The sequence below is a fragment of the Macaca nemestrina genome, chromosome 18 (genome assembly GCF_043159975.1).
Source record: "Macaca nemestrina isolate mMacNem1 chromosome 18, mMacNem.hap1, whole genome shotgun sequence".
Taxonomy (NCBI): domain Eukaryota; kingdom Metazoa; phylum Chordata; class Mammalia; order Primates; family Cercopithecidae; genus Macaca; species Macaca nemestrina.
The window spans coordinates 21,918,029-21,989,678 of NC_092142.1; the positions used below are offsets into that span (position 1 = coordinate 21,918,029).

A 71,650-nucleotide genomic window follows, 5' to 3' on the forward strand; every position below is an offset into this window, starting at 1 on the left:
ATACCAAATACACTCACTTTAAGAAACAGAGGAAGGCATCACCACATCCAAGAGGGAAGATAGGATTTTTATTCTCTATGTTAGTTGGGACTTTTTTGGTTTTGAGTGAGATAAACTGAACTCAAAATGTCCTAAACACAATCTCAAGTTTATTGGCTCATATGACTAAGAATTCCAGGAGGTAGACCCAACTTTAGGTAGTGCTGGGTCCAGAGACTTGCTGGAATCCTCTCCATCTCTGGACTCTGCTTTTCTTTGTGTTGGTTTCACTCTAAGGCCCTATGTGATACTCTCCAAAGTCCTTGGATTGCACAGTCCTTTCTGCTAGAAATCCCTGTAAAAAGAGACATCCTCCTCTGCAATATTCCAGACAAAGTCTTGGGTGGGTGTAATTCTCACTGGATTGAATTTCGGTCTGTGCCCACTCCTGAGCAAAAGACTGTAACCTGAAGTCCAGGCATGGTGGCTCACGCCTGTAGTTCCAGCACTTTGGGAGGCCAAAGTGGGCGGATTGCCTGAAGTTAGGAGTTTGAGACCAGCCTGGCCAACATGGTGAAACCCCGTCTCTACTTAAAAAAAAAAAAAAAAATTATAATTATCCAGGCATGGTGATGTGCACATGTAGTCCCAGCTACTTGGGAGGCTGAGGCAGGAGAATCGCTTGAACGCAGGAGGCGGAGGTTGCAGTAAGCTGAGATAGCACCACTGCGTTCCAGCCTGGACGGCAGAGTGAGACTCCATTTAAAAAAAAAAAAAAAAAGACTGTAACCTGAGTGGACAAGATAAGCTGATTTGCTAGAGCCAGAGATGGGGGTCTACCTAGGTTGAACCACGTGAATGGGGTTGGGTGGGGTGTGGGTAGGATTGAATGGTTCTCCAAAGGAAATTCAGGGATGTCTCTAAAATAAAAAGAAATGGATATCAGTAGAAAAACAAGCAAATGGCTTCTATACCATTGCTCTTGACAAGCAAGTCTAAAATCTTAGTATCTAGGGGACAATGTAAGTCTCATCTAATACTGCTTTTTCCTAAGTGGACCAGAAGTGTTTTTTTGAAAACAAAGGGAAATTTTGGTTCACTTGTTTTAAGGTTTCTTCCTCACTTACAGCCACATGGTCTGAGAATTTCCCATTTACCGGTAGTGGTGAACCTCTTCCGTCATATTTGTTTTACCCGTTCCTACCCTCACGGTGTTAGCTGATTGGACCAGGAATGAATACACCAGACTCAAAGAATCTAGCTCATTGGCAGGCCAGTGGCCAATCAAATTCATCTTTGGGACCCACTGAGAATAAGACAGGCTTTGAAAACTCAAGAAAGCCCACAAAATCCTCTGCCAGGCACAGTGACTTACACCTGTAATCCCAGCACTTTGGGAGGCCAACGCGGGCAGATTGCTTGAGCCCAGGAGTTCCAGACCGGCCTGGGCAATATAGAAAGACCTTCATCTCTACAAAACCACAACATGTATCTGGGTGTGGCAGTGCATGCCTATGTTTCCAGCTACTCTGGAGGCTGAGGTGGGAGGATCACTTGGGCCTGGGAGGTGGAGGTTTCAGTGAGCCAAGATCGCACCACTGCACTCCAGCCTGGGTGACAAAGCCAGACGCTGTCTCAAGTAAAAATAAAAATAAAAATAAAGACAGACCACAAAATCCTCCTCCTGAGAGATCCAGACCTTTCCTGGTTCCCATTCTCCTAAGACCCTCTGTGTTTCTTTGGAATCTGTAAAAGAGCTCTGCCTGCATCCATTTAATAATTTATTGATTCTGCTTGAGCTAATTTGAGTCTGTTTCTGTTGCCTGAAACCAAATGACTTTGCCAAGGCTAGGTCCAGTCACAGTCACATCCAAGGATGGCACAGAGGCCAGCGAAGGTGAAGCAGAATATGCCAGAATGTGAGTAGAAAGAGATGAGGGCAGAGGGACAACAGGGTCAGACGACGGAGGGCCTTGTAGATGATCATAAGGACTTTGGCTTTCATTATAAATGAAGGAAGAAGACATTGAATGGGTTTAAATGGAGAAATGGCATATCTAACCTTAATTCAATAAGAATCTCTTTGGCTGGCTTATTGACAATAGGCCGTGGAGGGCAGAATTAGCAAGACTAGTGAGGAGTCTATGGCAATGATTCCCGTGAGAGATAATGATCAATTGGAGCATGGTGGTGGCCCCAGAGGTGGGGAGATGTATTTTCTAGGTATGTTTTATAAATCTGAACACTGATGCTTCAACAGGGAGAGGACGTTGCCTATGGTCTTATGATGACAGGAGTGGTTTAGAGGCAATACCACTCTGTACTGAAGAATCAGATGGTGATGGTCATAGGAATGTACACATTTACCAAAACTCCTTGACTTGTACATTTTGGGCCAGGTGCAGTGGCTCACACCTGCAATCCCAACACTTTGAAAGGCCAAGGCAGGCTAATTACTTGAAGCCAGGAGTTCAAGACCAGCCTGGGCAACATAGTGAAACCCTATCTCCACAAAAATAAGAAATTAGCCAGGTGTGGTGGCACAAACCTCTAGTCCTGACTACTATTTTGTAATCTGAGGCAGAAGGATTTCTTAAGCCCAGGAGTTGGAGGCCACAGTGAGCTATGATCACACTACTGCATTCCAGCCTGGGTGACAGAGCAAGACCTTGCCTCAAAAACAAACAAATAAAAAGAATTGTGCATATAAATTGTGTATATAAATTTTAACTTGATTTTTTAAAAAGCCAGTCTAGCCTAATTCCACGCCTATAATTCCAGCACTTTGGGAGGCTGAGATGGGTGTATCCCTTGAACTCAGGAGTTCAAGACTAGCCTTGGAAACATGGTGAAACCCCTTTTCTACCCAAAAAACCCCCAAAAATTAGCTGCGTGTGGTGGCATGCACCTGTGGTCCCAGCTACTTGGGAGGCTGAGGTGGGAGGATCCTTGGAGCCACAGGAAGTTGAGGCTGCAGTGAACTATGATCATGCCACTACATTCCAGCCTAGCTGACAGAGCAAGACCCTGTCTCTAAATAAATAAATAAATAAATTTAAAAGACAAAAAGAAGAAAAAGCTGGCTTTATTTTACAGTGAGAATATAACTGTGTATTGTCATTCAAAACAAATATAGAATTTGAACAGTGTGTGTTTCAAAATCCCATTGTATAGGTATGTGTGTGTGTGTGTATATATATGTATGTGTATATATATACACACACACACATATATAAAAAATATGTGTATGTGCACACACACACATACACACGCCAAATAATCACCAAACTGTTAGCCATGCTTATTTGGGAAGGGGTGGGGTCACAGATTATTGTTTTAATTCTTTACAATGAGCATATATTGTTAGAAGAAGGAGCTGAGATTTTTTAGAGGATTTTCTTTAAATTTCTCTCCAATAATGCTGGACCTGTTTCCACCCACCCGGGCAGGCAGCCCTTGGACCAGCAACCAAGGCGTCTCCTAGGAATTTGGAAATTCAGACTCTTAAGACCCACTCCACCCTGATCGAGTCAGAATCTGCATTTTAACAACATCCATAGGTGATTGTAAGTGCATTCAAGTCTGAGAAGCTCTAGGTGAGAACAGATCCTTTCCTCTCTCTGAGTCTCAGTTTCTCCCCTGCACAAAGAGAAACTGGTCCTTCCCAATTGCAGTTTTCTAATCTCGTTTCTTGTAGTAATCTGAGTCCCTATAAAAAGGCAGCTGAAGCCAGGCAAGGTGGCTTACCTCTGTAATTCCAGTTATTTGGGAGGCTAAAATGGGAGGCTCGCTTGAGCCCAGCAGTTGGAGGCTACAGTGAGCTATGATTGCACCACTGCACTCCAGCCAAGGTGACAGAGGGCGACCTTGTCAAAAAAAGAAAGAGAGAAAAGAAAGAAAGAAGGAAAAAAAGAAAGAGAGAAAGAAAGAAAGAAGAGGGAGGGAGGGAAGAAGGAAGGAAAAGAAAGAAAAGAAAGAAGAAAGAAAGAGGGAAGGAGGGAGGAAGGAAGGAAGGCAAGCAAGAAAGAAAGAGAAAGGAAGGAAGGAAGAGAAAGAAAGAAAGAAGAGGGAGGGAGGGAGGAAGGAAGGAAGGAAAGAAGGAAGAAAGAAAGACAAAGAAGAAATAAAGAGGGAGGGAGGAAGGAAGGCAAGCAAGCAAGAAAGAGAAAGGAAGAGAGAAAGAGAAAGAAGAAAGGAAAGAAGGAAGGAGGGAGGGAGGGAGGAAGGAAGGAAGGAAGGTAAGCAAGAAAGAAAGAAAGGAAGAAAGAAAGAAAGAGAAAGAAGGAAGGAAGGAAGGAAGGAAGGAAGGAAGGAAGGAAGGAAGGAGGGAGGGAGGGAGGGAAGGGACGGAGGGAGGGAGGGAGGGAGGGAAGGGAGGGAGGGAGGGAGGGAAAGAAAGAAAGAGAAAGAAAGAAGGAAAGCCAGGCCAGGCGCGGTGGCTCACGCCTGCAATCCCAGCACTTTGGGAGGCCAAGACGCATGGATCACCTGAGGTCAGTAGTTTGAGATCAGCCTAGCCAACATGGTGAAACCGTGTCTCTACTAAAAACACAAAAATTAATCCGGGCTTGGCGGCGCGTGCCTGTAACCCCAGTTACTTGGGAGGCTGAGCCAGAATTGCTTGAACCCGGAAGGCGGAGGCTGTAGTGAGCTGAGATCACGTCATTGCACTCCAGACTGGGCGACAGAGCGAGACTCCGTCTCAAAAAAAAAAAAGAAGAAGGAAAGAGAAAAAGAAAGAAAAAGGAAGGAGGAAAGAACGAAAGAAAGAGAAAGAAGCAGCTGAAAAGGGCAAAGGATGAGTGGCCTGGCTGAACAGCCCCTGCTGCCTACAGCCGGACGCAGGTGGGCCCTGAAGCGGCCTCACGCTGCGGGTCTGAAGGGAGTCGGAGGAGCGCGGCTGCGTGGGATTCCTGCTGGTTCTAGGGCAGGCGCCTGCCATCCGCGAGAGTGGAAGGAAGGCGCGGGGCAGTAATAGGGGGCGGGAGGCGCTGCGAGGCGCCTTGGGGTAAGTGCCGCAGAGACCCAGCGGGCATGCAGGGTGGCAGGGTGCCCTCGGGGCGGCAGCAGGCACTGCGCGGTGGCCCAGGAAGGCGCAGCGCAGGCCGGGCTGGGGCGCAGGGCGGCCTCGTGGCGCCAGGGGGCGCTGCGAAGTCGTGGCCCGCTTCGGGCGGCCGCAGGTGCCTGGCGGACTGGGGAAAGCACCTGGGCAGGTAGGGGCGGGGCCTGGGGAGGCGGGGCCCCAGGGGGCGGGGCCCGGCCGGTCCACAAGAGCCCGTGGTGGCGCTGCCAGGGGATGCTAGCCCGAGAGCGAGCAGATGAGCAGCGCACCCGGATCGCTCATTCACGAGCCTTGGACCCTTTGGAACCGAGAGGTGAGTTCAGCCGGGTTGGGTCGGACCAGCTCCGGGGTTCTGGACACTAGAGCGACTGCAGGGCGCCAGGGCGTCGCACGCCGTCAGCGCGGTAGGTGGCCGAGCCAGCATCAGCCGGTGGCGGCTTCCCGGTGCCCGGGATGCTGGGACACCTTGCCCGGGCGGTAGCAGCCAGCTCTCCGCGGTCTACCCACGCCGTGACCTGGAGCACGGAGCCAGTCGAGAGCCACTCAGGAACCGTGTCCGGAGTCCGGGGGTCTGGGGGTCCTGGGCCGCACCTAGCCTCTTTTCTCTGCCCAGCGCCTGCTCAGCCCCCTTCCCTCCCGGGATGAGTCGCGTGGACCTGTCCGCTACTGTTCCTTCTACCCTCTGGAATGCTTTCTCCGGGGTAACTTGGTGCAGAAAGAAGCAAACATTTGAAGTGGGCTGGTTGGATTCGCTCCAGCGTCTTCAGCCGGGGCTCCCCGTGGCAGGCGTGGCTTCCTCACAGGACAGCGCCCGCTTGCTCCGCGCCGGGAGGGCAGGGGCTGCGGGGTCGCTCGGTAGGAGCTCAGGTCCCGGCCCTGAGGCTGAGGGCTGAGTTCAAGTGATTTCTGCACAGGAGTCGCCCCCCGGGACGGGCACTGGTCGGGAACTCTTCGGTCCAGCGAACCCAACGCTAGACTTGGGGCAAATCTCTCATCCTTCCCCAAGCTTTGGGGTCCTGCACTGTGGGATGGGGGACAGGCAAAGTCGGTGGTAGGCGAGGAGGGGGTGCACGGAGTCGCTGCGGTGAGCCAGGACCGTGGAATTCTAAAGAATCCTTCAAATCCTTTCTACCCGTGTGGTCTTGGGCAAATTACCTAACCTCTGTGCCTCAGTTTCCTTCTCTGTGAAATGGGCCAAGTAATAGCATCTCATATAACTGTAGTGAGGATTAAATCAGGTAGTGTGTGAAAAGGACTGAGTGGGATGCCTGGGAGTAGAGAAAGGGATCAATAAGTGATAGCTGCTATTATTGCTGCTTTCCCCGCTGCTGTTATTATTATTAATGATTGAGGAGCAGCCTAGCTAGTCGTTAAAGGGACTCCTAGGTGCAAATCCCCGCTCAGCCACTTTCTAGTGTGACCTTGGGCAAGCTACTTAACCTGTCAGCATCTGTTTCATTTGTATAATGGGGGTGGTTGTGACACCTACCTCAGAAGATTCTTGTGAAAATTAAATGAGGTGACACCTACAAAGTACTTAGAAGAGTAAGTGCTGGATATCAGCCAGTAATTCTTCCACCAAGGTATCACATTGGATCAGGCTGCATAATCTAATGGTAGCTACAGTCTTGTTTTGCTTTGAGGTTGAAATATTATTTATATGAATATTTTATCTGTTTTGCAAAGTGCAAGATCGGTTCCCTTCCTTCACTTGGGGCTCCTCTGACATTGTCGACTGATCCATTGGGGCCAAGGTCATTTCTGGGGAAGGAGCTGATGGGGCAGAGAGACCCCTGAGAGTTGGGGATAGGAGCTTCCAGAATCACAGCTTCTGTTGAACATTCACAGAGAAGGGCTGCAGTTTTATTTGATAAGCAATTGAACCTGGACCTAGATTTTAAAAACAAACTCTTGCTAATTTTTTTTTCTTTCTTTCTTCTTTCTTTCTTTTTTTTTTTTTTTTTTTTTTGGGTTGTAGTGAGGGAGGAGGTAAGGATAGACAATATTTTAAGTGATAAAAGCAAAACAAATTATATTCCTGTTGCCCAGAAGCTACTAGCATCATTTTGATGGTGTTCTTTATCCTGGTAAAATCGTATCAATTTATGGAGGGTTTAGAGCAGTTTGGCTGCTCTGGGCATCTCACCTCCATGCCCAGCACTCCATTTCCTTTGCATCAGAGACCTCAAACCCACTAGTATCATAAGCTTGGAAGCCTCCTAGCTTTGCCCCAGCTTCCAATTTTAGCCCGTATTTCATGGGTTCAGGGTGGGAAAAAAACATAACTCTGCAGGATCCGAATCCTGCCTAAAAATCTTGATGGGGCACATCGAAGTCAGAGACACAGGCCCTTTCTGGTCCTGGGGACCACCCTGTATACCCTAGGACATGTCCTAATTTGAAACACAAAATGAAATATATATAGGCTATGTGTGTATTTATAGAGAGAGACTAATTTACTTATGAGACTAATGAGACTATATATTATAAACATGAAATGAGTTTTTATGTAGTATATTAGTTCACTTCTAAAATTGTTTCTCATTGTAAAGTTTGTATAGTTGAGATGCATCGTGTACATTGATGAATGTGATAATTTGCTTTCCAATACTGGTACTCTCCTCCAAAGCTGTTATTAAATCAAGGGCATTCTCTAAATTAATGGTATATTAGAATCAAGGAAATATGGCACAGTGCCTGGCAAACACTAGGTGGCCAACAGTTGTAGGTTATTGTTACATCAGGTGATCTGAAAACATTAAGAGCTTGACTATAAAGAGAAGAAAGGAAAGATAAATCGTTTCACTTATAATAAAGCCTCAGAGAAAAAGCTGGGGAAAATACAGCCAGGAACATGATCTAAGGTGGCTGCCGGGAAATTTTCTTGGCAGATTTCATCTGTCAGTTACCATCTGAGGAGCCCTGCTCTGTGCCAGACACTGTGCTAGGCACCAGGGGGCATAATGAGATAGGAATGCTGCCCTCGAGGAAGGCGGGCCACTGGAGGTGATAAGGCACGGGTACTCCTGCCTGATAAGAAAGTTGATGGGGCTGCTTCCAGAGCTCCTGCCCCAGGAACCCGGGGAAAGGTCCTGCAGCCTGTCCAGCCAGTGCTTCGCAGGTTGCACCTCACCCAGCCCCCGCGCGGCTAGGCCTGGGGGCCGTAAGAGAAGTAGGCAGCTTCTCTGGCAGCTGTGGTGGCCAAAACCAAACGTCGTGGAGAAGGGGCCAAGGCTTCGGAATGCAAAGTGTCTAAGCCACAGAGGAACAGAGGAAGGAGGCCTCTAAGGGCGCGTGGACTGGTGTTTCTCAGGCTGTGGCCTCCAGTAACACACTGGGGCCTGACAGCTCACCTGCTTCTCTTCTCTGCCCCTCCAGCACGCCCGTCCTCAGAGTCCCGTCCTCACAGTCCCATCCTCGCCATGGCTCCCGGAGAGAAGATCAAAGCCAAGATCAAGAAGAATCTGCCCGTGACGGGCCCTCAGGCGCCGACCATTAAAGAGCTGATGCGGTGGTACTGCCTCAACACCAACACCCACGGCTGCCGCCGCATCGTGGTGTCCCGCGGCCGCCTGCGCCGCCTCCTGTGGATCGGGTTCACACTGACTGCCGTCGCCCTCATCCTCTGGCAGTGCGCCCTCCTCGTCTTCTCCTTCTATACTGTCTCGGTTTCCATCAAAGTTCACTTCCGGAAGCTGGATTTTCCTGCGGTCACCATCTGCAATATCAACCCCTACAAGTAAGAGGCATGAGCAGGGAAATGCGAGTAGGGAGCCAGGCCCCCTGCGGAGGCCAAAGCCCCTCCCGAAAGTGACACACTGGCAGCCTGAAGGTCGATTCCAGCCTACAAACGTGCTTTCTAGAAATTTGAATTTGTTGCTAACACTGGTAAACAGCCCTCTCCCCGGTTCTAAATCTGTATGTGCCAAGTTTTCAAACCATCAGTGACTTTTTTTCTTTTTCTTTTTTCTTTCTTTCTTTCTTTTTTTTTTTTTTTTTTTTTTTTTTTTTGAGATGGAGTTTCACTCTTGTTGCCCAGGATGGGATGCAATGGCACGATCTTGACTCACTGCAACCTCCACCTCCCACCTCCCAGGTTCAAACAATCCTTCCAAGTAACTGGGACTACAGGGGGGCACCACCATGCCAGGCTAATTTTTTGTATTTTTAGTAGAGACGGGATTTCACCATGTTTGGCCAGACTGGTCTTGAACTCCTGACCTCAGGTGATCCACCCGCCTTGGCCTCCCAAAGTGTTGGAGTTACAGGCGTGAGCTACTGCACCTGGCCTTTTTTTTTTTTTTTTTTTTTTTGGAGACAGGGTCTCATGTCACCCAAGCCGGAGTGCAGTGGTACAATCATAGCTCACTGCAGCCCCGACTTCCTGGGCTCAGGCAATTCTCCCACTGCAGTCTCCTGAGTAGCTGGGACTATAGGCACATGCCACCACATCCAGCAATTTTTTTTTTTTTTTTTTTTTAAGGGATGGGGTCTCGCTGTGTTACTCAGGCTGGTCTCAAACTCCTGAGTTCAAGTGGTGCTGCCACTTTGGTCTCTCAAAGTGCTAAGACTACAGGAGTGAGCCACCACACCCACCCCATCAATGACTTCCGAGGCTGGGCTAGCCGGGGGAGAGCAGAAAGAGGAAGCTGCAGGCTTTTTTCACTTAGAAGAGGCCTGGAACGAACTAACCCCCTCTGCACACTCCCCATATTAAGCCCCAATTAGCCAACCCCCGTCCGCATCTGCGCCCCTCGTTCTCCAAGCTCACATGCTCACTCCCCCTGCAGCACGAGTGAGCTCAAGGCTGACTCAGAAGTGACACCCAGGTGACTTCTGTGAGCACCTCAGCTGCCCCAAACCCTCATCTGAATAAACCCAGCCCCATTAATTGAGATCATCAGGCTCTGGGTGTGATCAGCCCTTGGGACTGCCCTATCATCCTCGGCAGGACCTGTTCTAAATAGGTCATCAGAGTCCTTCTCAGGATTATGGAAAACTGGTCCGTGAGGCAGGTCAGAATCAGGCAGACTTTGTCAGAGCAGGGGTGGGGAGAAGGGAAGAAGAGCAGGGGAGGAAGATTATCAAAGGAAACTAACTTGTCCAGAGTCATCACCGAGGTGGTGCAAAGCTCCAAATCAAGATCAAGTCTAAGACTCTTTCTCTGCCCTCCATGTCTTCCTCTTCTTTCTTTCTCCCTCCCTCCTTCTCTCTCTCTCTGGTCCTCCTTCCTTCTTTCCATTCATTATTTGTTCCATAATAATTTACTCAGCATCTATAAACTGTCATGCACTGTACTAGGTTCTGGGATAGAGAACTGAACAACCCAAACACAGTATTTGCTTTAGTGGAGCTTATATTGTAGTGGAGGAATAAAGTCTTAATCAATATAATAACACTAATATAGTTAACAATAGAAGCACAGTGGCTTATGCCTGAAGTCTCAGCATTTTCAGAAGCCAAGGCATGAGGATTGCTTGAGGCCAGGAATTCGAGACCAGCCTGGGTAACAGAGCGAGACCCCATCTCTAAAAACATTTTATTTTAAATTAGCCAGGTGTGGTGGCACACATTCATAGTCCTAGCAACTTGGGAGGCCAAGGTGGGAGGATTGCTTGAGCCCAGGAGTTCTAGGCTGCAGTGAGCCATGATTGCACCACTGCACTCCAGCCTGGGCAGCAGAGTGACCCTGTCTCTAAAATAATAACAACAATAGAGGCCATTTAATTATCTATATGTATATCTGTGTGTGTTTATTATATATAATAAACTCATTGAACCTTCCCAACAACCCCACTTTACAAAGGAGAAGGCTAAAACACAGAAAGGCTAAGACATTTGTCCAAGGTAAGGTAGCCAGTACCAAGATGGGGAACCTAAACCCAGGTAGGTTGGCTCTAGGGTTTCTACTCTCAATTGCTATGCTCTGCTGCCTATGCCTAGAGCAAGGGAGAGAAAGGAGAGAGGAGAGAGTTAAGAGGAGGCTGGAACCATTTGATTTGTGAAAATTAAAAGATGGTATATTGTGCTTCATGAAGGTAACTCCTTTATAACTATTTTGTGTTCTTGGGGTCGTCGAGGTAACAGTTATACCCTCCTTCCCCCCAGCACAGATTTGAGGACAATCAGAGGGCAGAGGCAGAGTGAGCTGGGTGGAGAAGGAGCCTGCCCACTAGGTAGACTGTTGGTTGGCAGTTATTTACTTGTCCTCAGTGTGGCTGGTTTATGGGAGGCACCTGACAGTCACCACTCCAGAAATGCTGGTCGGGACAAATTCATCAACACACCCCGAGAGCAACCAGATAGTGGCGGCAGAGGTGAGGCCACAGGAAGTCACACACAGGTCACGCATGAGCCTTTCCTCATTCGCGGGAGCCAGGGTCACTCTGGATGCGTCAAGTCATGAAAGGCGTGGTCTCCTCTGCCAAGGTGCTGGGAAAGGTGGGCACGAGGCTGACACGTGTTGATGGAAAACAACCCGGAGGAGCACCAGGGTTCTGCCAGTGCCGCCTCCCCTCTCCCTGACTTTTCCTCCCCACCTTGGCAGGTACAGCGCTGTGCGCAACCTTCTAGCTGACTTGGAACAGGCGACCAGAGAGGCCCTGAAGTCCCTGTACGGCTTTCCAGAGTCCCGGAAGCGCCGAGAGGCGGAGTCCTGGAGCTCCGTCTTGGAGGGAATGCAGCCCAGATTCTCCCACCGGATCCCGCTGCTGATCTTTGATCAGTATGAGAAGGGCAAGGCCAGGGACTTCTTCACAGGGAGGAAGCGAAAAGTTGATGGGAGAATCATTCACAAGGCTTCAAATGTCATGCACATCGAGTCCAAGCAGGTGGTGGGATTCCAGCTGGTAAGATTTCACCTTCTCATTCTTTCACTGCTTAAAGGCATGTGATGGGCTGGGTCCAGGACTCTTCTCCTTAGCCACTAGTCCTTGTGGTCCCACTGGAAGAAATACACCCAGCTGGGGTTAGGCACAGTGACTCATCCCTGTAATCCCAGCGCTTTGGGAGGCCAAGGTGGGCAGATCATCTGAGGTCAGGAGTTCGAGACCAGCCTGACCAACATGGTGAAACCCGTCTCCACTAAAATACAAAAATTAGCCAGGCATGGTGGCACATGCCTGTAGTCTCAGCTACTTGGGAAGCTGAGGCAAGAGAATTGCTTGAACCCAGGAGGTGGAGGTTGCAGTGAGCCCAGACGGTGTCACTGTACTCCAGCCTGGGTGACAGAATGAGACTCCGTTAAAAAAAAAGGGGGGAGGTAGAGGTGGGGGGCAAGCAGAGGGAGAGAATTAGGACAAACACCTAATGCATGCAGGGCTTAAAACCTAGGTGATGGGTTGATAGGTGCCGCAAACCACCATGGCACATGTATACCTATGTAACAAACCTGCATGTTCTGCACATGTATCCCGGAACTTAAAGTAAAATTATTTTTAAAAAAAAGAAAGAAAGAAAGAAAAGAAAGAAAAGAAAGGAAAGACACCCAGCTGGGGTGATTCAGCTGCAAACAACTGAAACTGACTCAGGTAATTTTAAGTTGGGGGGTGCAGAGGGAGGGGGAAATGTGTTAGAAGGCAACCAGTAACTCATAGAGGCCTCTCAAGGGGCAGAAATTAGGACAGATGCAGGAATCTAGGTAGCAAGGCATAATGAAAAGTCATTTCAGATATTGCTGCTGGAGTAAAGAAGCGTCAAATATGTTCAGTTTTTGTTGGTGTTGTTAATGCTTAAGAGTCAGATTCCATCTTGGGACTATCTGGTTGGTCAAGCTTGGGTCACCTAATCACTCTTTGGCTAATGGATGGTGGAGTATCTTCATGGACAATCACACCAGGCTGTATCCAGAGGGGGAAAGGAAATTCTTCCAAAGCAAAATTGATGTGCAGGCACCAGAAAGAAAAAGACAGACAATAAACGGCAGAAACATCAGTGTTCCTGCAGTACTTGCCTTCATGAGGTGCCTCATCTGACTTCATTTTCCCTTTTGGTCCCATTTGAGGGAAATTTTTTTTTTTTTTTATTTGAGACAGAGTCTCACTCTGTCACCCAGGCTGGAGTGCAGTGGTGCGATCTCAGCTCACTGCAACCTCTATCTCCCGGGTTCAAGTGATTCTCCTGCCTCAGCCTCCCAAGTAGCTGGGATTACAGGCATGCACCACCATGCTTGGCTAATTTTTTGTATTTTTAGTAGAGACTGGGTTTCACCATGTTGGTCAGGCTGGTCTCGAACTCTTGACCTCAGGTGGTCCCCCCACCTCGGCCTCCCAAAGTGCTGAGATTACAGGCGTGAACCACTGCACCTGGCCTGAGGGGCTCTTGAGAAATGCCATTCACTGAAAATGAATTCTAGTACCTTCCAAACTCTATCACCACCCTCCCTCTCCATGCCCCAGTCACCTCTGGAGGACGGGGGCTATGTCCATACCTTATAGGCTTGATTGCCAATTGTGTGACCTTGTAGCTATAGTCCCAAATCCTGAAAAATGGACCTCCTTCTAAACCATTGAGATTTCAAAGTCTTCTTGAGTCCTTTCATAGGATATCTGCAAGGTTCTTCTTGATACCAAAATCAACTCTTTATATATATGTTTGTTTGTTTGTTTGTTTGTTTGTTTGTTTGTTTTAGAAACAAGATCTCACTCTGTCATCCAGGTGGGAGTGGTGCAATCACAGTTCACTGCAGCCTAGAACTCCTGGGCTCAAACAATTTTCCCACCTCAGCCTCCCAAGTAGCTTGGACTACAGGAATGCACCACCACACCTGGATAATTTTTCTATTTTTTGTGAAGATGGGGGTCTAGCCATGTTTCCCACGCTGGTCTCGAATTCCTGGCCTCAATCAGTCTTCCCACTACAACCTTCCAAAGCATTAGGATTACAGGGATGAGCCACTGCAACCAGCCAAAATCAGTTGACATCTGTCCATTTAGAAAAGTTTCCCAGCTTTGTGTGACGAGAACATTTGGAATGTACAATGGCTTCCCTATGACGTTCTCATTATTGTATATTTCAAACATGGGTCCTCCCAGCTACCACACGTGGTTGAGAAGGATGGTGTTTCAGCCAATATTTTGTGGGTGAGATAATGGGTACAGAATATCTTGCCTAAGATCCTGCAGAGAAGTAGTCTTTCCTCCTGCAGAGTCCGGGCTGGAATCCAGACAGCTTGACTGTTGATATGATAGGAAATGGGAAAGGTTGTTAGGAACGTAGTAGCATCAATCAGGTGAACCCCAGGGTACCTGGGGACCCTGAAGAAGCTGGTTTTCCTTCTTGCTTGGTGGGCAAGTAGTGCAGAGTTGTAGTAGTAGGACTCTGTGTCCTTTCTCACTCAGCCCCTTTTTGGTCTTTGAGGCTTGAGGATGATCACTCCCAGCCCCTAGAAGTCAGAGGAAACTCATCCTTGCCCCAGATATCCAACCTGTTCCCCTGAGTATCTGGCCTGGAAGTCTCAGTCCCTCGTTCTTATGGTCCTTCTGAAGAGCAGCGATAGGATCGATGGCTTCAGCCTCGTGTCTCCTCTTATTCACAGTGCTCGAATGACACCTCCGACTGTGCCACCTACACCTTCAGCTCGGGGATCAATGCCATTCAGGAGTGGTATAAGCTGCACTACATGAATATCATGGCACAGGTGCCTCTGGAGAAGAAAATCAACATGAGCTATTCTGCTGAGGAGTTGCTGGTGACCTGCTTCTTTGATGGAGTGTCCTGTGATGCCAGGTCAGGAGAGAATGCTGCTCTCTTAGCCTCTGAGGACTGGCAGCTCTGAGTACCAGGCCCCTTGCAGGAACCTACAGCCTTGATGATAGGTCTTGGGAGCAAAATGTGCTCTTCTCACTGACGCTGCCTTTTGGAAATTGCTTACATGGGAGCTGTGTTCTAGAGTCAGTGAGTGAGGTGTGCATGACATAAAATCAAAATATCCTTAAAGTCATTAAACTACTCATTAAAAACAAGGTAGATGGCCAGTCATGGTGGTTCATGCCTCTAAATCCCAGCACTTTGGGAGGCTAGGGTAGGTGGATCGCTTGAGGTCAAGAGTTCAAGACCAGCCTGGACAACATAGTGAGACCCCATCTCTACTAAAAATACAAAACTTAGCCAGGCGTGGTGGTGCACGCCTGTAGTCCCAGCTATTCAGGAGACTGAGGCAGGAGAATCACTTGAACCCGGGAGGCGGAGGTTGCAGTAAGCCGAGATTGCACTACTGCACTCCAGCCTGGGCTACAGAGCAAGGCTCTGGACAAACAAACAAACACACTAACCCACAAGGTATTAGATTGGCACAAAAGTGATTGCTGTTTTTGTCATATAGTGTGCATATAACCTAACCTTGCATATTACCAAAATGCATACTGATGATTAAGAACCATCGTTCGAAGGAAGGAAGGAAGGAAGGAAGAGAAGGAGAGAGGGATGGGGGGAGAAAGGCGCATGTTCAAATATGTGAGATGTCAAACCGTTCACCTTTAGGATAGCACTCAGACCCCTCATGGTGACTGGGCAGTGGGTGAGACATCCTAAAGTGTTCCTGGGCTGGACACAGTGGCTCACACTTGTAATCTCAGCACTTTGGGAGGCTGAGGAGGATGATTGCTTGAGCTCAAGAGTTTGAGACCAGCCTGGGCAATGTGGCAAAACCTCCTTTCTAGAAAAAAAAAATCAAAAACTTATCTGGGCATAATTGCACACACCTGTCGTCCCAGCTACTCAGGAGGCTGAGGTGGGAAGATCACTTGAGTCTGGGAGGTTGAGGCTGCAGTGAGCCATAATTGTGCCATTGCACTTCAGCCTGAGCAACAGAGCAAGACCCTGTCTCAAAAATAAAAATAAAAATAAAATAAAATAAAATAAAATAAAATACTAAGCCTCTTTCGCCTATACATATGTTAGCAGACAGATTGGTTCTTGTGAAAAGTAAATAAATGGAATCATGTCTCCCTAAGAATTGGGTTCCAAAGTCACGTAAGGGCACAGGTGATGTGATTCTTTCCCTGGGGAATATTTTCTAGGAATGGAAATTTGAATGGAAAATATCAAGTGTTGACTGAGAAATTCAAAAGTGGAGAAATTTGGGGACAGACATGGCACAAGGAATGTCAAGTCAGGATAGAGATGAAGGTGAGAGGATTCCAAGAGAAAACAGAAGGCAGAGAGTCTAGTTCTATGTCCATGTGTGTCAACCAGGATGAGGGGCCTTGTGTGTCATTTGATCAGGAGCAAGATGTGGAAAATGAGTCACGTCTCTCACGCATTCTCCCCAAAGAGAGTTGACTCCATTAGCACTGCCCTGCCCAACTTCAGCTAAGACGCATGCGGGAGATCCCTTTCTGACCCATTTTCTTCCTCCATAGGAATTTCACGCTTTTCCACCATCCAATGCATGGGAATTGCTACACTTTCAACAACAGAGAAAATGAGACCATTCTCAGCACCTCCATGGGGGGCAGCGAATATGGTAAGGAAACGTGTGCCAAGGAGATCTTGAGGTCCTCCAACAGTGGACATAGGGGCAGCAGGACAGTGGGGATGCGGGAGCCCTCTGGAAATGCAGGATCTCTCCCACTTGGCCAGAAACTAAGGATGCCCTTTTTTTCTATCAGCGTTTCCATCAGTGTTCATGCTGGTTCCTTCCTTCCATGTTGGTGTCTATTTTCCTTTTTGACTTCTCCTCCACCTTTGAGAGTGACAGGGACGTCACTGGGGCTTCTTCTGCTAGGGAACTACTCTGGTTTAGACTCATAGCTAGGGTGAGTAATGCAGGACAGGTGGTTTCCAAATGGAGTTGAGCCCAAATATGCTGAACAGATTAGGGAGGTAGATGCCCATTTATCTTAGTTCAGGTGACAGATTCTGGACGGAGCCGAAACCCAGCTCGGCCACTCACTGCGTGACCTTGGGCAAGTTAATGTGCTTCATCTATAAAGTGGGACTAATAACAGTATCTCCCATATGAGATTACTGAGAGGACTTGAGATACAGACTTAGATTAAGACCTGGTCTGCACTCTCTTAGTCTGCTTGTATAACAAAATACAAGAGACTGGGTGCCTTCGACAACAGACATTTATATATCACAGTTTTGGAGACTAGAAAGTCCAAAATCAAGGCACAGGCAGACTCGGTTCTGGTGAGGCTCCTCTCTTTGGGTTCAGAAGTCTGACTGTCTTCCTTCCATGTCCTCACACGGTCTTTCCTCTGTGGTGTGTCCACAGAGAGAGGCCTGTGATGTCTCTCTTCTGATCAGGACATCAGTCCTATCAGATTAGAGTCCTCTGCTTATGACTTCCTTTCACCTTAATTAAGGCCCTATCTCCAAATAATATCCCTTTGGGGGTTAGGGCTTCAACATATGAATTTGAGGCAGTAAACAATTCAGCCATAACACATACTAAGCACACAATAAGTGCTAGTTGCTATTGTTATTACTACTATTATTACCGTTACTAGCATTGTCACCAGTCTACCACCATTGCTACTGCTGCTACTACCCCCAAAATAATACCATTGCAACTTCCAGCACTACTATTACTACTATTCCACTATGATTACATTGGTAGAGAAGGTAGGAACTGAACAGATTGGCCTGGCTTATGCCCAGAAAGAATGCTTGAAAGGTCCCATGCAAATAGAACATGATGTGATATGCAGATATACTCCCACCAGGACAAGCAAGGGCCTGTCATAAAGGAAATCCACACTTGGAATCCTGGCCTTTGTCACTGTGTAGTCTGTGCTCTTTCTAAGTCTGCAAGGAATCATAATTCAGTGCACATACTTCATGGGGAAGAAGTAATCTGGAAACAGAGTGAAAAGTTGCAGAGTCCTGGCTCTGCTATGGAGGGGCTGTGTGACCTCAAGCAATTCACTTCCCCTCTCTGGGCTTTGTTTGTAATTGTTTACAAGTTGTTTACAAATTGTTTGCGATTATTTACAAGTTGTTTACGAATTGTTTGCAATTGTTTACAAGTTGTTTGCAAATTGTTTGCAATTGTTTACAAGTTGTTTACAAATCATTTGCAATTGTTGACCAATTCTTTGCAATTGTTTACAAATTGCCCTTGTTTACAAATTGAATGTCAGAATAACTCTCAAAAGTATCTTCTTTCCATCCATATAGACCCCGCTGATTCACTCACCCACTTACCAAGCATGGAGTATCTCCTGTTTGCCAGGCCCTCTTCTACATACTGGGGACACAGCAGTGAAAAGACAGATGTCTTCTCTGCTGTTAGGGAACTTAAATTTTCCTGGGGAGAGACAGATAAAAAATGAGTACACAACTACACAGACATGATCTAGTTACAAATCCTAATGACTGCTATTCAGGGAAGAAAGAGGCAGAGTGGGAAGACAGTGGCTGGGGTCAGGATGGGGGGGTGGTTAGTTTGGATAAGATCTCTAAGAGGGGGCTATTTAAGGAGGAAAAGATTCATGTTAAGATCTACATAAGAACATTCCAGGGACTAGCAAGGGCAAAGGCCCTGGGAAGGACATGAATCAGATGTGTTCTAGAAACAGAAGTAAGACCAGTGTGCTTGGAGCTTACTGAGGTGGGGAGAGAGTGGGAGGAGATGAGGAGGGAGAAGTAGGCAGGGGCTGTATCATCATCACCTTGACAGATGCAGCTAGGTTTATCCTGTGGCATTCCCATATATCCAGTGAGATGCCGCTGAAGAGTTTCAGGTTTCAAGGAGTGACCTGGTCTAAAGTCCAATTTTCAAAGGACCTCAGCCCATACATGAATGAGCAGGGTCTCTATGGATGGAAAGAAGAGAATTTCGAGTTATCCTGACATTCAATTTGTAAACAAGGGCAGTCGGTAAACAATTGCAAATGATTTGTAAACAATTGCAAACAATTTGTAAATAAGCCCAGAGAGGGGAAGGGAATTGCTGGAGGTCACAGCCCATCTGTAGAAGAGCCAGGGCCCTGCAACTTTTCACTCTCAGTTCCCATGTGCACTGGTACTGTGTTTACTCTGGTGCTGGGTCAGCATAGACTGCAGGGGACAAGAGCAGGAGCGGGAGAAAAAGTTGCACCAGTGATCAGAAACACCATTAGTGATTCATCTCTTCTCTGAGTGCCCGCCCTGAGGGGTTAAGCAGCCAGAGCAATGCATGTTCTTTTGAATATTCTGAGCTCCCCATCTCAGAGGACCACATGGAGATGCATGTCTTGGGCAGAGTGGCAATTTCCTTACACTTGGCAAAAACGTACGCTTAGCAAGAACTGTGACAGTGATACTGTTTGAGCCCCTGTTTTGGGCTAAGCTGTGGGGGCACAGCAGAAAGCAAGTCAGGCACGCATTCCAATCTCATGGAGCTTCCAGTCTAGCCCTTGTCCACCTGTCACTTGTTGGAAATACCTGGTCTTGGATTTGAAGCTCCTGAAGCAGTGGGAGAGGTGGGTTATGCCCCAGGAAATGTTTTCCTAGCCTTGGATCACGGCAGGTTGCCTTATCCTCCCAGGGCTGCAAGTCATTTTGTACATAAATGAAGAGGAATACAACCCATTCCTCGTTTCCTCCACTGGAGCTAAGGTGATCATCCATCGGCAGGACGAGTATCCCTTCGTCGAAGATGTGGGAACAGAGATTGAGACGGCAATGGTCACCTCTATAGGAATGCACCTGGTAAGAGAATATTTTCATTTCCATAGGCTTGGAGAGAACAGATGTTTTTTTTCAAGGATAACCAATGAGGTGCAGCCTGTGGAAAAGGGTGTTTGTTTCAAAAGGGAACATGGTCCCAGATTTTCCCATGGTTACCCCATTCACTTCAGGAGTTACATTAAAGGTTGTGCTTGTATCTTCTGGCCGACTGCAGTGGCTCACACCTGTAATCCCAGCACTTTGGGAGACCGAGGTGAGGTCAAGAGTTCAAGACCAGCCTGGCCAACTTGGTGAAACCTGGCTCTACTAAAAATACAAAAAATTAGCTGGGTGTGGTAGCACATGCCTGTAATCCCAGTTACTTGGGAGGCTGAGGCAAGAGAATAGCTTAAACCCAGGAGGAGGAGGTCGCAATGAGCCAAAATCATGAATCATGCCACTGCACTCCAGCCTAAGCAACAGAGCAACACTCCAATTAAAAAAAAAAAAAAAAAAAAAAAAAAAGGTTGTATTTGTATGGATTAATAGGACAGGATGCCATTTGTGGAAAGAATTTAAAAAGCAAGACACCAGCATTTGTGGAACCTATGCTGGAAGCAAGGCATTAGGACAGTAACTGTATGTTTGTCGGTAATACAAATAGATAAGATTACCAACTATCTTTCTGGGTTGCTTAAAGGCCTATGAGGCATGCCAGTAACTGTATTAAAGCCTAGTGGAAAGTTACTCAGCTCTCCAAGGTCTCTTTAGCCCATCATGCTTCCATCAATTTTACCTCATTTACCAAGAACCCCTTCTCTCTCCAAATTTGACCTTTGTGGACCTCTCTGGGCACTGAGAACACACAAACCTATCAACAGAAACACAAGTAAGCTGCAGACTCCAACCCCTGAGTCAGCCTTGCCCAGTGGGAGCTGAATGGCAAGGTAAAGAGCGGACTCTGATGGCCCTGGTCACTCCACTGCTTATGGAGTTTTCTTGTTTGCAGTTTTCTTGTTTGCAGGCCTGGGGTCTTTTTATTCCAGGATCTGTCTGCCTCTCCCTTTCTCTCTTTCATAGAATGACTGTTAAGAACTTATTTAGACCAGGCACAGTGGCTCATGCCTGTAATCCCAACACTTTGGGAGGCCGAGGTGGGTGGATTACTTGAGCCCAGAAGTTTGAGACCAGCCTGGGCAATATAGCAAAACCCCATCTCTACCAAAAACAAAATACAAAAATTCACCAGGCATGGTGGCACATGCCTGTAGTTCCAGCTAGGGCTCGGGAGGCTGAAGTAGGAGAATCACCTGACCCCAGGGAGGTCGAGGCTTCAGTGAGTGATGATTGTACCACTGCACTCCAACCTGAGTGAGACTCTGTCACCAAGACTGGAGTGCAGTGGCGCGATCTCGGCTCACTGCAACCTCTGCCTCCCTGGTTCAAGCCACTATCCTGCCTCAGCCTCCCGAGTAGCTGGGACTACAGGCGCCTGCCACCACTGCTGGCTAATTTTTTGTGTTTTTAGTAGAGATGGGGTTTCACCGTGTTAGCCAGGGTGGTCTTGATTTCCTGACCTCGTGATCCACCCAATTCGGCCTCCCAAAGTGCTGGAATTACAGGTGTGAGCCCCTGTGCCTGGCCCATAATGACACTTTTCTTTACCTGTTTGGGGGTGGGGAGAAAGAAACAAAATCCCCTTGTGGACTATACATCTGTTCACGCCTTTATTTAAATCCAACCTTAATCTCCCCAATTAAACTTCCTAGCCTTTATCCCTCACAAACGTATCCTCCAGAGCAGTGGCTTCCAACCCTGGTTGATTATCAGACTCAAAGTCACTGAATCAGAATCTGTAGAAGATGAGCCTAAGGATCTATATTTTTACCAAGTTGCAGTGGTTATTCTAAGAGGCAGTACACTTGGGAGCCTTGGCTCGACCTTTTTTTTAATGTTTAAATTTAAAAAATTTTTAGAGTCAGGGTCTTGCTCTGTCAGCCAGGCTGGAGTGCAGTGACACAATCATAGCTCACTGGAGCCTTGAACTCCTGAGGGCCTCGGCTTTAGAAACTTGAGCAATGCAGAATTAGAGGAAAAGCTAATTGTGTCTTCCCAAGTGAAAGTGAAGCTAGAATGACACAAAGATCTAGCTGTAGCTTTGCATTGGGTTAGACAGAGATGGTGGGCATTTAGGGCTTGGATATCCATCTGTCATTTATCCATTCAACTGATATTTTCTGAGCACCTTCTATGTGCTAGACATGGGGTACCTCAGTCTGGAGGACACCGTCCCTGTCCTGAGAGAGTCTGGAGCCCAGCAGAGAGGATTGACTAATAAACTAGAAACGGCACAAATGATTCATTATAATTGCTGTAAGTGCTCTGAAGAAGAAATGCAAGACCATCTGAGTGTATATTATGACATGACTGACCTGGGGCTCATTTTCAGTGGGGAAGATGAGGTTCAAGGAAGGCTTTCCTGAGGAGGTGCTATTTAAGCTGAGACAGTAAGATGATGAACTAGAATGGAAGTATGACAGATGAAGTCTGTGGCTTCACTGCCTCATGGTGCCCCATAGAAAGGACAACCCTCGACAAGGGAAACCATCAAAATGGTCTTTCTGGGCCCCCAGATGCTCTCAGGAGGCATGTTACTTAGGGGCTTTGTTCCAGCATGGGAGGGAAGTAATGTGTATTAGCTTGAGCTGTGTGAATGAAAAAAGAAAAACTATCTTGAACGCCCAGTCTGCTCAAACTGTGACTTGAAAAGACTTTTTTAAGAGACAGCCACTTAAGTAGCTGGGCAACTCATTCTTTTGTTCACTGGCAGATGGCAAAACCTCAGAGCACAGTAGTGAGCATTTTGGTCAGACATGTCCCACACAGTTTTATCTGCACCCCGAAGTAGGATCCAGGATTTGCAGCACATCCTTCCCTTATCCTTTCGCCCTCTTCCCTCTTTTCAAACTGGTGTGAGTTACTGGAGCTTGTAAAAGTACAAGAACTAAGGAATTCTGCTCTCTTGTTTTCTTGCTCTGAGCTTGGAAATATCCACCACATTGTTAAGCAAATGTTCTCTTTACCAGTGGTGGGTAAACACAGACATGAGTGAGTTTTCTGCTACACTTAATTTGATATGTAGAAAATCAAAGCCACAGAGCAGAGTCAGTCAGCTTTAGGTCTGATTTATGAGCATTTAGAACAACAACAGAAAAAAAAAAAACCCCAGGGATTATGAAGAGGTCAGCAGAGAGTCACTAAGAAAAAGTCCAACCAAACTAGACTTCCTTCCTTTCTGATTTTATTTATGTATTGATTGATTAATAGGTGTGTGTAGCTGGTAGGCTCAGTCAGGCTGGCTGGCAGTTGGTAAACAAAACTTCCTTTATTCACTGAGAGATTGTGTATCCAAAGTACTGAATATTAAAAGGTGAACCCAACAGAGCTCCTACCTTCAAAGTTCTTAACTTGAAGAGGGGAAGACAAAAGTTTGTTTGCTTTTTTTAAAAAAGTTTGTTTGCTCTGTCATCTAGGCTGGAGTGTAGTGGTGTGATCACAGCTCACAGATCACAGCAACCTTGACTACCTGGGGTCATGTGATTCTCCTGCCTCAGCCTTCCAAGTAGCTGGGACCACAGGCACATGCCACCATGTCTGGCTAATTTTTAAATTTTTGTAGACATGGGGGTCTCACTATGTTGCTGAGGCTGGTCTCAAACTCCTGGCCTCAAACAGTCCTCCCATCTCGGCTTCCCAAAGTGCTGGGATTATAGGCATGAGCCACCACGCCTGACCAAAGAGAAAAGTAAGCACAACTTTGCAATACAGTTTCCATCTCTGTGGAAACAGACCTTTTCTGCCTGGTTCTGAAGCTTGCTTCTTAGAACATAACAGATCCTCAGTAAATATTGATAGATGACAGATGGATGAGTGGATGGGTAGATGGATAAGTGAGTGGGTGGATGGATGGTTGGATGGATGGATGGATGGATGGATGGATGGATGGATGGATAGGTGAGTGGGTAGATGGGTAGGTAGATGGTTGGCTGGCTGGCTGGATGGATAGATAGGTGAGTGGGTGGGTAGGCGGGTGGATGGATGGATGCCCAGACAGAAGCTATTGGAGAAGGCTTTATAAATGATGGATTTAGAAGGACAAGTGCAGGCAAATAGTCAAGAAGAGCCAGTCCAGACAAAGAATGTAACAATTACAAAGGAGTCACAAAATGAGTTTATTTAAGCTGTGTAGTGAAATTTTTCAAAGAAATCATTTTAATGGAAGTATTATCAGTATACTGGAGACAGTACATTTGTAGTAATTCTAGAAAGAAATGATGTGGACCTCAGCTGAGGCAATGGCTGTGGGGATGAGCAGAGGGAATAGATTTCAGGGATATTATAGCACAGAAGCAACAGGGCTTGACGGCCAATGTTAGCGAGAAGGGCCAGGGGGAAGTTAGACTGATATTTAGGTAGTGGCTTGGGCAGAGAGATGGAGGAATGCCAGGCTCAGAATTAGAGAATCCAAGGGCAGGGTATGTTTGGGGGAGAAGACCACTTCAATTTGGGACAGACCCAATTTGTTATGCCTTTGAGAAGTCAAGGTGAAAAGAAAGCATTCATTTAGATGCTATGGACCTACAGCTCAGGAGAAAATCTTGGGGGGTAATTGTAGACATGGAAATAAATGCCATCACCCAAGACCTGAGACAGAACCCTAAACATGCAAATGTTTAAGGGCTGAGCAGAAAGTTAAAGGAGAAAGAGAGGCAGAGAAGGAAGATCAGAAGCCAGAAAGAGTTGGCATCAGATAGATCAAGGAAGAGAATTTTACAGAAGGTGTGACCAAAAGTAGCAAGTACAGTCGAGAGGTCAGGCAAGGTAGAGGGCAAAAGCATTCTCTGGTTTTGGCAGCCAAGAGGTCACCAGTGTTCTGTGCCAGAGACGTTTTCAGTGGAAGGAGTGGAACAGAAACCAAAGTACAATGGGTTAAATGGTGAATGGAAAATGAGGAAGTGGACATGGGTGGACCACTCACCCAGTGGAGTTGGGGACCAGGCCCTGGAGACTGGGGAGACTCCATGTCATTACAAATCCTGTTGTACCTTTTGATTCTAAAGCACATACCCAGACTTCATTTCACAAATTCAATCTATGCCAAACAGGGATTAAGAGCTCTAATGGCTGAGATTCAAACCCCAGTTTTGCACGTTGGTTGTGTAATCTCTGACTCAGTGATCTCATCTGTAAAATAGGGATGATAATAATGATGTTACTTCATGGCTGGTGAGAATTTAATGAGTTGGTACATGTGAAACGCTTGGAAATGTGCTTGGCGTATAGTAAGTGCTTAAAGTATATTGGCTTGGCTGGGCACGTGGCTTACACCTGTAATCCCAGCACTTTGGGAGGTTGAGGCGGGTGGATCACTTGTGCCTAGGAGATTTGAAACCAGCCTGGGCAATATGGTGACACCCCATCTCTACAAAAAATATAAAAATTAGCCAGCTGTGGTGGCACACACCTGTAGTCTCAGCTACTTGGGAGGCTGATGCGGGAGGATCACTTGAACCCAAGAGGCAGAGATTGCAGTAAGCTGTGGCCATGCCACTGTACTGCAGGCTGGGTGGCAGAGTGATACTCCATCACACACACACAAAAATGTATGTGTGTGTGTGTGTGTGTGTGTGTATATATATATATAGAGAGAGAGAGAGACTGTTACTATATATTTTTTAAGAAAAGAGGTGAAGAGAAGGAAAAATAATTTTGAGTGAAAAAGGAAAAAGAGGGGTTAGGGAAGGTTTCTATTGTCTTTTTTGACACCTCTCTCCTTTATGAATTATATATATACACACACATATATGTATACACATATATAATATATATTTATATTATACACTACTAGTACATTATATATAAAAGATACTATTAATAATTGTACATACATAAAGGATAGTGATTATTTGCCATATGTGTTGCAAGTATCTTTCTCAGTTTGTGGTTTTCTTTAGGGTACTTTTTCACATGCAAAATAGTGAATGTTTACATAGTCAAAGTCTTTGTTTTCTTCTTTAGTCATTATGTTAATGAGAGTTCTTCCTCTTTGAGACCAGAGACTAAATTGAGTTTGCTTCCAGTTTTTTTATTATTTCATGTAATATTTTAAGCCATCAGAAGTTTTTTCACTGGGTGCAGTGGCTCACACCTATAATCCTAGTGCTTTGGGAGGCCAAAGTGGGAGTTTATTGCTGCTCTGACCTTGTGGGTTCAAGCAATCCTCCCACCTCAGCCTCCCAGGTAGCTGGGATTACAGGCGTGAACCACCACACCTAACTGATTATTGTATTTTTAGTGGAGATGGGGTTTCACCATGTTAGACAGGCTGACATGTTAGACAGGTCTCGAACTCCTGACCTCAAGTGACCCACCCTCCTCAGCCTCCCAAAGTGCTGGGATTACAAACGTGAGCCACTATGCCCGGTCTATTGTTGTTATTGTTTAATCAAAATCAAATAGCCACTAGGTAGCACAGTGGGAATCTGATTTCAGACTTATTCAGACCCGAGCCCACATTCCTGACCCCTTAGCTAGCCCACCTGGTGCTACTGGTTGCTTAGGGGTGAATGACCATTGACCATAACACGGTTCCTAGAGAAAAAGCCTTCTAGAAGGGCCCAGAATTCAATCCCCTTATGCCCGTGGTCAGAGGAGACCATCGGGATAGGGTCATGGGGGGGCCCTGAGACAGCCTAGAGACTCAAAGCAAACAAAACTTCCTCAATAATGAGTCCAAGCTGGGCACAGCAGCTCATGCCTGTAATCTTTGGGAGGCCAAGGAGGGCAGATCACTTAAGGTCAGGAGTTCAAGACCAGCCTGGCCAACACGGTGAAACCCCATCTCTACTAAAAATACAAATAAATTAGCCGGGCGTGGTGGCACACGCCTATAATCCCAGCTACTTGAGAGGCTAAGGCATGAGAATGGCTTAAACCCAGGAGGTGGAAGTTGCAGTGAGCCAAGATCATGCCACTGCACTCCAGCCTGGGCGACAGAGTGAGGCTCCATCTCCAAGAAAAAAAAAAAAAAAAAAAAGTCCCTCCCAGGTCTGCACAGTTCAAGAAGAAAACCATCCACCTGTTTCATCCCCAGCCTGGCCATCCCTGCTGTCCCCTGCCTGGCAGAAGCAGCAGTCCATTCTGAGAAACAGGGGCAGAGCATGGAAACCAAGGGAAAGAAAGGCTCCCCACCCACCCCCAGAGCCCAGCTGCCACTTTGGCCTGTTGACTGGGGCTGGTAGACACCTCCACCATGCCCTCAGTGGCTGGGGGAGGAAGTCCTTTTTACTACTGGGAGAATCTCTCACTCAAACAAAGTCTTACCCAGAAATGTACACAATGGAAATAGAAATGCGGGATGAATGTAGTTGAGCCTGCGAGACAGACCAGCCTGGTTACCACCCACCCTTCTGTGATGGGCCCTAAAACAGGGTGCAGACAGAACAGAATTTGCAAACCGCTAAGCTGTGGCAAGGCAGGCAATCTTTCTGAGAAGGTGACTTGGGATTACTGGCTGGGACAAGAGTTACCACTGAAATGTGAGAACAATAGCCACCTTGTCTGAGAATAGCTTGGCTGGACTGACCATCTCACAGATGAGACATGATTATACTGGTTGGAAGTTCTCAAGGTTGCAAGAAGGTGGGAGCTGGCTCTCTAACCCCAGAAGCTGTGGGGGCTTTGATAAAGGCCCTCCTCTTGTCACCTCCCTGCCCCTTAGGCTCTGTTGCCATCTGGACTTTTCCCCTTAGCACTGTTTATACCTTAAAGAATGAGCTTGCTGGGTGCAGTGGCCCATACCTGTAATCCTAGCACTTTGGGAGGCTGAGGTGGAAGGATTACCTGAGCCCAGGAGGTCAAGGCTGCCATGAGCCATGATAGCACCATTGCACTCCAGCCTGGGTGACAGATCGAGACCCTGTCTGAGAGAGAAAGGGTGGTGAGCTAAGGACTCCTATGCTATTGTCTCCTTCCCCCAAGATCTTCAGAAAGAAGCAGATAGAACCTGGTTTGATATAAATGGGCTCCATGTCCCACACATATACCTCTATACATATACACACATGCACACATACCTATGTGTGCACACACATCCACACATACCTATGCATGCACACACATACACACTTTTACATGCATAAGTGTATGCATAGATACACATACAAACTCACACATATGCACACATATACACACTCTTTTTTTGTGTGTCCCCAGGGGTCAGCTTAGAAGTCAAAATGTCTTCCTAGCCTCCACAAGCCAGCAGTTCTGGAAAACTGAAAGCTGGGTCGGAGGGAAGAGCATTCTGTCAAAGTTACTGCATTCGAGGTTTTGAGAATCTCAAGACCTACTCCACTCAGAACAGGAATTTCGCTCCATTTGCTCTACTTCTGGTTGCTTCAGAAAACAACCGGAACCTTCTAAGAGCTGTGAGTTTGATAAGCATCGTTGCAGAATGAAGGGCCATTGAGTACCCAGAAAGCGTTGAAATCCAAATGGTTTCTCATAATTGGTTTCCTGGAAGCAGCCCATGGGCTGGTTTTCAAGGTAGAGGGAGCCCCAGCCACCCCTGCTGGCTGCACACGGCTTGCCTAAGTGGACAGACCCCTCATCTGGATGCCAGGGTATTGCGCTTTCCTACCCCAGGCAGGTAGAGCCTGTAGCTGACACTCTAGACTCCAGTAACAGTTCAGCAGGACGGCGGGGCACCCAAAGGAACACGTCTGCCCAGGGATCCTGCTGCTTGAAGAAGCTTAGAGGATGGCAAGGAATTGTGACCTCCAGGAAGGCCACTGCTTGACATCTTTGCACCTCTGTGCCCAGCCCAGCCCTGGCGTGTAACTAGAGGCCCTGCATGCATTTTCTACCCAGCTATTAAGTCTATTTATTCTGTACTGACATAGAAAGACACTCACCCTTGTTAGTGAGAAGGGCAGGTTGCAGGGCAAAGTGAATGTGTGAGTCCATGTCTGTCTGTCTGAGATGCAGGATCTCATCTGTTAGTGCAGGCACCCTGGGAAAGAGGGGACGCCAGACAGCCACTTTCCCCTTTGTTTGCTTCTGTTGTTTAAAAGGTTTTAAATGGGAATCGTCAATTGCCCTGGAGGTACTTGCAGTGAATTGAGGGAGACTAATGGGTCAGCAGATGAAATGCAATACAAACAGAAAGGGATTATAGCCAATTGAGATGGCTACAGTTTCCACCCGCCTCAAACCTCTTCATTCCTTCCCCCGCCCCCCCGCCCCCGCTTTTCATTCTTTCTTCAAAGTGAAAATAATTTTCTTCCCTCCCACAAATCTGTCATTCATTTTCTCTTTACCCCCATCTCCTCAAACAAAAAAATAAAAACGATTGTACATGGGCACGTGGATGCACACAGCATACAAACACACAGTTGTGATAAACTGGTCACGATTTATCTTCCATTGAGTTGCTGCCCTTAGAAGATGTTATCCTCCCCCCACCCCCATTTATGCTTGTTTGGCTTGGCTGGATTATTTATTTGCAGTGACAAATATTAAGCTAGAGCAAAATTTAGTCATCCACGGTAAAACATCATTGAACCCAGGTGCAGTGGCAGGAGCCTGTGGTCCCAGCTACTCGGGGAGGCTGAGGCAGGAGGGTCCCTTGAGCCTGGGAGGTAGAGGCTGCAGTGAGCCTTGATTGCACCACTGCACTCCACCCTGGGTGACAGAGTGAGACCCTCATCTCTAAAAAAAATAAAAATAAAAAATTATTGAATAAGGATTTTGAACTTTGAGTGACAATGCTGTTTACCTCCTCTGATGATCAGGGTAGCATTCTACTCTGTTGAACTTTCCTTGGCTTTTTTCTAAGAAAGTCAACATCTTTCAAGTCAGCTTCTGGGACCAGAAAACAAGGCAATGGGTCCTTCACCTGAGCGGGAATCCCAAGCAACTCACAGTCCCTGCTGTCCTTCCTTTCTCTCTCTTTCTTTCTTTTCTTTCTTTTTTCTTTCTTTCTTTCTTTTTCTTTCTTTCTTTCTTTCTTTCCTTTCTTTCTTTCCTTTCCTTTCTTTTCTTTCTTTCTCTCTCTCTTTCTTTCTCTTTCTTCTTTTCTCCTTCCTTCCTTTCCTCCTTTCCCCCTTCCCTCCTCTCTCTCTCTTTGTTTTCAAAATGGGGTCTCGCTCTGTCACCCAGGCTGGATTGCAGAATCGTAGCTCATTGCAGCCTCGAACCCCAGACTGAAGCAATCCTCCCTCCTCAGTCTCCCAAAGTGCTGGGATTACATGCATGAGCAACTGTGCCTGGCCCCTGCTTATCTTTCTAATCCCTTCTCCCACCTCCCAGTGGATTCGCCAACTGCAAATCCATTTCATTCAGACAATCAAATCCAAATTTCTCAGCTGGGCATGATTTGACCTCAACCTCCCTGTCTGACTTCATCTCCAGCAATTTCTCTATTTTGCCATTTTCAGCCACACCAGCCCCTCTTGCCTCAAGTCTTTCCTGTTTGCTCTACCCAGTCATCCTCTGTCCACTTCTTCATCTTCTTTTTTAAAGATAGAGTCTCACTCTGTTGCCTAGGCTGGAGTGCAGTGGTACGATGATGGCCCACTGCATCCTTGACCTCCTGGGCTCAAGTGATCCTTCCACTTCAGCCTCCCCAGTAGCTGTGACTACAGGCGTGTGTCATCATGCCTGGCTTCCTGTTCACTTCTTGACAAGACCAGCTCTTTCTTGCAGTTCCATGTTGAGCCCAACAGGTCCCTTTTTCAGAAATACCTTCCCCAATCACTCTATGGGCAAAACTGCCCATCTTCTCTTAACCCCTCCAGTTTCCCTACCCCATTTCATTAAACACCATCCAGATTTATCCAAAATCATCTTGTTTATTTAATTGCTTGCTGACCATCTATTTGTCCCACTGGAAGGTATGTTCCAGGACAGGAGGAACTTATCTGTCTTGATCATTGCTGATTTCAGTGTCCACCATAGTACCAGGCACCTAATAGGTGCTCACTAACTTTTCGTTAAATGAATGACCAAATAGCTTCTCAGCTCCCAAGGGTTGCTTGCAAAGTCCTCTGTCTGGTGCCCCCTGCAAAACCCTCCACCTGGGTCCTGGGGGACGACAGGGCTGAATGTGTGTTGCTGTGATTGCAGACAGAGTCCTTCAAGCTGAGTGAGCCCTACAGTCAGTGCACGGAGGATGGGAGTGACGTGCCAATCAGGAACATCTACAACGCTGCCTACTCACTCCAGGTAACAGTGCTGGGGGCACTCAGCCCTGGGTTTATGGCCCGGACCCAGGAGACAAAGTTATATCTAGGCTGGGGTGTGGCTTGCACCAGGAACTCTGGTGAGGATCCCTGGGGTTCATCCAGAGACCTCAAGAACAAATGATGCCAGCTGGTTCCAGTCCTCTGCAGTTCATCTGTAACCAGAGCTTAATTGATTCACCGAGGTTTCTGTGGAACTCAATGTACAGCTGAGACAGACACACCTCCTAAATGGGCCTTGGCAAGGGAGGAACAGGAGAGAAGCTGTCTGAGAGAGACACTGGCCGAAGGGTCAAGAGCATGGCTTCCAGGCCTGCTGGTGCCCCTCACTTGATGATGGCCTTGGACCAGCTGGGTTCCCCTCAGCAACCACAAGGGGAGGTGGGATTGGATCAGCGGCTGCTAATTTGCAGCTCCCAGTCGCCTTCCAGGTGGCATACCCAGTTTTTCAAGAGCCTGGGTGGTGTTTAAAAGTCAGAGAATTTCACAAGAAAATCCAGATTTCCAGTCTCTCGAATAAATGAAACGATACGGCAGCATTGAGCCCATATTTCCTGCAGGATAAACAGTGGGTGGGTGTAGCCACCCCAATAAATGAAGCAGGTGTTCTCTGGCTCCCACAGTTTTCACCACCCCTCCGTATGTCACTTACATCACTGTCTCCTGTAGACATTTGACTTTTTAACACTTAAGTGAGACGATCTGTTCTGCCTCCTCTCACATTCTGGGAATTTATAGTTCACCTCCTACCAGCATACCCCAGAGAGTCCATGAAAATCAGCCCAGCAGACAAAAGGACCAGAAACCTTCACCACTGAGTCTTCCAACTGAGATAAGAGCTGAGTTGAGAGGTGGTGTAGAATATGAGTAAAAGAGGACTTTTGGGCCAGGCGCGGTGGCTCATGCCTGTAATCCCAGCACTTTGGGAGGCAAAGGAGTTTGAGACCAGTCTGGGCAACATAGCAAGACCTTGCCTCTGAAAAAAAAAAAAAGTTTTTAATTAGCTGGGCATACTGGTGTACACCTGTAATCTCAGCTATAAGGGAGGCTGAGGAGGGAGGATCCCTTGAGCCTAAGGGTTCAAGACTACAGTAAGCCATGATCACACCACTGTACTTCATCCTGAGTAAGAGAGCAAGACCCTGTCTCTAAAAGTAAAAAAAGTGAGCTCATCAGAAAGATACTTCTGGATGGTATTTAGTGAGAGCTACCATACACACACATACACCTTACATGTATCAATTCATTTCATGCTCACAACTTCATGAAGTTGATATTATTATAAAGAAAGCAAAGCATCTGAGAGGTTAAGTAACTTGCCTGATGCCAAACAGTAGATAAGTAGCAAAGCTGGGATTTGACCTGAGTAGCCTGCCTTCAGGAACTCTGCTATTAGCTTTTATGCTATAAGCTCCATGGATATTATGGTAGCTTATGATCCATGAAGACCCAACAAGGAGGGCTTGGGCTTGAGAATAGGAACCCTGGGACTGTGTTCATTTCTCTCTGTTTCTGGAGGACTCCTCCAATTTTCCCACTTAACTTTGTGTTGGCACCCACATGATGGAAAATGACCACTCCAGCCCCAGTTCAGCCCAATCTCCATATCTCAGTTAGTCTAAATTCTTAATACATTGGCCAGGTGCGGCGGCTCATGCCTATAATCCCAGCACTTTGGAAGGCCAAAGTGGGAGAATCACTTGAGGTCAGGAGTTCGAGACCAGCCTGGCCAACATGGTGAAACCCCATCTCTACCAAAAATACAAAAACTTAGCTGGGCATGGTGGTGCACATCTGTAATCACAGCTACTTGGGAGGCTGAGGTGGGAAGATCACTTGAGCCCGATAGGCAGAGGTTGTAGTGAGCTGAGATCGTGCCACTGCACTCCAGCCTGGGCAACAGAGCAATACTGTCTCAAAATAAGTAAATAAATAAAAATAATAAATAAATTCTTAATATATCTTCCAGCTTGGGCCCTTTGCAGTTCTGGGACCATGCCCAGCCCAGTTGGCATAAGGGGCAGGTTCATGTTGACCAAGGCTGAGGGAGGCTGACCCCCTGGGCTGAAGGATGTGCAGGGAACTCCCTGGCATCCCTGTGCAAAGACATGAATGGCATCCCTGGGTCTCCTCTTTCAGATCTGCCTTCATTCATGCTTCCAGACAAAGATGGTGGAGAAATGTGGGTGTGCCCAGTACAGCCAGCCTCTACCTCCCGCAGCCAACTACTGCAACTACCAGCAACACCCCAACTGGAGTGAGTGAGACCCAGCCCCAGCCTTGCATGCCCCAGGACCAGGGTCAGCCTAGCCCTGGCAATAGGCACTCATGGGACTCCAACCCTCTTGCCTTTTGCATGAGGGAGGTATTGGTTGAGAGCCGTTTAGCTAGAGTTTTACTTCTGTTGTCAAGCCTGCCTTGAATTATACTTTGCAACTGACCACCTTAGTCAACTCCAGAAGGTAGGAATGGGTCGATATTACCTTTTCACAGAATAGATAACCAAGACCCAGAAAGGCTAGACGGCTTGCCCAAGGTCACACAGCCAGAAAGGAACAGAGCTGGATCCAAACCAAGGGCGGCCTGACCTTCAGCTCACACCCTTAACCACCACTGCTTTCTGTTTCCCAACATCACAAGGCAGTATGTGTTTCCAGAGAGCCAGTGTTGGTAGAAAGTGGGAGGAGAAATCATTAAAATGAGACTGCGGGGCTGTCCTTGGTGACCCGGGGATGCCCGGGAAGGGTCCTGTGGCTTTTTCAAAGCTCACGCTGCCCTCTCCCTTGTCCCTCAGTGTATTGTTACTACCAACTGCATCGAGCCTTTGTCCAGGAAGAGCTGGGCTGCCAGTCTGTGTGCAAGGAAGCCTGCAGGTATGTGGACCCCAAGGGGTGAGATGGGCGGCTGGGTTGGGTTGGGCTACCTACACTCATACTGTCCCCTCCTCCCTTAGCTTTAAGGAGTGGACACTAACCACGAGCCTGGCACAATGGCCATCTGTGGTTTCGGAGGTAAGTTCTTCTGCCCACCCTTCCCCACTCAAGCCCCCAGCCTGGAGCCCCACTGACATTTTTGCTGTGTCCTCTGGCCTGGGACATGGTCCTTGCGGAGGCTGGGGAACAAGTTGGGGAGCCTGAGGGCGGGAAGCTGGCCCTGGCCTCTTGGGCATCCTCAGACCCACTCTTTCTCTCTCCATTGTAGAAGTGGTTGCTGCCTGTTCTCACTTGGGACCAAGGCCGGCAAATAAACAAAAAGCTCAACAAGTAAGTTTCCTCTACCCTGTTCCTCTGCTCTGGCCGCCACAGCCCCCAGTCTTCTCACCTGCTTCCATATGCTTATGGGTATGGCCAAATCTCTTTTTTTATTTTTTGAGACAGAGTCTTACTCTGTCACCCAGGCTGGAGTGCAATGGTGTGATCTCAGCTCACTGTAACTTCCGCCTCCTGGGTTTCAGCAATCCTCCTGCCTCAGCCTCCCAAGTACCTGGGATTATAGGTGCGCGACATCACACCCGACTAATTTTATATTTTTAGCAGAGATGGGATTTCACCATATTGGCCAGGCTGGTCTTGAACTCCTGACCTCAAGTGATCCATCTCCCTCAGCCTTCCAAAGTGCTGGGATTACAGGCAGGAGCCACTGAGCCTGCCCCCCTCTTCTTTTCATTCACTCACTCATTCATTTCCTCAAAGCTAGGAGACAGTGAACTCGCATCTGTGAATCATGCCGTGTGAACTCACATTTCTCTAAGCCTTCACTATCTCCCTCATGCCCACTGCTGGGCCTGCCCACTGTGAGAGCCAATCTGGCCAATCTGGCTTCCAACATTCATAGAGCACCCGCTAGGTGCCAGGTGCTGTGTGAGGTGCTGGGGAAACCAGGACAATCAAGCAGACATGGTCTCTGCCCCCCAAGGTACTCACACTCTAATGATAAAATAGACTTTGACCAAGCAATTGCAAACCATTAAACCAAGTGTTGCAAACTGGTGACTGATCCTTGGCACAAATCTAGCCTCATGAATGCAACCCATTATTTCCAGCTTTTCCTGAAAGTTCAAAAGTTCTGGCAAGAACGACCCTCCACTGTTTTGTAGCACCGAAGAGCTGAGTAATACCTGCTCCTTTGGAATGAGTCATGGTCCAGTTTGCCATCGTCCTATGGAGAGGCAGTTTAGTGTGATGGTTAAGAGCATGGACTTTGAAGCCAAATCTAAATGAGTTGGAGTACTGGCTCAGCCGATTATTGACAGTGTAGTCTTGGACAAGTTCCTTAACCAATCTGCATCTCCGTTTCCACATCTGTGAAATGAGGAGGATGAAACTATACATACCTGCCTCACAGGGCTGTTGGGAGAATTCAGTGAGTTAATTCACATAAAGTTCTTACGACAGTGCTTGGCAACATAGGAAGTGCCCCATAAATGCTCATTGCCATTGTGCCTATTATTATATTACGTCAACTACCCTGCTCATGTACATTACCTGTACATACTTGAGATTGCTATCAAACAATTACAAATGTCGACGTTTAATGAAGAACAGGGTATAATGGCAGTATGGCTGGGTCGACTGACTTAATCTGGAAGCTGGGGAGCAGTTATTGAGTGAATGAATGACCTGAGGACCAGTTCCAGCCTGGAGATATGCTCTGGGGTGTAGACGGAGCCCTTATGGGCCAGGTTCTGATACCTCCAAGGAGCTCAGTGCCTTGACTGTGCTGCCAGCTTGGGTAGGAGGGAGACAGCCATGCTGAGGACTGGTGATCTGGTAGGATGCCAAGGCTCTTGACTCACCTGTTGGAATTTTGCAGGACAGACTTGGCAAAACTCTTGATATTCTACAAAGACCTGAACCAGAGATCCATCATGGAGAGCCCAGCCAACAGTGTGAGTAGAGTGGCTTCCTTCCAGGACCTGTCCTGGGCCTATGTCCCTTGTCATTGACACTGGGGAAAGGTGTCCTGCATGCCCTTAGGCAGCAGAGAACTGACCCAGGGCCCTTGGAGTGTTGGTGGAGATCAGAGTGCCGTGGTGGAGGTCTGGGACTATGTCAGAGTGTCCTCACTTTGGGGGCAGATGTGAGCATCTGCCTGGCCTTGGGGAGCAGAATCAGGGAAAGGGGTTCCAGCCTGCTCTAGGAAGGCTGCTGTAGGCTAGGGTCTCAGGTCAGAACACACAGAGTAAGAGGAGACAGGAAGGCTGCCTGCTTCTTCCTCCCAGTCTGTGCAGGGTCAGGGCTGACCCGTGGCTCCCTTGGGAATCAGGGTTCCTGTGTGAGACCAACTTGTGGGGAGGTCCCTCTTGATGGGACTTATGTGGCTTGGCCTCTCTTGCAGATTGAGATGCTTCTGTCCAACTTCGGTGGCCAGCTGGGCCTGTGGATGAGCTGCTCTGTTGTCTGCGTCATTGAGATCATTGAGGTCTTCTTCATCGACTTCTTCTCTATCATTGCCCGCCGCCAGTGGCAGAAAGCCAAGGAGTGGTGGGCTCGGAAGCAGGCTCCCCCCTGTCCAGAAGCTCCCCGCAGCCCACAGGGCCAGGACAACCCAGCCCTGGATATAGACAATGACCTACCCACTTTCAACTCTGCTTTGCACCTGCCTCCAGCCCTAGGAACCCAAGTGCCCGGCACACCGCCCCCCAAATACAATACCTTGCGCTTGGAGAGGGCCTTTTCCAACCAGCTCACAGATACCCAGATACTAGATGAGCTCTGAGTCAGGGATGAGAAGACAGATCTAGTCAGGACCACCAGCCATGGTCTAAGGACCACCAGCCACAGTCTAAGGACATGGACCGGGTGCCCCCAGATGTGCGCACAGGGGACCCTCTGCCCCATTCTGGGCTTTTCAGAGACTCCAACCAAAAAGCCTGCTTTAAACCGCAAGATGGGGCCTGGACATGTGCAGGAAGACCCATCGGGTACTACGCAGCAACACTCACAACTATCCAGGCTGAGATATATCCTGGGACCTGAACTATTAGCGCGTCAGTAGAGACTGGGGGCCGAGGCAGTGGTGCCGGCCCAAGCGAAGGTGAGTGAGGGCTGATGCAGCTCTTTGCAGGTCTTGAGAGGGAAGGACTCTTCCAAAGCCCCAAAGCCGAGGGTTTCACCCACACTGCCAGCCTGGGTCGGGGCCCAAGGATGTGACCTTGAGCATCAAGGCTGGATAGCTACTGCCGGATGCCAAAGATAGGAGAAAGTGCCAGCCCTGAAGCCGGAGCCGTTTGTGAATAAACTGTTCTTCTTCGTCACTGACACTGGGGAAAGGTGTCCTCCATGCCCTCAGGCAGCAGAGAACTGGCCCAGGGCCCTTGGAGTGTTGGTGGAGATCAGAGTGCCGTGGTGGAGGTCTGGGACTATGTCAGAGTGTCCTCACTTTGGGGCAGGGGTGGACCCAGGAGATGGATCTGATTATCCCATTTTGTGGATGAAGAAACTGAGGCACAGAAAGATTAAGTTACTGGCCCAAGGTGACACAGTGAGGAGGTGGCAGAGCTAGGATTTGAACCCAGACAATCTGAGTCCACGATTTTGCATCCAATTTGTGTCTGTACCTTTTAAAGGGTGAGGCCCATGTCACTTTGGGTGGGAAGACGGGGAGCATGGTGGGCCATGCTCTGGGCAGCTATTCCAAGACAGAGCTGACCCCCCCCATCACCAATGGCCTGTCCCTCACCAACAAGCCAACTGCGACAGATGACCCACTTCATATCACATTCACATCTTCCCACCCGAAAATGGCTAACAGGTATTAAATCCTTGGTTGGTGTTTAAAGCCAACCCAAGAAAAGGTGTTAGGTACTGTTTTAAGCACCTAGATTGTTAGCATAGGGGACTGCAAATGGTGTTCTGCAAACGAAATCCTGTTTTTGACCATGAACTAAAATTTTTATTTTATTTTATTTTATTTTATTTTATTTTATTTTATTTTTTATTTTTTGTAGAAATAGGATCTCACTATGTTACCCAGGCTGTTCTTGAACTCCTGGCCTCAAATGATCTTCCCACCTCAGCCTCTCAAAGTGCAGGGATTACAGGCACAAGCCACCGTGCCCAGCCAAGAATTTTTATTTTTGCTTTTAAATAGCAAAAGAAGAAGATTCTGTAACTCATGAAAATGATATGAGATTCGACTTTGAGTGTCTATAAATAAAGTTTTGTTGGTACACAGCCACATCCATTTGTTCAAGTTTTGTTTACGGCCATTCATTGCACTACAGTGGCAGAGCTGAGTAGCTACAACCCAAACCTGCAAAGCCAGCAAACCCTAAAATATTTTCCCTTTAGCCCTTTACAGAAAACTGTGCTGACCCTTGGATGAGCACATTCGATGGATATGATTATCCCATTTTGTGGATGAAGGAACTGACGCATAAAAGATTAGGTTACTTGCCTAAGGTGACACAGCTAGGAGGTTGCTGAGCTGGGATTTGACCCCAGACAGTCTGACTCCAGAGCTGGTGCCTTTTATCGCTCCATTATTTTGCAGCCAATCTGGTCTGTACCTTTGAAGGATGAGGCTTCATCCTTTATTTTGGGTGGGAAGGGGGAGAGGCTAAATACCCTGGCTCTAGGGCTGAAGGAAGTCCTTCATCTATGATTGGCGAAGGTCCACAATTCAGGACTAATTCCCTTCATGAGAATGGCTGCTAGTAAGGGCAAGAGTCTTGGTAAAAGAGAGGACTGTAGGGACCCTGTCTGGACCTGGGCACCCCTGGTTCAACTCAACCCAACCCCAGGCCTGTGACTAGAGTAAGCCTCTGCCCTACGTGGTGTTTCCACTAGACCTCACGGGGCAGGGCATTGCCAGCGGGTATGCCAGTCAGCAAGGAGGAGGTCATGGTGACCCCAGACTGGAGGGAGCTCCCCCATGAAGTGGGCTCAGGAGCCAGGCCCATGCAGGTGGGGATTGGGTTACAGAGGCCGTGAGCCTGGCTCTCATCCACGCTGGGCTCTGGTGGCTATAGCCGGTGCCGACAGGGAACTTGCAGCGGATGCCTACCTGGGCACAACGCAGACAGGAGCTTCCTCGTCCTCCTCCATGGTGGGAGCAGGAGGTGCCCTCAGATTCATGGAACTGGCCAGCCTCTGCCTGATGGAGGAACACTTCTAGTGAGGCTTGCCAAAGGCAAGGCCACGAGAATCCAAAGCCAACAGCTGCTCGACTCTCCCCAAGCACACAGGCGTGCACACCCAGCAAGCTCTAGCTGTCTCCATTCTTGTTTGGCTCTTACAGTGTCCAGCATTTCCTTGCCTCCTTTCCCACTTCACCCTTCCAGGCCAACTGCAAATGTCAGTGCCTCTGTAAAGTTTTCCCTGATCCTCTTCCCTTGCCCCAAGAAGTTGGAGCTTCCACCATTATACAGCTTTCATACATATGTGTGTGTGTGTGTGTGTGTGTGTGTGTGTGTGTGTGTGTGTGTGTGTATATATATGAAACAGGCAAGGTCTTGCCTCTGTCTCCCAGGCTGGAGCACAGTGGCATGATCATAGCTCACTGCAGCCTTGACCTCCTGCCTCAGCCTCCTGAGTAGCTGGGATTACAAGCGCATGTCACGACCCATGGCTGGTATTTAAATTTTTTATAGAGACAAGATCTGACTATGTTGTCCAGGCTGGTCTTGAACTCCTGGATTTGAAACAATCATCGCTCACTGCAGCCTCAGCCTCCTAGGCTAAAGCAATCCTCCTGCCTCAGCTTCCCAGGTAGCTGTAACTACAGAAGCACATCATTATGCCTGGCTAATTTTTTAAAAATTTTTTGTAGAGATGGGTTCCTATTATGTTGCCCAGGCTAGTTTCAAACTCCTGGCCTCAAGCTATCCTCCTATCTAAGCCTCCCAAAGTACTGGGATTACAGGATGAGCCATGGTGCCTGGCCCTGTATGAATTTTTTCCTACATCTGTCTCTATCATTAGACTATGAGCTCTGCAGGGGCAGGAATTGTGTCTTATCTCTTTGTCCCTAGATGGGGACAGGACAGAGTACAGTGTTGGCATTTAGGAAAAGTTTGTGGCACTTACAAAAACAGTAACAATACTAACAATGGCTAACATGCATTTAGCTCTTACAGTTTGCCAGGGATTCTGCTAAGCACTTCACACACATCAGCTTGTGTAATTCTAACAGCTCAGGAACTCATAAAGAAAGAAATGGAGGCCGAATGTGGTGGCTTACAACTATAATCCCAGCACTTTGGGAGGCCAAGGTGGGCAGATTGAGCTCAGGAATTTGAGACCAGCCTGGGCAACATGGCAAAACCCCATCTCTACAAAAAATACAAAAAATATCTGGGCATGATGGTAGTACACGCCTGTAGTCCCAGCAGCTACTCAGGACGCTGAGGCAGGAGGATCCTTCGAGCCCAGGAGGTTGAGGCTGCAATGAACTGAGACTGTGCCACCGCACTGCAGCCTCGGGAACAGAGAGAGATCCTATCTAAAAAATAAATAAAATAAAATAAATAAAGAAAAGAAAAGAAAGGAAAAGAGAAGAGAAGAGAAGAAAAGAAAAGAAAAGAACAGAAAAGAAAAGAAAAGAAAAGGAGTCACAAAGAGTTCTCATGGCCACACTGCTAGTAACTGATGTGCCCAGGCTAGCAGGCAGAGCCAATGCACTTAAGCACTGTGCAAACTGCCTTTCAGATAGAAGCTTTTCCCCAGAGGCTAAGTGTGTCTTCCCCTGAAGTTTTCTCCAGCCCTCTTTAGCTTCAGATCCAGCCTGCTCAGCTGAGGGGCCTTCTCTTCCCAGGACAAAGGTGAGGACGGAGTAGAACAACTTCATTCCAAGACCCTTTCATAAGCAACTGCCATGGCCAGGAGTTACTGATTCCAAGGGACAACGACTCCATTTGTAAGTCACAGGAATGCCTGTTCTTAATGTACCCCTGGTCTTCTCAAATGGAGCCACCACCCTCACTGCTTCTCGGAGGGTCACTGAATCCCAGACCCTAGTGTCCTGCCACCCATGGACCACCTTCCTGATGAACAGAGGCACTGCAGACCCAGCCCATGTCTTGCGAACCTGCACAAGGGAAAATATTAGATAAACATGCCAATCTCTTCTGGGGTTAAAAACTCAGGAGAGAGGTCTGGGCTAGATGGAGACATGGGCGTCATCCAGGCAGGACAAAGCCAGGGGTGTGGTTTAGTTCACCATGGAGGGAAGCAGATCAGAAGAGGAGCAAAGGGTTCGGTGCGGTGGCACACACCTGTAATCCCAGCACTTTGGGAGGCCAAGGCAGGAAGATTGCTTGAGCCCAGGAGTTAGGGGCTGCAGTGACCCATGAGTCTGTCACTGTACTCCAGCCTGGGCAACACAGCAAGATCCTCATCTTGAAAAAAATAAAGCAGAGGAAAGAGTCAAAGATGGAGACTCCAAGACTCTGACGTTTAAGAAGGATCCTTAATAAGGACAAAAGGTGAAGTGACAGGAAACTCCCTCCTCTTCATGAATCTCCCTTCTCCCAGCTCTCCTTCCTCCTTCCCTACTCCAGGCTATGCCAGGAGAATGTCTCCGTAGTGCAGACTGGACCACAACACCTCCTGCTTAGACACTTCTTGGCAGTGCCCCATCTGCCCCATCACACCTTGGCCATGTTTCTCAAGTTGCAGGACTCACCCTATGGTGATAATTTTAGGCAGCACACAGACTTATCTGCAACTCTGAATGGTTCCCTCTGTCTTCCTCCACTCACCCTCCACTCATTCATGCATCCTTCAAGACCAGATGCAAATGTCACTCTCTCTATATGGTCTTCCCTTGCCCCAGCAAGTTGGAGCATCAAATATCATTGACTAACAGAATACGAAAGCTAGTCCATTTTCCAATGTGCAAGAACAAAGTTCCAGCCAGGTGTGGTGGCTCATGCCTGTAATCCCAGCACTTTGGGAGGCCGAGGCAGGAGGATTGCTTGAGCCTAGGAGTTCAAGACCAGCCACAACACAGGTAGACCCTGTCTCTACAAAAAAATATACAAAAATTAGCTGAGTGGTGTGGTGTGCGCCTGTAGTCCCAGCTACTCAGGAGGCTGAGGTGGGAGGATGGCTTGAGCCCAGGAGGTCAAGGTCACAGTGAGCTGCGATTGAACCACTGCACTCCAGCCTGGGCAACAGAGCAAGACCCCATTGCAAAAATAAATCCCAAAAAAACAAAAAACAAAATATCAGTTTGATGCTCATGGGTCTTCAACACTTTCTAACACTGTTCGTCTCCCTTTTCTGACAAAGAGAGAGCTGCCTCAGAGCCTGTAGCTCTCTAGTTCTCTTGCTATCTAATTTGAACTTAACAGCATCATTTCTTCACTGCATCTGTTTTCTCAGTGGTCTTCTGCTTAATGTAACCAATGCTTAATGTAATCAATAGAAGAAAAAAGTCAATTGATTGACTGAGATTTGCAAAATAAAGTGCAAGATCATGCATTATAAAAGAACATATCTCCTTCGGTCACTAGTTTAACAATCACTTATTCATGCAACAAATGTTTATTGAGCACTGTATTCATTTCCTGTGGATGCTGTAACTAACTACCACAAACTTAGTAGCTTAAAACCACAGAAATTTATTCTCTTACAGTTCTGGAGGCCAGAGCTCTGAAATGAATCTTATGGAGCTAAAATCAAGCTATCAGCAGGGCTGTGCTCCCTCCAGAGGCTCTAGGGGAAAATCTGTTTTTTGTTTGTCTGTTTGTTTTGTTTTTTTGTTTTTTGTTTTTGTTTTTCTGCCTTTTCCAACTTTTAGAACTGCATCCCTTGGTTCGTGGCCCCTTCCTCCATCTTCAAAGCCTGCAGAGAAGCCTCTTATTTCAGTCATCACATTGACTTCTGTTGTTGCCAAATCTCCTTCTGCCTCCTTTTAACAAAAACACTTGTGATTACATTTAGGGTCCACCCAGATGATTCAGGATATTTTCCACATTTAAAGATCCTTAACTTGGCTGGGCACAGTGGCTCACACCTATAATCCCAGCACTTTGGGAGGCCAAGGTAGGTGGATCACTTGAGCTTAGGAGTTCGAGACCAGCCTGAGCAACATGATGAAACCCCGCCTCTACAAAAGATGCAAAACTTAGCTGAGTCCGGTGGTGCGTGTCTGTAGTCCCAGCGACTTGGGAGGCTGAGGCAGGAGGATCGCTTGAGCCTGGGAGGCAGAAGTTGCAGTGAGCTGAGATCAAGCCAGTGCACTCTGGCCTGGGCAACAGAGTGAGATCCTGTCTCAGGGAAAAAAAAAAAAAAAGAGAGAAAGATCCTTAATCACATCTGTGAAGTCTCTTCCTGTGCCGTAGAAGGTAATGTTCGCAGGTCTCAGGCATTAGGATGTGGGTATTTGGGCGAGGGGGTCTCTTCGTTACCTTCAAAAGTGTTTACTACGTGCTCAGCACATGGTAGGAGTTAGGGATGCATCTGTCAGTCAGGCAGAAAAAACTCCCCACCCTTATGGAACTCACTTGGCTACTGGGGGATGAGAAACCACGAAAATGATCAATGGAAGAAAAAAGTCAATTGTTTAACCGAGATTTTCAAAAAATTGTACAAAATCATGCACGATAGAATGTATAAAATACATATGTAGGCAATCAGTGTTATGGAAAAAAGAAAACACGGAACAGTCAGGGGCGCTGAGAGGGCAAGGACAGGCAGAGGGAGCTGGGAACGATACTATTTGGTCAGGGGAGACCTTGAGAGGATATAATCTGAGCAACTGGAGAGAATCACTCATGCAGATATGTCTGGAGGAAGAATGTTCTAGGAAGAAGGAGAAGCCAGTGGTAACAGAAACATTTCCTTTTAAAATAAGTTTATTCTGGGCCAGCTGTGGTGGCTTACACCTGTAATCCCAGCACTTTGGGAGGTCGAGGTAGGTGGATCACTTGAGGTCAGGAGTTCGAGACCAGCCTGGCCAACACGGTGAAACTCCGTCTCTACTAAAAATACAAAAATTAACCAGGCGTGGTTGTGTGCACCCGTAATCCCAGCTACTTGGGAGACTGAGACAGGAGAATCGCTTGAACCCAGGAGGCGGAGGTTGCAGTGAGCCAAGATCGCACCACCGCACTCCAGCTTGGGAAACAGAGCAAGACTCTGTCTCAAAAATAAATAAATAAATAAATAAATAATGTATTCCCAGTGGAATATTATTCACCCATTAAAAGAAATGAACTCCAAAAGGTAGGAAGGTGGCAGGGGGATGAGGAATGAAACACTACCTATTGGAGACAATGCACACTGTTCAGGTGATGGCTACACTAAAAGCACACACTTCACTACTAATGCAATATATCCATGTAACACAACTGTACTTGTATCCCTAAATCCATAAAAATAAAACAAAAAATTAAAAAAGAATGAACTACTGACGTATGAATGAACCCTGAAAACCTCATGCAAAGTGAACAAAGCCAGCAGATGCAAAAGGTCATATATGGTCCCATTCCATTTATACGAAATACTCAGAATGGATAAATTCACAGATAGAAAGCAGATTGCAGGGAGGAGAAATGGAGAGTGATTGCTTAATGGATACGGAGTCTCCTTTGTGGATAACGAAAAAACCTTGGAACTAGATAAAGGTGGTAGTTACATGGCATGGAGGACATAATAAATGCTGCTGAACTGTGCACTTTAAAAGAGTTATGTGGCTGGGCGCGGTGGTTCACCTCTGTAATCCCAGCACTTTGGGAGTCCCAGGCGGGTGGATCACCTGAGGTCGGGAGTTTGAGACCAGCCTGGTCAACAAGGTGAAACCGCATCTCTACTAAAAATGCAAAAAATTAGCCGGGCGTGGTGGTAGACGCCTGTAATTTCAGCTACTCAGGAGACTGAGGCAGGAGAATGGCTTGAACCCAGGAAGCGGAGGTTGCAATGAGACGAGATCATGCCACTGCCCTCCAGCCTGGGTAGCAAGAGTGAAACTCCGCCTAAAAAAAAGAAAAGAGTTATGTGATAAAAAATAAAAAATCCAAAAACTAAATTTATTTAAATGAAAAGAGAGCGAGTTGACCTAATGAAAAATAATAAGTGAAATTATAAAGAAAAGCAAGATGCACTAAGCATAGAAGTTAGAAGAGCAGAAACTTCTGGCCTGGGGCTGGACTAGTGGAGGAGAAAGTAGAAGTGACTAGCGGTACACAGGGCATTTGGAAAACTGGGTAGCAAGGACCTATTTCTCACTTTAAGTGGCAGTAGAAACCCAAGTGTTTGCTTTGCTTTTTTTTTTTTTTTTTTTTTTTTGACGGGGTCTCACTCCAACACCCAGGGTAGAGTGAGTACAGTGACATGATCACAGCTCCCTGCAGCCTTGACTTCCCAGACTCAGGTGATCCTCCCATCTCAGCCTCCCAAGTAGCTGGGATGACAGGCATGTGTCGCCATGCCCTGCTAATTTTTGGTAGAGATAGATTTTCATCATGTTACCTGGCTGGTCTTGAACTCCAGGGATCAAGTGATCTGCCTATCTTGGCCTCCCAAAGTGCTGGGATTACAGGCGTAAGCCATTGTGCCTGGCCAGCTTTCCTATTTTTTAAAACCACATATGTCTTTTATGCATTCTTCTATAGTGCATGATTTTGCAACATTTTTTGAAAATCTCAGGCCAGACTCAGTGACTCATGACTGTAGTCCCAACACTTTGGGAGACTCAGACAAGAGGATCACTTGAGCCCAAGAGTTTGAGGTCAACCTGGGCAACATAGCAAGACCTCATCTCTACAGATGAAAAACAGCTAGACATGGTGGCCTGTAGTAGTAGATACTGGGGAGGCTGAGTGGGGGAGGAGCACTTGAGCCCAGAAGTTTGTGGCTACAGTGAGTATTGTCATGCCACTGCACTCCAGCTTGGGCAACAAAGCAAAACTTTGTCTTAGAAAAAAAAATCTTAGAAAAGCAAGAAAATGATGAGTGGGTGTTAACACAGGTGTTGCATGGATGTTCATAACACATCCTAAAAGCAACCTAGCATTCAAGGCAATGTCCCCAGGGTGCAAATATCTTTCTGGCTCTGTCCCTTCCACAGAGGCATCCCCAAGAAATGACTGGCCACACATTCCCCAGGGTGGCTGCCCTGCGAATGTCCCCTCCAGACCCACCTCTGGCTCATGCAGCCACCGCTACCTCCTAGGAAATGGATAAACTGTTCTAGCTCCTTCTCTCCCAAGGCAGGACCGGCCCAGGGTGGAGAAGGGGTCTGGATCAGCAGGATTCCTGAGACGTGTGCTCTAATTGCGGGTTGCAGACTGAAGGGGCCCCATTGTGCCCAGCTGGAAGCTGGAAGGAGCAGCAGGAGGAGGTGAAACAGAATTGATTGTCAAAACGCTCCTTCGCCCTCCTCCAGGAACATTCCCAGTGGAATCTTCCCAGCCTCGTCTGCTCATACCTCTGGCCAGATGGGCAGGTGTTTGTCTGACAAACTCTGTTGTTCAACAGCTCTCTTTGTTAAATGATTGCATGTACTCAGGGATCTGACAGTTGTCTTTTGTTCTTTTTTAAGAACAATATTATTATTATTATTATTATTATTATTATTATTATTATTTGAGACAGGGTCTCACTCTGTCACCCAGGCTGGAGTGAAATGTCACCATCACAGTTTACTGCAGCCCCAACCTCCCAGGCTCAATCCTTCTACCTCAGCCTCCCAAGTATACAGTCAGTAGCCACACCTGGCTAATATTTGTATTTTTTGCAAAGATGGAGTCTTACCATGTTGTCCAGGCTGGTCTTGAACTCCTGGGCTTCACCTGCCTCAGCCTCCCAAAGTGCTGGAATTACAGGCATGAGCCTCCATGACTGGTAATAACATTATTAAAAATACATTTTTATTTGTAGTCATAGAAAAGTAGTAAGTATTGTGTTTGGAATCTTGTCTGTCAGTGGTAAAAGCCTAAATTACATTTGATTAAGAAAAAGTAAATACATATAGGCTCACATAATTGAAACGCCCATGGGTCTCTGCTTCAGGTATGGCTGGATCAAGGAATTCAGAAGATGAAATCTGAACTCTAAGTTCTCTCTCTCATTTGTCTTCCCTTGTGTTAGCTCCATTCTTAGACATACTCACCATACAGTGTTAAGATGGGTGCTAGAAACCCTAGACATGTGTACTATCTCTTAGCACTCTCCTCATCCAAAGAAAGAGAACTTCTGTCTTATAACTATTTCAAACCCCCAAATTATTGAATGGGCTTGCATTGGACATCCTTAGGTCATGGGGCTTTTCTTGAATCAACCACTGTGGCCAAATGAATGAAAACATTGTGGTTTGCCAGACCTGGATTTTGTGTGTACTTCTGAATTGGGATAGCAGCCCTCCCCCTAAAAGTCACATTAAAAGAGGAGGGTAAGGAATGATTGCCCAAGAGCCACCAGGGTTTAGTGCAACAATAGATACCCCATTCCACACTATAGAAAACTGGGCATTTTCAGAAAAGCACAAAGAAGAAAATAAAGACCAGCCATTACTCCACAATGACAGGCTTCCAAGAGATACCATCTGGGCTCTCTTTTCTTACATGAGGGAACTCAAGCCAGCTCAGAGGATTTTCCAACCCAGCAACATGAAATAGATTCAAGTACAAACATGAGAAAAAGAAGAAAAGCAAACGGAGTTTTGGCAAGGTAGTGAGGCTGGCTATCTGTGGTTGCCTGCCAACCTTCTGCAGCCAGTCAGTCCCCAGATCCCTGCCAGCCTCAGAACACACTTCTGCCTCCTGAATACCTCCAGCCTCTGAATCATCCAACATTAACTTGTTCATCCATTATCCATCCATCCATTCACATATCCATCCATTCATCCATTCGTCCACTCACTCTTCCATTCACATATCCGCCCATCCATCCATCCATCCATCCATCCAGTCACTCATCCATTCACATATCTGTTCATCCATCCACTCATCCATCCATCCATTCACATATCCATCCATCCATCCATTCATCTACTCACTCATCCATTCACATATCTGTCCATCCATCCACTCATCCATCCATTCATTCATCCACTCACTCATCCATTCACATACCCATCCATCCATCCATCCATCCATCCATCCATCCATCCATCCATTCACATATCCATTCATTCACCCATCCATCCTTTCACATATCAGTTCATCCATCCATTCATCCATCCATCCATTCACATATCCATCCATCCATTCTACTACACACCTATCCTATAATTATTTTTTACACTTGATCTTGGCCAAAAGGCCAAGAAGCGATCCAGAATTATTTTTCAAGCCCCGAAGTCAGACTACCTGGTTCAAATCCAAGTCCCAACACTTACTAGCTGTATGACTCTGGGCTAGTTTCTTAACCAGTCTCTGCCCCAGTTTTCTCATCTATAAAAGCAGGTGGAGGCGGGGGTGGGTAATGACAGTTTTTACTACCTAAGCTTATTTTGAGAGTAAAATGAGATAAGGTTGATTCTGAGCGCTTGGCAGAGGGCCTGGCTCATGAAAGATCCACAGCAGAATTTTCTAGTGTTGGGTTTTTGTTGTTGTTGTTGTTATAACATTAGGTATTTACCATGCATCAGACATTAGTAAGGCCACCTACAGGCAGCTGAATGGGCTAATGTTGGGTAAGCACTGCCAACTACAATTTTTTTCCTCTGCTGCCCTAGAGGTAGATGCTGTAAAGAACTTTTAGGACCACAGGGAAATGCCCTCTGGGATCTTCTGGTTTTTAAAGCTGCTATATTTTGAACTTTAAAATAATAATAATAAATGCAACTCAGGCTTTGCAACTCTTGAAGATCCTCAAGGGAGTTGTCTGGGATCTACTATTACTGACTTAAACTTTCTGGCTTAAGGCTGGGCACCTGAAAAATGACCAAACTGAACATCTATGGAGCCCCCACATTCATGCAGATGCCAGCCCACCCTCAATGGACAGTTTATGGAAATTGATGGCCTTACAGAATATCTTGGGAGTCAAGGGGGTGTCCTCATCACATCCTCCCTTGGGGCAGAGACGTTGAAAAAGAGAGGAGGATTTAGAAGGTCACTAGCTGCTTCTTTAGGTGGAAAACTGGATACGGCTTTCTGGGCCATGGCTTGAGATCTTAGAATAATGTTCTTGGCCTTGGCGAGTAATGGATGCCCCTCATGAAATAAGGAGAGACTATGATGGCCGTGGGCCAGCCAGCATACACCAGGGGCTTTACACTGAGTATGAAAGGAGGGAGAGAAAAAGGACAGGATCAGAGCTTGGCATGGGGCCTGAGTCGAGGGTGAGCCAATGGCCAGAGGAGAGCCCAGTGCAGTCAGAATCAGGGGTCAATTGGTGGTCAGGTCAGGGTTAAACCCGAACAAGGGCCAGGCTCAGTTCATGTACAGGTCTCTGGTCCTGATGGTCCTGCCTCACTGTCAGGCTTTGGGTGGAGGCTACGGGCTGCTTCCTTGTCCACAGGCCTCCTCAAGGTGACCTTGACATTTTCCCAGACTGTCTCTGCCACTTCCCTTCCACTGCACTATTTACAGCCTTCCTCCTTTGAAGACCCTGGCACCAACATACCACCTCTCTCACCCTTGCCAACACCACCCACCATCATCCAGGACCGTTTACATCCCCTGAAGACTTCAGCCCCTGCTGCCCTATTTGCTCCTCTTGCATTTACGCATTTTTTTTTTTTTTTAATTGAAGAGATGGAGTCTTGTTCTGTGACACAGGCTGGAGTGCAGTGGCACCATCATACCTCACTGCAGCCCCTACTCCTTGGGCTCAAGCCATTCTCCTGCCTCAGCCTTCTGAGTAGCTGGGACTACAGGCATGGACCGCCATACCCGGCTCCTTAAAAGAAAAAAAAATTTTTTTTTTTTAAATTTTTTGTGGAAATGGGTTCTCACCGTGTTGCCAGGCTGGTCTTCAACTCCTGGCCTCAAGTGATCCTGCCGCCTTGGCCTCCCAAAGCTCTGGGATTATAGACCTGAGCCACGGCACCCAGTCTTATTTGTGCTTTTTCAGGTATGGCAGACACCCCAGCTCACACTGGCTTTGGTAAACAGTGAGGGAGGGGGTTATTGTGACTCACTTAAATGAACTGTCTAGATGCATCTAGCTTTAAGGGCAGATGGACCCAATGTTCAGTCATTAGGGCCCCATCTATCACCCTCCTCCATTCCCCTGATCTCCTTGACTTTCTTTGAGATCACTTCTCTCCACAGTGTGTGAAGATGGCCTCTGACAACCACTCACCCCGCTAAGCCTCTACTGCTTTTCCAGCTCATTCATGTCAAAGAAAACTAGCTCCTCCTTCGGCCTGCATTCATAGATCAAACCCAGCAAGGGATTCTGATTGGTCCTGTTTGGGTCACATGCCCAGCTCTGAACCAATCACAGTGGTCAAGGATGACACTCTCATTGGCCATATCTGAGTCATGTTTCCATCCTGGATAAAGGTGAGTGCCACCCACACCATGTGGATTTCCCAAAGAACAGTGACCAAGCAAACAAGTCTAAGTCCTCAGCTTGAGCAGATTGTACTTGAACTCTGAATGACCCACTCAATCAGGAGACCTCACAATTCTTTGAGTTCCTCAACTCCAATAACTTTCCTCTTCAGTCTTTGGTAGCCACACATTCCCAAAGCTACACATTTGGTATGAAATACTTCCCATTCCCCCACTTTTTTTTTTTTCTTTTTGAGAGGGAATTCACCCTGTCGCCCAGACTGGAGTGCAGTGGCGTGATCTCGGCTCACCACAACCTCCACCTCCGGGGTTCAAGGGATTCTCCTGCCTCAGCCTCCCGAGTAGCTGGGATTACAGGCTCCCTCTACCACGCCCGACTGACTTTTTTTTTTTTTTTTTTTTTTTTTTTTGAGACAGAGTCTCGCTTAGTCGCCCAGGCTGGAGTGCAATGGCGCTAACTCGGCTCACTGTAAGCTCCGCCTCCCGGGTTCACGCCATTCTCCTGTCTCAGCCTCCCGAGTAGCTGGGACCACAGGCGCCCGCCGCCTCGCCCGGCTAATTTTTTGCATTTTTAGTAGAGACGGGGTTTCACCGTGTTAGCCAGGATGGTCTCCATCTCCTGACCTCGTGATCTGCCCGCCTCGGCCTCCCAAAGTGCTGGGATTACAGGCGTGAGCCACAGCGCCCGGCCACCCGACTGATTTTTTTTGTATTTTTAGTAGAGACGGGGTTCACCATATTGGTCAGGCTGGTTTCGAACTCCTGACCTCAAGTGATCCACCCGCCTCGGCCTCCCAAAGTGCTGGGATTACAGGCGTGAGCCACCGTGCCTGGCCCCCTCCACTTTTCCTACTCTTGTTCTCTACCCTATTTCTTGACCCAATTGGAATCTCCAGATTTGCTAAATTTTTTGTGGAAATGGGTTCTCACCGTGTTGCCAGGCTGGTCTTGAACTCCCGGCCTCAAGTGTTCAACTTTGAGGAGCTAAACTCCCAACTCATCCGTCCTCTCCTTCATCTTTCTGTAGGAGACCTCATAGTCAAACACTTTAGCCACGCATTCAACACCTCCCTACCTTTTCACTCCTGCAACCCTGGAACAGTGCAAATGAGAGTTTCTCTCTTTCGGCTAGTGGGCTCATTAGCCCAGCTGGGGAAAATTGTGTAATTATATCAATTGATCAGTTACACATTTATGGTCAGGGCAGTTAGTTAGCATAATGCTTCTCAAACTTTGATCTTCATATGAACCATTAGGGATTCAATTTAAAATGCAGACTCTGATCTGTTAGGTCTGGAATGAGGTGTACAGTTCTAACTGGCTCCCAGGTGAGGCAGAAGCTACTGGTCATCAGCTGGGTGCGGTGGCTCAGGCCTGTAATCCCAGCACTTCGGGAGGCTGAGGGAGGCGAATCACCTGAGGTCAGGAGTTCGAGACCAGCCTGGCCAACATGGCGAAGCCCCTTCTCCACTACAATACAAAAATTAGCTGGGCGTGATGGTGGGCACCTGTAATCCCAGCTACTCGGGAGGTTGAGGCAGGAGAATTGCTTGAACCCTGGAGACAGAAGTTGCAGTGAGTCGAGATCCCAACATTGCACTCCAGCCTGGGTGACAAGGGCGAAACTCCATCTCAAGCAAATCAAAAAATAAAAAAAGAAGCTACTGGTCCTCAGAGCACACTTTCAGCGGTCAGGGTTCAGCATTCCTTTACCTTAGTGTCCCTCAGCCATTCCTCAAGAACCGGGGGTGCTTGTTAAATATGAAGATATCAGGTCTCTTCCATGGAATTTCCGACTCAATATGTAGGGGTTGGAGGCCAAAAGGTCTCCTTAATTTTAACAATTTTGAAGTGACTTATCTCCTGGGATAATTGGAAAACAGTGTTCTTTCATGTAATTTGATTTGCATATCTCATTTTGGATTCCAGACCTTCTCTGCCATTCACAATCCCCACCCTTTACTCATCCCCATAAGCCTCAGCAGATGAGCTGGCCCTGACCTTCCAGAGACAACTAAGGTGTGTTGGCATGAATGAAACTTCACTTATGTCCCCTCTTATCTTTGTTCTTTTCCCTCCAAGGTTGGAGAAGGAGGTGCCTCTTCTACCCTAGCCCATTCCCCTCCGCCGTTCATCCCCCTTGTTCTCCCACAATTCCCCTCCTATTCTTTCTTTTTTGTTGTTTTTGTTTTTGTTTTTGTTTTTAGAGGGAGTCTCACTCTTGTTGCCCAGGTTGGAGTGCAGTGGCATAACCTCGGCTAACTGCAACCTCCACCTCCCCGGTTCAAGCGATTCTCCCACCTCAGCCTTCCGAGTAGCTGGGATTACAGGTGGGTACCACCACACCCAGCTAATTTTTGTATTTTTAGTAGAGACTGGCTTTCACCATGTTGGCCAGGCTAGTCTCAGATCTCCTGAACTCAGGTGATCCACCCGCCTCACCCTCCCAAAGTGCTGAGATTACAGGCATGAGCCACCACACCCAGCCTGCCTGTGAGACTTTTTTTTGTCATAAACTTTTTATTTATTTTTAATTTTTTATTTTTTTAAGAGATGGGATCTTGTTCTGTCGCCCAGGCTGGAATGCAGTGGTGTGACCTTGGCTCACTGCAGTCTTGAATTCCCGGGCTGAAGTGATCCTCCCGCCTCAGCCTCCAGAGTAGTTGGCACTACAAGCATGTGCCACCACACCAGTAAACTTATTTTAAAAACAACTTCTTTTTTTTAATTTTTTTATTTTTTCGAGATGGAGTTTTGCTCTTGTCACCCAAGCTGGAGTGCTGTGGTGTGATCTCAGCTCAATGCAACCTCCGTCTCCTGGGTTCAAGCCATTCTCCTGCGTTGGCCTCCTGAATAGCTGGGATTACAAATGTGCACCACCACGCCCGGCTTTTGTATTTTTATTAGTAGAGACAGGGTTTCACCATGTTGACCAGGCTGGTCTTGAACTCCTGACCTCAAGTGACCTGCCTGCCTCAGCCTCCCAAAGTGCTGGGATCACAGGCGTGAGCCACTGTGCCCAGCTAAAAACTTTTCTTAAAAGGCTTTTTGGGCCAGGCTCAGTGGCTTGCACTTGTAATCTCAACACTTTGGGAGACCGAATCAGGAGGATGGCTTGTGCCCAGGAGCTCAAGGCCAGCCCTGGCAGTGTAGCAAGGCCCTGTCTCTACAAAAAAATACGGAAATTAGCTGGACGTGGTAACATGTACCTGTAGTCCCAGCTACTTGGGAGGCTGAAGTGGGAGGATCACTTGATCTGGGAGGTTGAAGCTGCAATCAGCGGTGATTGTGTTACTGCACTCCAGCCTGGAAGACAGAACAAGACCCAATTTCCTTAAAACAAACAAACAAAAAAGGCTTTTTGCTTTAAATCAATTTAGCTCTATGGATGACTTGCAAAAATAGTATGGACAGTTTCCGTACACCCTTTACCCAGTTTCTCCTAATGTTACTGTGGCTTAAAGAGTCATGGGATGTTTGTCAAAACTAAGAAATGAATGCTGGTACAAAACTTTGAACTGAATTACAGACTTTATTCAGTTTCACCAGTTTTCCCACTAACGTCCAAAAAGTGTGTGTTTTAAATTATACAATACCTTCATTCATCATTCTTTTAAAAATTAGAAAATACAAATATAAAAAGAGAAAAAAAACCCACAGTCACCAAAAACCACGATCCAGACACAACTATAGGTGACATTTTGCTTTTTTCTTGTAGTGTTTACCCAAGTAAATATATATATATAATATATTTTTTTTTTCACAAAAATATGCTCACCCGGTCCTACAATCTGCTTTTTCCACTAAATTGTGTATCATAAATGGCCTTTCATGTTGGCAATTATAGCTCAAGATCATCATTTTTATCACATTAACGTTTTTATTTTAACTTTTTGATAGGTAATAGACTCACATGGTTCAACATACAAAAGGTAGAAAAGAATATTTAGCAAAAATCTCCCTCCCATCCCCATTTCCCACTCACCCAATCCTTTTCTCCACCACATGATTGTGTGGATCAAAACAGGTTAAAGTTGACAGCAAATTCTGGGATGAATAAACCATTATTTCACTCAGCCAATCCTCTATTACCGGATACATAGGTTGTTTCTATAGGTTTACATTATAAACAACACTTTGATTCACCGCTGCCTTTGCCAAACTATTTCCTTAGGATAAATTCCTACTGGAGCAGCCAGGTCAAAGAGTTTACACTTTTACACCTTTTTTTTTTTTTTTTTTTTGGAGACAGGGTCTCACTCTGCTGCCCAGGCTGGAGTGCAGTGGGGCGATCTCGGCTCACTGCAACCTCTGCCTCCTGGGTTCAAGTGATTCTCATGCCTCAGCCTCCCGAGTAGCTAGGATTACAGACAAGTGACACCACACCCAACTAATTTTTGTATTTTTAGTAGAGATGGGGTTTCACCATGTTGTCCAGGCTGGTCTCGAACTCCTGGCCTCAAGTGATCCTCCCACCTTGGCCTCCCAAAGTACCGAGATTACAGGAGTGAGCCACTGCGCCCGGCCTAGAGCTTACACTTTGAGAAGAGAGAGTCCTTTTATTTCAAATTGCTTTGTACAAAGATTACACACCACTTTCCTACACCCAGGACTGCCCAGGCCATCAGACTGTACCAAGCAGATAAGTCACAATGTTGTCCTTTTAATCTGCATTTCTTTTGTAACCAGAGAGGTTGGGTCATGTTTATTCCATTGTCTACGAACAAACGAATTTCCTGGAAGTTGATCTCAGATGGCTACCTCCCCTTATTCACCCCACATTGACTCTTTTACTCCTTGCAGTTTGGGATCCATTCTGTCCCTCCCCAACCAAGATGCCCCAGCAAAAGGGCCACAAAAGCATCCAACCAAATGGGCCCTTCCCAGCCTCATCCTGTTTAATTTCCCTGCCACCAAACATTAGAGACTAGGCCATCCCTCTTCCCCTGAGCCTTTTAGGCCAGGTCATCCTTCTAAAAAAAAAAGTATAGTTGTTAGATGAAGCCTGCTGTTTTGTTTTGAGATGGAGTCTCACTCTGTCACCCAGGCTGGTGTGCAGTGGTGTGATCTCAGCTCACTGCAACCTCCACCTCCTAGATTCAAGCGATTCTCCTGCCTCAGCCTCCCAAGTAGCTGGGATTACAGGCGCGTGGCACCACACCAGGCTAATTTTTGTATTCATAGTAGAGTCAGGGTTTCACCATGTTGGCCAGGCTGGTCTCGAACTCCTGACCTCAGGTGATCCACCCGCCTAGGCCTCCCAGAGTGCTAGGATTACAGGCATGCACCACTGTGTGTGGCCCAAATTCACAATTTCTTTAATCCAATTTGAGTTTTGACAATATACAGTCATGGAACCACCACCATTACCATGATATAGAATATTTCAGTCCCCCTAAAGTTCCCTTGCACCTCTTTGCTCTCAAGCCCTCCCCACTCCTACTCCTTGGCAACCACTAATCTACTTCTTATTACTATGGATTTTGCCTTTTCTAGAATTTTCTATAAATGGAACTGTAGCGGTCGCTAATCTGTACGAGTCTACAACAACCTCAATTCTTGCCTCCTCAGAAGAAATAATTCATCCAAGGGACATCAGGCAGAGTGAGAGACCAGGGCAAGTTTTAGAGCAGGAGGGAAAGTTTATGACCAAGCTTTAGAGCAGGAACAAAAGGAAGGAAGGTACACTTGGAAGAGGGCCAAGCAGGTGACTTGAGAGAGGTCCAGTGCATGGTTGGACCTTTTGACTTAGAGTTTTATATGTTGGCATACTTCCAGGGTCTTGTATCTGTTCCTTAATTCTTCTCTTGGGGTGAGCTGTCTGCATGCACAGTGACCTGCCAGTGCTTGGGAGGGGCTGCATGCATACTGTGTTTACTGGAGTTGTACGCATGCCTACTTGAGGCATTCTTCCCTTACCAGCTGAATATTCCTGGAAGGCCATATATCAGTTAAACTCTGCCATTTTGCCTGTTAATGAGCATGCTTGAGCCCACTCACTCAACTCCCAAGAGCTTATTGGGAAGCTGCTCTTCACTAGTTTCAGGTTTTTCTATCTATTGGTAGACTGTTTCCCTGGCACTGACTGTGACCAATTATTATTATTATTATTATTATTTTTTTTTTTTTTTTTTTTTTGAGACTGAGTCTGGCTCTGTCGCCCAGGCTGGAGTGCAGTGGCCGGATCTCAGCTCACTGCAAGCTCTGCCTCCCGGGTTTACACCATTCTCCTGCCTCAGCCTCCGGAGTAGCTGGGACCACAGGCGCCCACCACCTCGCCCGGCTAGTTTTTTGTATTTTTTTAGTAGAGACGGGGTTTCACCGTGTTAGCCAGGATGGTCTCGATCTCCTGACCTTGTGATCCGCCCGTCTCAGCCTCCCAAAGTGCTGGGATTACAGGCTTGAGCCACCGTGCCCGGCAACCAATTATTATTTCAAAGAGCAGCTTAACTGCTGCCTGGCCATCACCTGATGGTCGCCTGACAGTCCCGGTCTGTGGATCAGGGGGAGCCCTCTCCTGCCCTGCTCATGTCTGCCTACCTACTCTTAACAGAACCATACAGTATTTAGGTGTTGTGCGGTTTTTCGTTTTGTTTTATTTTGTTTGTTTTGTTTTTTGAGACAGGGTCTCACTCTGTTGCCCAGGCTGGAGTGCAGTGGCAGGACACTGCAACCTCCACCTCCCGGGTTCAAGTGATTCTCCTACTTCAGCCTCCCAAGTAGCTGGGATTACAGGTGCGTGCCATCACGCCTGGCTAATTTTTTGTCTTTTTAGTAGAGACAGGGTTTTGCCATGTTAGCCAGACTGCTCTCGAACACCTGACCTCAAGTGATCCACCCACCTAGGCCTCCCAAAGTGCTGAGATTACAGGAGTGAGCCACCGTGCCCAGCCAAGGTTTTTGTTTCTGGATTCTTTCACTTAGTATAATGTTGTTTTCATTTAGCGTAATTCATCAATGTTGTTCCAAGTATCAGTAGTTCATTTCTTTTTATACCATTGTATGGATATACCAGTTTGGTTATCAATTTCCAGGTTGATGAACTTTGGGGTGGTTTCAAGTTTTGGGCTATTTTGAAGGAAGCTGTCAAGAACATTCACGTACATAGGTTTTTATTCCACTTGGGTCAATTCCTAGGACTGAAATTGCAGGTCACTGTGAAGGCACAGTGGGTGCATGTTTCACTTAATAAGAAACTGCCATCTTGTTTTCCAGAGTAGCTGTACCATTTTGCATTTCCACCAGCAGCACATGAAAATTCCAGCTGCCCACATCTTCACCAGCACTTGGTATTGTCAGCCTTTATCATTTCAGCCACATGAATAAGTAAGAGGTGGTATCTCATTGTGGCCTGACTGTGCATTTCCCTAATGATGATGTTGAGCGTCTTTTCCACATGTTTATTTGCTACTTGTGTATCTTCTTTGATTAGAATTTTTAATTAAAAGAGGTAGGCCAGGTGCAGTGCCTTATACCTATAATCCCAGCACTTTGGGAGGCTGAGGTGGGAGGATTGCTTGAGGCCAAGATTTTGTGACCAGCCTGGGCAATGTAGCAAAATCTCATCTCAACTAAAAAAAATTAGGTAGGCTGGGGGCTGTGGCTCACGCCTGTAATCCCAGCACTTTGGGAGGCCAAGGCAGGAGGATTTGCTTGAGCCCAGGAGTTTGTGACCAGCCTGGGTGACATAGCAAAACCCCGTCTCTACAAGAAATTAAAAATTAGCCAGGCATGACGATCGGTGCCTGTAGTCCCAGCTACTCAGGAGGTGGGAGGATTGCTTGAGACCAGGAGATGGAAGCTGCAGTGACCTATCTTCATGCCACCACGCTCCAGCCTGGGTGACAGAGACCTTGTCTAAAAAAAAAAAAAAAGAAAGAAAAGAAAAGAATAGGTTAACATAGTCCCATGGTTCAAAAATACAAAAGGGAGAAGTAAACTCCTTCCTTTCCTTGATAACCGTATGAGGGTGACAGCTGAGGAAACTGAGGCACAGGCAACTTTTCCCAGGTTACATAGCTAGAAAGTGGTGGAGCTGGGATTTAAACCAAGGCAGTCTGGCTTCAAAAAATGGGTAAGACCCTTATCTACTTTTACATAAATGGTAGTACACCATGTTCCATCCTGTTACTGACTTTTTCACTTCAAATGTCTTAGGCATTGGCCTGGCAGTGGCTATAATCTCAGCACTTTGGAAGGCTGAGGTAGAGGGATTACTTGAGCTCAGGAATTTGAGACCAGCAAACATAGCAAGACCTCATCTCTACAAATACAAAAATATTAGCCAGGCGTGATGCCACACACCTGTAATCACAGCTACTAGGGAGGTGGAAATGGGAGGATGGCTTGAACCCGGGAGGTTGAGGCTGCAATGAGCTGATATTGCACCACTGCACTCCAGCCTGGGCGACAGAGTAAGACTCTATCTCAACAACAACAGCAACAACAACAAAAATCTTAGGTATTATTCCATATCGGTTCTTATTGATTGACCTTATTTGTTTTGACAACCCCATATGACAGCCACTGAAATGATGTGCCATTGTAGCAGGACGAGCCACAGACAAAACTGCTCAGACACCAGATTAAAGAAGGAAGAGGTTTTTTATTCAGCCGGGAGCATCGGCAGACTCGCATCTTAAGAACTGAGCTCTCTGAAAAAGAAATGCTTGGCCTTTTTAAAGGCTTACAACTTTAAGGGGTCCACGTGAAAGGATCGTGATAAATCAAGCAAGCGTGGGAAACGTGACTGGGGGTTACATGCATCAGCTAACAGAACAAAAAGTTTTACAATGCTTTTTTCACACAGTGTCTGGAATTTACAGATAACACAAGTAGTTTAGGTCAGCGGTTCACATTATTATTATCACTTTTTTTGACTCCTAGGGCCGGGTGGTGGTGCCAAGGTTGTCTGGCTATTTATCTTACTTTTGTTTCTTTCTAACTTTTTGCTTTTTCTCTTTTGTCTTGTGAACTAGGCAAGGTGGGGGGAGGAGGGCAGCAGGAGTAGTAGTGGTCTCCTTCCTTATCCCCCGCTTTGAGAATTTTTACTAATTAGTGGGAGTTCTCACTTTTATTTTTACTTTCTGAGTCTCTTTGTGAGACAGAGCGATAGTGTTTTATGCAATACACTTGCGCTGAAGTTTTCTGATGAACCACGGTAGCTACAAAACCTTTTATCATTTGAAGGAACAAGTGTAATACACAGGGGAGCAGCAAGCAACTTTCTATTACCAGTAACACATTTATAATGAGGGTTTTAAATTTTTACAGCTGCAAACTATTTTCTAAATGAAGACTTAGGATCAAACCTGTGTTAAACCTGTACAGGCACATGTATCAACTTTGTCATGTCCTAAGCAGGTGAGTTTTTTACTGGGTCTTAAAACCTTTTTCCTAGCGAGTAACACAGTATTTTTTAATAAGAGAAGTTTTTAAGAGTCAGATGCTTCAACTGGTGGCATCTGTTTGGGGAAAAAGTTAAAGTAAAGTTATCCTGAGGCATTAACTCTTTTGCTTCTCAAGGCCATTGGTCTCCTATGTTAACTTTTTATAAACATAACATGAAGAAACATCCAGACTGCCAGCAACGTGTTCAGCCAACTGAGCAAATAGGTTTTTTCTGTTTTTGCTAAAGGAAGAGGTTCTGGTAACTTCTGGTTTGTATGTTTAAAGAATGACTGCAAGACTCGGAATTGTTGCTGGGCTGGACAGGTCCGGGTTTCCTAAGTAGTATGTGTACAGTGGGGACACCTTATATAGGTGTTTCTTCTAGCATGGTTATGGGAGGTAACAACAACAAAACAATGTACAGCATATTCATATCCAGCAAGGGCAAAAGAGGTCCTTACCTGGGAAAAAGGTTGAATACAGCGACAGAACGATAGGAAAATAGTATTACAGGAAAACTATTAGTCTTAAGATTTTTAACTACATTTACTTGCTTGACAAGTCCTTAAGCTTCGGCCGTGTGTAGACTAGTCAGCTGCCGGTGTGTGACTAGAACAGGGCTTGTTGTCTCCTCAAGCTTCAGCCGTGCATAGACTGGTCAGCCTCCGGAGTGACCAGAGCAGGGCTGTCGTCCTCAGCAGCAGCTTGGTCTCATCTCAGGATCAGCCGGGTTGGATGATCTGTGTCCTGCTGGCTGGTCCACTTGTCCTGAGCTGCCAGTGTTAGCTGACTGTGGTGGATCCAAGACACAACACCTGCAACTTTAACAGTATAGAGCCCATCTTATGTGGGTCCTAGAAAAATTAGATTTTACTTTTTTTTTTTTTTTTTTTTTTTTTGAGACGGAGTCTCGCGCTGTCACCCAGGCTGGAGTGCAGTGGCCGGATCTCAGCTCACTGCAAGCTCCGCCTCCCGGGTTCACGCCATTCTCCTGCCTCCACCTCCCGAGTAGCTGGGACTACAGGCGTCCGCCACCTCGGCCGGCTAGTTTTTTGTATTTTTTAGTAGAGACGGGGTTTCACCGTGTTAACCAGGATGGTCTCGATCTCCTGACCTAGTGATCCGCCCGTCTCGGCCTCCCAAAGTGCTGGGATTACAGGCTTGAGCCACCGCGCCCGGCCAGATTTTACTTTAAACAGAGTCACTAGATTTAAAGGGGTGTCAGGCTTATAGGCATTTTCATTTATTTAATTATGAACACTTTGTATGGCTATTTTTAAAGCCTGCATTTGCTTTTTTAAGGTTAATTCCTTTAGTTTCTGGAGGTCACCTTTAATTTAACTTATGATTTGGGGATGGCCGACGAAACAAAATCTTATAGGGCAAATACCTAGTTTGTTTGGTAGGGGTGCACCTGACTCGGAGGAGGACCATAGGCAAAAACCTGATTTTATCTTAAATGAGCAAACAAGCACTAGCATGTACCAATAGTCTCCAGCACGGGGCAGTTCTGTAAGGTCTATAAGCAAGTTTTCACAAGGCATGGCTCTTTTTACTGTTTAAGTTTCTTAGAGGAGGAGTTTTTCTCCCCACCCCCCTGCCCCCTGCCGCTTTGTAACTCTATTTAGTGGCTTAGCCTTCAGTGAGAAATTGGAATCCAGATACGGCAGAATCTTGCTGCTTTTAACTTCTAACGTGACCATGGGCTCCTGGGAGCCTAATGAGAAGGTGCTTAGTCTGCCCTAGTCTTTACATCCTTCAGCTCCTGTCAGTCTGATCAGATCAGTATTTGGTTCCACCAAGGTGCGGCAGCCCTTGGCCGATGGCCTCTTTGTCTTGTGGCCTTGGCGATTTCCTTTATTGCCTTTTGAACATTTATCCTTCTAGTGTCCTTTCTTTTTGCATCTCACACATTAATCTCTCTCTAGCCTTGTCCAGCTCTTGAATCCCTGCCTAACTTGACTTCTTTCACATTTACATCCACATCCACGTCCTCTCACATTGCTAATTTTTCTTTTTTTACACTTACTCTTAATCTTTCTTTCTCTTTTGCTCTTTCCCAGTTTTGTGCCTTGGTTACAGTTAACATACACCTTGGTGGCCACTTTTGTAGACTAGGTGGTATTCATGCCTGCAGCTTCTGCTTGATGTTACCCTGGGCTTGCTTTACAAATGAAGTATTCACTATATACTGGTTTTCAGCAGCCTCAGGGTTAAATGGGGTGTAAAGCCAGGATGCTTTATAGAGTCTCTTATAAAACTGACTTAGGCTTTTGTCAGCTCCTTGAAGCATTTCTGAAATTTTTTTTATATTACTTGTTTTTTTCTACCAACTCTTAGCCTCTGCAGAAGTGCTTCTCAGTACCTCTGCGAATGCTGAAACTGAGTTGCATTCTCTGGGTCTTTTTTTCCCTTTATTTTTTAGAGTTTAACAGGCTCTTTGTTATATATAATTCTCCATGCACTTGGAGGGTTAAACAGGCGTACCGATAGTCAGTGTAAATGTTTACAGTCTTACCTTCACTGAGTTCTAAGGCCCGAATTAAAGCAATGAGCTCAGCTTAACAACAGTGTCCAGGGTTACCACTGCATATTCTGCACATCTCTTTCCTTGTGGGTTGATGAAGCTGCTCCCATCCATGTATAGCTCCTAGTGTACTGATGCCCAAGGCTGGTCCTGGAGGTCAGGTCTGCTAGAGTAAACTTGAGTCCAACACCTCTACACAGTCATGCTCGACAGGGCTCTAGCTGCCGAGAGCAAGGTGGCGGGTTCAGGGTATTTCCAGTTTAGTAGATCAATGGTTGAAAAGGGCTGATAGATGAAAGTCTGTTGCCCCCACGGATGTGGGCCTGGTCATTATAATAGACAGGCCCTCGCGTCTCCCTGAGAGGCATTTGCATAACTCCAGCAAGACCAGATCTGAGACGGCCCACTTGATTATCTTGACTTCCTTCCTTGGTCTCTCGAGACTCCCATCCTCCCCTTTGAGGTGAGACCTGGGGCGTGTTAGCTCCTGAATCTAGTTTCTGAGGGGGCTGTTGGCCTCGGTAAAGCGGGGTAGGCTGGGACATATGGAGAAAGAATTTCTATTATCTCTCTCTGGTAGCTCCTGCGAAACTGGCTTCTCTTGCTGTTTCCGGGACTCCCTTTTTTAATTCTGTGTCTGCTGGCGAAGCTGCTCTTACGTTTACTTTTGGCTTTTCTTGCAATAAGCTGTTAAACAGGGCTAAATTTATGCTGGTTTTGTCTATATTATATTTAACCATGCGTCAATATGAGGGAACTTGATCTAGGTATACTGGCTGTCCTCCGACCCCTGTCACCACCTTAAATACATGGCCAATTGTTCCTTGTCTATAATTCCTTCGGTGGGCCATCCAACACCAAAAGAGGGCAGTTCTAATTCACACAGAGATCTTAACCTCCAAAGGGTTAACTTAACTCTATAATCTCCTGCAAAACCTTTCTTAGGTTCTGTAACATGCATTTTGATAGAGTAAGTTTTGATGATTTGATGACTTTCCTTTCTTCTTTTATTTTTCTTTTTGACAGTTCCTAGCAGAGTGGGCTTACTTTGTGTCTGACCTATTCTTCTCTCGAGACAAAACAACATTCACACTATAAGACGGAAAGGGTAAAAGGTCACTCACTCATCTAATTTACACTAAATCAAAATCAAAACTAAAACCAAAGTTGTTAAAGGCACACCTGTTCGTCAAGCAATTTAAGCCAAGTCAAAATCAGAACCAAAACCAAACTGCCAATGAAGGCACGCCTGTTTATCAAGCAATTCAAGTCAAAAACAAAACTAAACCAAAGTATCAAGCAATTAATTCAAGTCAAGTCAAAAACAAAAACCAAAATGCTGGTACAGGCACGCCCTGGGTGATCAGGCCACGCTTCCACTCAAATGGAGTGGGAAAGTTCCAAAGACCAGTCTTACCAAGTTTCAGATGTCCAGACTGATGTGCCAGTTCCTTCCCGGTGTTCAGTCACTGTATTGATCCTCCACGGGGGCCTGCTGTGCACTGCTCTGACGAGGTGTTCCACCGGGTCAAATGTCTACCCAGGAGCGCTCTCAGGCTCTGCATTGCTCAAGCTGGCCAGAGTCCCCCGCAGGGATGCTCTACAGAGCAGGCATAGGCTGCCTAAGGGGCTCCCTCAACCGTCTGTTAATCACCTCGCTTCCCAGTCAGGGAACCAATAAATGTAGCAGGACTAGCCGCAGACAAAACTCCTCAGACACCGGATTAAAGAAGGAAGAGGTTCTTTATTCAACCGGGAGCGTCGGCAGACTTGCGTCTTAAGAGCGAAGCTCTCTGAAAAAGAAATGCTTGGCATTTTTAAAGGCTTACAACTTTAAGGGGTCCACGTGAAAGGATCGTGATAAATCAAGCAAGCGTGGGAAACGTGACTGGGGGCTACATGCATCAGCTAACAGAACAAAAAGTTTTACAATGCTTTTTTCACACAGTGTCTGGAATTTACAGATAACAGAAGTAGTTTAGGTCAGGGGATGACGTTATTATTATTACTTTTTTTGACTCCTAGGGCTGGGTGGTGGTGCCAAGGTTGTCTGGCTATTTATCTTACTTTTGTTTCTTTTTAATTTTTTGCTTTTTCTCTTTTGTCTTGTGAACTAGGCAAGGTGTGGGGAGGAAGGCAGCAGGAGTAGTAGTGGTCTCCTTCCTTACCGTAACTTATTTGGCAAGTCCACTATTGACAGACATTTAAATTCTTTCCAACCCTTTGCTACAACAAGTAATGCTGTAGAGAATATCCTTGTGCAAACCTCCCTCTATGCATGTGTAGATATATCTGTCCAATAGATTCCTGGAAGGAGAATTACCAAGCCAAAGAGTGTGTGTCTTCACTATTTTAGATTACCTATTTCCCCATATCCTCTCCAACACAGTGTTAAACTTCGCCATTCTTGCCAATTGGATAGCTTTAAAAAAAAAATAGCCCAAAGGAGTTGAGAATTTATGTCCACCAAAAAAAAACCTGCACACAGATATTTATTTATAGCAACTTTATTCATAATTGCCCAAACTTGGAAGCAACCAAGATGCCCTTCAGTAGGCGAATGGATAAATAAACTGCTATTATTCATCACTAAAAAGGAATGAGCTATCAAGCCATGAAAAGGAAACAAGGAAACGTAAACGCATATTACTAAATGAAAAGACCAATCGTTGTGGAGACACGAAAAAAATCAGTGGTTGCCAGGTGATAGTGGGGAGGAAGGGATGAATACACCAACCACAGAGAATTTTTATGGCAGTGAAGTTACTCCATTATGATACTATAATGATGGGCACATGTCATTAAACGTTTATTTATTTATTTATTTATTTATTCATTTATTTTGAGAAGGAGTCCTGCTCTGAAACCCAGGCTGGAGTGCAATGGTGTGATCTTGGCTTACTGCAACCTCAGCCTCCTGGGTTCAAGAAATTCTCCTGTCTCAGCCTCCTAAGTAGCTGGGACTACAGGTGCACACCACCACACCTGATTACTTTTTGTATTTTTAGTAGAGACAGGGTTTCACCATATTGGTCAGGCTGGTCTTGAACTCCTGACCTAAGGTGATCCACTTACTTCAGCCTTCCAAAGTGCTGGGATTACAGGTGTGAGCCACCATGCCAGGCTCTCATTATACATTTGACCAAACCCATAGAATGCGCAACACCAAGAGTGAACCCTAATGTAAACTATGGACCTGGGTGATCATGATGTGTCAATGTAGGTCCATCAACTGCAACTAATGTACCACTCCGGTGGGGGATGCTGATAGCGGGGAAGGCTATGCATGGGGGAGGAGACGGATGGGAAATATTTGTATTAATACTTTCCTCTCCATTTTGCTGTGAACCTAAAACTGCTCTAAAAAAATGAAACCTCAAGTAGTTCTTTTGGGGGGTAAAATTAAAAAAAAAAGAGAGAGAAAAACAAAGCCTTTAAAAAAAATGGCACCACTTCATTGTTTGATCATGTATTTCTTCCATCATGAGTGAGGTTGAGTATGGTTCGTGTGTTTAAAATTTAATTGCATTTATTTTCCAGTGAATTAAAGGTATCCTTCAGATGTCTGGTGGTAGAACATCTAGCCTCTGGCTTTTCTCTTCCTTCTCTGATTTTTTTCTCTTCCTTATTTCCTTCCTTCCTTCCTTCATTCCCTCCCTCCTTCCCTCTCTGTTTTTTCTTTCTCTTTCTTTCTTTTCTTTCTTTCTTTCTTTTTCTTTCTTTCTTTCTCTTTCTTTCTTTCCTTCTTTCCTTCTTTCTTTTTTCTTTCTTTCTCTTTCTCTCTCCCTTCCTTCCTCCTTCTTTTCTTCCTTTCCTTTTCCTTCCTTCCTTCCTTCCTTTCTTTCCTTCCTTCCTTCCTTCCTTCCTTCCTTCCTTCTTTCTTTCTTTCTTTCTTTCTTTCTTTCTTTCTTTCTTTCTTTCTTTCTTTCTTTCTTTCTTTCTTTCTTTTTCTTTCTTTCCTTCTTTCTTAAAGGGTCTTGCTCTGTTGCCCAGCCTGGAGTGCAGTGATATGATCATCATGGCTCACTGCAGCCTCAATTTCCCGGGCTCAAGTTGTCATCCTACTTCAACCTCCCAAGTAGCTGGGACCACAGGAGTGTCCCTTGACACCCGGCTAATTTTTGTTTTTTTAGTAGATAGGGTTTCGTCATGTTGCCAAGGCTAGCCTTAAACACCTAGGCTTAAGCAATCCTCCTGCCTCGGCCTCCCAAAGTGCTGGGATCACAGGCGTGAGCTACCACACCTGGCCTTTCATGTCTTCTTTTGCTGAATTCTCTTCTTTTGTTTTCCCTCCCCAGATAACAATTCTTCATGCTTTTCTTTTTAGTCCTCTTCTCATTCTACTTTATACTTCTGGGCTATCTGGTCCCTACCTACAACTGCCATTGTCCCCTCCTTATGTACAATTCTAATTCTACATCTTTATATGACTGTATATGAAGCTCCAAATTCACATTTTCAATTATCTTCTAGACATTTCTACCTCAACACCCCTCAAGCACCTTTAAAAAGTCTCTATGTTCAAAACTAGACTAGTTTCTTTCCCCTTCAAATCTGTTCATCTTCCCAAAATGTCAACTGGCAGCATCTATCCAGTTCGTCAGGCAAAAAACCTAGAAGTTATCCCCCTCACTCTCATCAAGCCAAAGAAAAAAAAAAACACAAAAGTCAGCCCTCACCCCAAATCCAGTCACCAAGCCTTAAATGTTGGACAGGTTTCAAAAGACAGCTGGTCCAATGGATTGGACAAGAATCGTAATTTAGACACCTCAATTTTGGCACAAAAGTCTCAAAGAGCCCATCAGTGGCTCTTTTAAACCTTCTCTGGTCTACATTCCTCTCCACTTGGTCCCAGTATAACTTTTGTATAGCTAAATGTAGCTTTTTGATGATATCTGGGTAGCTCGTTTTATCTTAGGATGTTTCACTGTGATTAGGTAAGACTGGCTAGTGCTGCGATTCTTGGCCTTCTCACATGGGTGACGGCAGCTTTAGGCCTCATCTATAGAGATGTAGCATGTTAGGGGAAACCCAGTTGTTCTGTGCTGCAACCCAGTCCAGGAGAAGTCTGGGTAGGTCGGCTGGGCATGGTGGCTCACGCCTGTAATCCCAGCACTTTGGGAGGTGAGGCGGATGATCACTTGAGGTCAGGAGTTTGAGACCAGCCTGGCCAACATGGTGAAATCCTGTCTCTATTAAAAACACAAAAATTAGCTGGACGTGGTGGCGGGCATCTGTAATCCCAGCTACTTGGGAGGCTGAGGCAGGATAATTGCTTGAATCTAGGAGGTGGAAGTTGCAGTGAGCCAAGATTATGCCACTGCACTCTAGGCTAGGCAACAAAGTGAGCCTTCATCTCAAAAAAAAAAAAAAAAAAAAAGAAGTCTGGGTAGGTGCTGGCCCAGGAAGGGGACTTTCACAAGGGGCTGGCACAACCAGGAGTTCTAAGAGATAGTGGAAGATGTACCTCTAAAAGGAAGCAAAACTTTGCTCCTCTCATACCCTTTAGATGCACTGCAAATAATTCCAGGGTATTAGTCTGTTCTCACACTGCTAATAAAGACATAACCAAGACTGGGTAATTTATAAAGGAAAGAGGTTTATTTGACTCACAGTTCAGCATAGCTGAGGAGGCTTCGGGAAACTTACAATCATTCATGGTGGACGGGGAAGCAATCACAGGGTGGCAGCAAGAAGTGCCAAGCCAAAGGGGAAAAAGCCCTTTAAAAAACCATCAGATCTCATGAGAACTCATTATCATAAGAACAGCAGCATAGGGATAACTGCCCCCATGATTCAACTACTTCCCACCGGGTCCCTCCCATGACACGTGAGGATTATGGAAACTACAATTCAAGATGAGATTTGGGTGGGGACACAGCCAAACGGCATCAACCAGCAATACTACAGGATAATAATAATTCCCATCTATTAAACTTTTACTCTAAGCCAAACAGCAGGCTCACATGCTACACATATAATCTCATTTAATTAGCACAATATGCAACAGAGCAAGACTCTGTCTCAAAAACTAATAATAATTATTATTATCACAAACTAATAATTATTATTATTATCACAAACTAATAATAATAATTATTATTATCACAATGGCCCTATGAGGTAGGTACTAGTCATATCTCCATTTTAAAGAAAAGGAAACTGAGGCTCTAAGAATTTTTTGTTTTTGGAAACAGGGTCTTGCTCTGTTGTCTAGGCTGGAGTGCAGTGGTGCAATCACAACCCACTGCAGCCTCAACCTCCCAGGCTCAAGTGATCCTCCTACCTCAGCCTCTCGAGTAGCTGGGACCACAGGTACACACCACCTTGCCTGGATAATTTTTGTATTTCTTGCAGAGATGGGATTTTGCCATATTTCCCAGGCTAGTCCCAGACTCCTGAGCTCAAGTGATCTGCCTGCCTTGGTCTTCCAAAGTGCTGGGATTACAGGTGTGAGCCACCACGCCTGCCTTCTGAGAACTTTTGTGTAACCTTCTTGAGTCTCCCAGGCTGACTGCAAAGTTTATAGGCATAAACACTTCACTGCATTCCAGAATAATGGTTCACTGGTGTAAAACTCTAGCCATGGAGGTCTTAGCCACAGACACTGTCTTCCTTTGACTCTCTGAGATTTCTTAGCACAACATCAGAGGATCTGCCCAATGACCAGCCCTGGCTCACTCTTTGCCCAATGATCCCTGTCAGGCAGTTCCCACTGTAGGCCAACCCCGGGCACCAGCCCAGATTAGCAGGGCTTAGCTCCCTCCACCTATGACTCTCTTGCTCCCTGGGCCTGCGGTGAAGCCCCACCCACTGGTGTTCCAGCATTCTTCCTGCTCACCCAGCCACCATCTCAGGCCTGGTTCCCTGAAGCTGGCCATAAATCCTTCCAGTGAATATTAACTAAATAATCTGTGACAGGCACTGGGCAAGAGAGAAAAACAGTGTTAGTACTGTGCCTCACATATACTTGGCTCCGGTTTTGAATGAATGAATGAATGAGCAGTGTCCTTGCTCTGTAGACTACAATCTACAGGGGAAGACAGAGTCAGAATTCCAGAAGATGAGCTCTATGACAGACAGAATATGAGAAATTCTAAGAGCACAGCATAGGGTGTCTACTTGGGGAAACTTCCAGGGCCATTTCCTGGAGAAAGTAGGGTTTAAGCTGAGACCTGAGGTATGACTTGGTTGCCGAAATGAAGGAGGATAAGGGAAAGGGAGAACCAGGTTTATCAAAAGAGAAAAAAAACCTCTGCCCCACAGATGGAAAATAGGGAAGGGTGCCCTTTAGACCAGTCTAGAAACATTTAGGAATTTCTGCAAGATACACTGAGTTTACACCAGATTAAGAGTAGACCTGCCGAACCATGGTCTATTCCAAGCAAGAGAAAAGCCCATTCAAGTTGGAGGTAGAAGGAACCAAACATTCATTATAATCCCTGCCAGTTTCAAGGAGACAGCAGTGGACCATGGGTGCAGTTTATAAGGAAGCAAAGCTTAAGCCTGCTGGAGTATCCACCAACGTCTCTTCACACCAGGAAATGTGCTCAATTAAGCAGGTTCACTCCCAAGCACAGCTCCCTGATAAGGCCAGCTGGGCTTGTTAAATAAGGTATCATTTCTTCCGTTAAATCTGACTGCTAAAACAAATGTGGACACACAGAAAGACATCTGACACAAAGGAGAGATACACGGCCACATCTGCCCTGGGCTGACACTTCCCCACTAATGCCACAGATTGCTGACTCTTTACTAAGGCAAAGTAAAGGTATAGTAAATAGAAACCTTCCCCTTCTCTCTTTGTCTGGGCCAAAAATATGTAGACAGACTGTTTAACACATCTTAACACTCAATGTTGAACAAATAAAGATCTCCTTCTGTAAAAATGAACAAATAGAGAATAATGACTGAACATATATAAAGATCTAGCAGGTCAAAAGGATATTGACATGAGGAATTAGAGCAAATGTCCCTGGATATCTCACCTTTGCTGCCCAGAGGCCAAAACTGAAAAGAAAAAAAATGGCTACTTTGTAATATTCACAAGATTAGAGGCTCTAAAACATTCTTAGAAAATAATCCTAGAACATAAAAATATTCTACAGATAAAAATATATCTATGGAGTCTAAAAGGGCAACAGAGGTGCCTAACAGAAGATTGGATGTTGCATGAAATTAGGTCAGTGAGTCTGAAGAAATGATTGAAAAATTATTCTATGCCTCAATCAGTAGCTCATGCCTGTAATCCTAGCAGTTTGGAAGGCTAAAGTGGGAGGATCACTTGAGAGCAGGAGTTTGAGACTAGACTGGACAACATAGTAAGACTCTGTCTTTACAAAAATTTAAAATATATAAATTAACTTAACATGGTGGTGCATGCCTGTAGTTCTAGCTACACAAGAGGCTGAGGCAGGAGGATTGCTGGAGACCAAGAGCCCAAGGCTGCAGTGAGCTATGATCACACCACCGCACTCCAGCCTGGGTGACAGAGTGAGATCCTATCTCTAAAAAACAAAAAATAAAGAAGAAGAAAAGAAAAAAAAATCTCTAAAACTCAGAGAATGAATGAGAAATAAAAAAGATTAGCAGATTGGAGAAGAGAGTCAAGGGATGGATGTGCATATAATTGGTCCCCTAAAAGAATAGAACAGGAGCATTAGAGATTTATTGTAAAGAATTGGCTCACATGATTTTGGAGGCTAAGAAGTTTTATGACATGTGTCTGCAAACTGGAGACCCAGGAAAGCTAGTGGTGTACTTCCAGTTTGAGTTCCAGAAGAACCAATAGTTTAAGTTCCAGTCCAAGTCTGAAGGCCTGAGAACCAGGAGCACTAATCGCCTAAGTCCCAATCCAAAGGCAGGAGAAGACCAATGTTCCAGCTCAAACAGTCAGGCAGAGAGATTACATTTTCCCTTCCTCCACCTTTTTGTTCTATTCAGGCCTTCAATGGATTAGATGATGCCCATCCACAGTGGTGGGGCAGTGAGAAATCTGCTATAGTGAGTCCATCAATTCAAATGCTCATCTCATTGGGAAACATCCTCCCAGACACACCCAGAAATAATGTCTAGCCAAATTTCTGGGCACCCCATGGTCGAGTCAAGGTTATCAATAAAATGAACTATCACACACAGTCCAACATTTCCACAATGTCCTATTGGTTACACAGATTGGCCCTATTCATTGGAGGAGAGGATTATACAACGGCATAAATACCAGGAGGCAGGAATCACTGAGGATCATCCTGAAGGCTATTAGCACAAACCCAGACTTAGACTCAACCCTAAATCCAATGCTATGCCTAACCCCTGAAACCTCAGTCTAAGTGGGAAATGAAATGTGGTGTGCGTGTGTGTGTGCGCGTGTGTGTGCATGT

General features: G+C 46.4%; 1 protein-coding gene across 1 annotated transcript; it reads left to right on the top strand.

Moving 5' to 3' along the window:
• The first annotated feature begins 5,269 nt into the window (after positions 1 to 5,269).
• Positions 5,270 to 38,122, top strand: LOC105485015 (sodium channel epithelial 1 subunit gamma). The gene is made up of 13 exons (XM_011747167.2): positions 5,270 to 5,354; positions 8,420 to 8,780; positions 11,589 to 11,889; positions 14,577 to 14,767; positions 16,402 to 16,505; positions 19,518 to 19,681; positions 30,824 to 30,922; positions 33,079 to 33,196; positions 33,734 to 33,812; positions 33,893 to 33,950; positions 34,141 to 34,202; positions 35,752 to 35,827; positions 36,277 to 38,122. Exons 1-13 carry the CDS (start codon positions 5,276 to 5,278, stop codon positions 36,655 to 36,657), a joined length of 2,073 nt encoding a protein of 690 aa, XP_011745469.1. The 5' UTR covers positions 5,270 to 5,275; the 3' UTR covers positions 36,658 to 38,122.
• Positions 38,123 to 71,650: the final 33,528 nt, after the last annotated feature.

Coding starts and splice junctions, on each gene's coding strand:
- LOC105485015 (XM_011747167.2), top strand. CDS start 5,276: ATGCTAGCCCGAGAGCGAGCAGATGAGCAGCGCACCCGGATCGCTCAT. Junction 11,890..14,576: donor AGGTGGTGGGATTCCAGCTG/GTAAGATTTCAC, acceptor TCTTATTCACAG/TGCTCGAATGACACCTCCGA. Junction 19,682..30,823: donor CCTCTATAGGAATGCACCTG/GTAAGAGAATAT, acceptor CTGTGATTGCAG/ACAGAGTCCTTCAAGCTGAG.